Source organism: Thermobia domestica, chromosome 3 (assembly GCF_964235325.1).
Source record: "Thermobia domestica chromosome 3, izTheDome1.hap1.1, whole genome shotgun sequence".
Taxonomy (NCBI): Eukaryota; Metazoa; Arthropoda; class Insecta; order Zygentoma; family Lepismatidae; genus Thermobia; species Thermobia domestica.
The window spans coordinates 247,331,663-247,403,751 of NC_137456.1; the positions used below are offsets into that span (position 1 = coordinate 247,331,663).

Below are 72,089 nucleotides of genomic sequence, written 5' to 3' on the forward strand. Positions count from 1 at the left end.
CTACAATTATATAATGTTCTTCTTTGGTAACTTTACGTTAACTTTAGAAATATACACTCATCTAATTTCCCACTCTCTTTTACTGAGTGTTACTATGTGTGACACGATTAGTATGTGTTATCGAACTCACGTGAACTGCAGTTACGCATGTTATGTGAATTCAAATATTAGGTATAACGTAGTATCCCTAATTAATGGGTTACCAACCTATTTCTTATAATAATGTATTTTTTTGTTATTTTGCCCCCATAAGTACCTATGTATTCAACATGTACGGTTTGTCTTTGATGTTACTTCCCTCTATAAGGAAAACTTCAATAGTGCAGTATCAGAGAAACATGGAGGCCAGAAAATTGATCTACCCCGGCCAATTGAATAATTAGAGAATGTAATATTTAAAAACGTTGGACCTGAAGGCTTCAGTGTGATGGTTCATCATCCTGCTGACAGGTTATTCTCGTTTGAATGTTTTCAATCTGCAGTACAGCAAAGTTCTCCACATATCCAAGTTAGAATATCATCTCTAAAGATAAATGAACCCACAGTTTCATTCTCCATAAGAAAAAGGCCAAATATTCACTTTTGGAGTGTCCTGCATCTGTTCTATGAATGAATGGTAATTTTTTTGAAATCCAAATTCACATATTGTGGCAATGTGTTTTGCCCAATAGACGAAAAATGGCTTCATCTGAAAACATTATACGAGGTAAAAGAGAATCAGCAGCAGCAGCTCGATCCAACGTACGATTGCAACTGTTTCGAATATTGGTCGATTCTCAGGTTTGATTTCCTGAATAAGTAGTACCTTGTATACGTTGAAGTGTAGTCGATAGTAAAAAATTTTGTGAACTGACGAACTTTTCATTCCCCTTTTTCTTACTGTTTGCGTAATTGATTTCTTTCGGCACCTCGCTATTTGTCTAATTGATCTTTTATGCATTTCCTGTTGGCCAAGGTGACTTAATCAAGCATCTTGCTGTTCCTCTCATCGAGTTCTTTCCTAGAAGCTCTTCCTTAATGCCTTGATTTCAGTCACCGAATCCTTTTACAAAACTGCCGACAGGGAAAACTAATCATATCACTTCTTCATGATGTTGAATCGGAGAATCCTTATTGTACAAACAACAAAAGTTTCTTTGAATTATGAGTTCTGTTCCACCACATCATCACACTTACTAAGCATACTTATTTAGGACTATCATTTTGGAAACAAAGTACTGCTCCAGTGCCACTATGGTTCTAACGTGAACTGCAACAGTATCAAGTAAACTTGTTGGGATTCTCCTGCTGTTATTAAAATCCCAACACAATTACGTAAAAGGGGAAAGAAATACACTTTTAGAATCATGGAGTCTCATAGTGGACATGAAATAGTATATTTTTACTATATGGCAGTGAACCTCACCTGTTTATCTCTTTCTTGTAAGAAAGCTTAATATGAATCTCATTGCTATCAATCGTTATTAGATCATCTAATATTCCCTTTAAACTAATGAAGCTTCTATATGTTCTTAACTGAAAACATCTGATTCTGTAAGGTAATTCTAACATAATTTTTCTCATACTTTTTTAATAGCGGAACCATTATGAATTTTAGTGTTGGTTCATCAACAGTATTAGATATTACTATCCAGGATCCATATGTGAGTAATTAAAATAAACTAATTTATTAAAAGAATTAGCCTTAGTTTGAAAGTATTTAAGATAATAGAATTAGTCTTAGTATTACAAATGTGATCACATACAGAAAGCAATAAAAGGCTGTTAAAATAAGCAATGCAAGACCTTAGTACAAGACTTGTTATTTCTAAAATGTATACTCGGGCAGCTATTCTAGATCGACAACAATGACATTGCCCTTACAAAAACTTCTCATTCGGTATTGTTACTATTTCATTAAACAATGTAGTTACTAGTGGCGTACACAAAAGAAACTGACCAGATGACGCCTTTCCCTTTAGTATGGTCAAGTAACAAATGGATTCGGCTTACCTAAAGTATTTTCCATTTGTTATCTCTAACGTTATGTCATGTTTTTATATAAAATTTATAAGTAGGATTAGAATTAGCTAATCATGTTCCAAGACCAATGAACTTACTTTCTATAACTTCTATATTTAATACTATATGTTATTGAGTTTCTGCTTAGCCGAGAAGTTAGTGCACTGTCCTTGTGTGTAAGTGGTCGCTAATTCTATTCCCGGTAGGAACACTAAAACGTACCCATATTGAACCAGCATCATGAGGCAATTAAGATGCTACTTTATTTAAGAAATATCAAGCTCCGCTTTTCTTGAATTATTAGAAACCTAGTATTAATGACATTTGATTATCGAATATCCGTCTTTTGCCTCTCTTCATAGAACTTCATCGACTATAGAACCAGAAACTTTCCTTTTCTACTGCTTTCTATCTTCTAGTCAACCTTTCAATATTTCAATACTTTGTGACTAAAGAAAACTAAAGAGAATGTGACTTCAGTATAGTGTGTCAGTCCAGAAATTTCCCTCATGTCTGTGTTCTGAAATAAAAGATTAATGTTTGTTTCGCAAAGGACTGTACTGAATCATGGCTCACATTTCAGCTGATCAAGTAAGGTTAGTGCATCCGCTTCCTATGCCAAATTTTGTCATCTTCTTATGTCAATTTATATAAAGCTACATAATATCACATAATTATTTTATGTATATTCGGAATATGTATGTGTGTATGTATTCCATCTAAAATATGACTGTAGACTGTGAGGTCTGATACTTCATGGAATTCTTAAAGTTTCTTTCATCTCGTGTAAAGACTAACGCTCATTTTGAGCATTCATACTGTTATTATTAAGAAATAAGCACATACTACTAATACGGGTAGCATCCCATTATCTCGTAGCAAAAATTTAAAGGTACTTGGCCATGGTCAACAAACTCCTACCTCTCATATAAGAAATGCCTAATTTTAAAAAATGGTAAGTCTTGCACGACTGACAAAATACATTAATCCTCAGTGAAAGGAGACTATCTTGATCCAGGCTATAGTACTATCTGCGCAATTTCTTTGGTTTATTCGTTCGCTTGGATGAATGTAAAATTGTCAAATTTGGAACGTTTTATCCTTTATGAAAAAGTTATGGTAACAAATAGGCCTTGGAGAGCAAGATGATTTTGATAGTTTTGGAAGGTTAAAATATCAAGTTTATACGTATAGTTGGTAGGAGTGTCTGTTTAAATTAATTTGATATGTTAATCATATATGTATAGGGCCATTTTATACTCTTAGAATGGCATTTTGATAAGATCTTACTTTGAAACGAATAAGTTAACAAAACCTCTAATTGATGTAATCTTCTAACTAGATTTTGAAGCCATGATTTTGGAGATGTACGTTGACCGATTTCCTCCTAGAATATTGACCATTGGAATGGCGTCAGGTTATTTTTAAGAGCAGTATTTTATCCAGCAGTAGACTGGTATTTCGAACTTCTGACTTTAAATACAAAGGTTGTTTCCGATTTCAAACTGTACTTATTTTAAGCTAGACTGTGTCGCCACCATCGAGAATGCTTTAATTGGTGACCCTGTATCTGATCAATTGCTCGACAGCAAAATTTCCACTGTTGGAGACTGGCAGGCAGTGTAGTAATGTCAATTCGCAATCACTTGTTCTGATAGGCTTTCCATAGCCTTTCAATGGTGCCCAGCAAAACAAGGCTCGTTTTAGGAGGCCAAAGACGCAAAATCCCATCGGTGACACATCAGAGTACTTCACTGAAATGTCTGTGAATGGAATGACACGAATTCCAGCTTCTGCTGCCATTTGTTGGGAAGGGGTGGATTGAATGAAATGTATGAGTTGACATCTTGTCCTGATGCACCCATACACTATTCTTGTCCCTTCCGCAGAGATGGGGAATAAGATGGGAAATAAATGGGTGTCAGTACGTTAGCCTGATAATATTCCGAATTCACCTTCGTATTTTGTACTACCGATGTATGTTCAGCTTGTTCTGCACGAATATCAAGCAATGATAATGAAACCTGTGCCAAAACTTTCCTAGCATTCAGTGAACTATCTTTGAACGTCTCTCGTACCTGTTGATCGCTAAAAGTTGCACGTGGCTTGTAACAGTCATCCATATAAATATATACCTCGTCCATTGTTAGAACAAATTTCGACATTTCACCCGTCAGGTACCGCTTATACACCTTTCGGCAATTGGTGCAACATTCCTGGATGTGCTTTGGCAGGAGCTTATGAACACATCCCTTCTGTCGCTTTACCTACCTCATTCGCGGTGAATGATGGTGTTCACTGTCTTCAGTAATGTCTGTAACCGATTCGCAATACTTCTATGGGTGAGTGTGGATTCTCCCTGGTGACCAGAGCCCCGACTTCTCGAATTCTAGCTTGTGTGTGGGTGGTGGCAGTTGGTGACCTGTTTCTGCCCAACAGAAGTCACCCCACACCTCACCTTACCTGCCTCTTTCAATACTCCTGGTATGCCATTTTTACAGTGAATCCAAACTTCTTGGACAGTTTGATAATGGCACTATAACTGTAATTCACTTCGGAAAGGGCTAATATAGTCGTCCCAATAAGCACTTATTTTCGGCGGCATTTGTCTCGATATACACTTACCACACCTGTCACGCACAGTCCTGGCAAGATGCCCACATGACTGGCAGTTTCCTTCTTTTCCGCTTGGTGGTGCTGCACAAGGTGTGTAATTTCGTCACCAAAGATCGTAAAAGAACCTCTGTACTATACTTTATGACTCTCTTACTGGAAACACTTCTGGCATTTTAATGGGAAAACATTGAAGAGAATGTTATCCAGCAATGAATATATGTTAATTTGAAGGACAATCTTTTATGCAGCAGCAGATTAACATTGCTTGCTTTTGAGTTCGAGTTTTGATTAAAACTAGGCGAAGCTTCTTTCCCAGTCATAACGAACATACAATGAAAAAAATAATTTGATGTTTGAGATTAAAGGTAGCTATCTTCTAACTTCTTAATAAGTTTATATATAACTCAACGTGATCCTATTTTACTTCCAAAGTCATATGTGACAGTAACAAGAGAAAAAGAATAAGATGTTATTTACTTTTCAGCAATATTTAAATATATGTAATGGTGACGTTGATAAAATGTTTAGTATAGTTGAACATATCACTGTCCGCTAAAGGTATTAGATTACAAATTCTAAGACTGTTACATAATACAAGGGAAGAAAATAATTCCACACATACGCTCTTTCTCTCTCTTTCACAAACACATTTATACGCACACTAACTAAAATAAATTATATTCGGTTGCATTCACGTAGAATCAGCATACGCATTTTTAAATTAATAAAACAAAGTTTTCACAATTTACTAGGAATAGAATTTAATTATTTTTTTCCTGCATAACACGTCTTTTTATATTATTTAGGAGACGATCTTGCTACATAGAAACACGTTTAAGTACTGATTGTACTATCACCAACATAGTATCTCCCTCCTTATCGGCTATATTTTATATAGATTGCATGCAGTTCATTTGCTGATGTTAAAAACGCCTGGACAGATGCAACTCGATTTGCACGGAATCATGAAAGCAAACGAAGACAGTTTGTAGACACGGGAAGCACTTTAGCAAACTCCTGCTGTAAAGTTAATAATGCATGAAAAATATGTCCATTTTAAGATAGATCTCTACTGTTTAGAGCGTGAGGTCTAATGATCTTTATATATCAATGATATTATAACTCTATGTACATAATATATTTGCATATAATAGGGAAGAAAAACACCCATCACACATGAGTTAGAAAATGGTTGAAATAAAATATCAAATCTGAAGCAATTGCAAAAGATTTGGTGTATATTAATGGTCCTGCTTAAATTCTCCGTCCGTAATTCTAATCATTTGAATAGTTTATTTTCAACAAGATAAGATTTTGCGTATAATACTGAATATGAACTAAAATTGTTATTGAAGCATCTTTAAAAAATTCAGACCTGAATAGATTCGAACCCAGACTGCATCATAGGAGTCCAATTGGATAACCTATTACCTATGCTTATCACTTACTTGATGTTGCACCAAAGGAGTTAATTGAAAATCATTTAGGTAAGACTAGTCCAGATATTAAGGCGTATTAGAAGAGGTGATTATTAATTGAGTTATTCATAATTTCTTTATTCGTCTCAGAAACACGTCAAATGGTTCTTCCTCAATTAAGGAAATGCCTCAAATCGTTCCAAAAGATAAAGGTTAGATTTTAATGTTGGTCCCGTAGCCTAATAGTATGCAAGCAAAGGAATCTGATATCATATCTCGGCCAATAGACGCGTGCTCTCTTCACCTTCAGTTCCTCATCTCAGTTCAGTTCCTCAACCAAGTTATCATATCCACTAGGTCCTTTTCTACATTTATTGGTTGGTACCAGTTGTTTTTTTTTCTGAATTTTAATATGGCATTATCATTGCCATTTATAACATTTTTCTTCCTAATTAAAATGTAAGAAAAAAAATAAGTAAAATGTAAAAATCTCGCACCATATACATATTCGCATGGATAATAAAATTCTGAAATTTCCAGAGTGGTGTATGGAAAAGGCTAGTTCCTAGAGCCTGTTTCGATTCTCCGATAGGGACTCATGTAGTTTGAATTTCACGTAAAGCTGTAGGTCCATTTCTCATATAGTTTAGGCTTTCAATGCGTCGGAAAACTAAAAAATCAACCAAGATTGGACATTAGTTCAAAAGAGACGGGAAAAATAAAATTGGATTGAATAGTCTATCATACACTATAGTTGAGAATCTCAAACTTTGGCAATAACATACGAGGGCTATCCAGAAAGTAGATTACGTTTTGGAATAAAAAATCAACAAAGTATAGGAAACAAATTTTATTATATACAGATGAAAGCCACACACAAATACTACTTTTCGACATAGTCACCATTCAAATTAAGGCATTTATCGTAGCGATGTACGAGCTTGGAAATTCCTTCGTCGAAAAATTCGGCCGCCTGCGACTTCAACCACTTCGTTACCTCTTCTTGCAGCTGTTCGTCGTCATCAAAACGCTGCATAGCCAGCCACTTCTTCATTGCTGGGAATAGGTGGAAGTCGCTCGGTGCCAGGTCGGGACTGTACGGCGGATGAGGAAACAACTCCCACTGAAAAGATTCAAGAACTTCACGCGTGACATTTGCCGTGTGGGGCCGGGCGTTGTCGTGAATCAACAAGATCTTAGAGCTCAACATTCCTCTGCGCTTGTTTTGAATTGCTCTTCTGAGGTTTTGCAGAGTTTGGCAATACCTTTGAGCGTTTATTGTAGTGCCTCTTTCCAGGAAGTCCACCAAAATCACACCTTTTCTGTCCCAAAAAACAGTCGCCATCATCTTCCTTGCCGACATTGTTTGCATGCATTTCTTGGGTTTTTGGGGAGAACCTGTGTGCCCCCACTGCATTGATTGCAATTTCGTTTCACAGTTCACGTGTTTCACCCATGTTTCGTCACCAGTAACGATGCGATCGAGTAAAGAGTCACCATCCTTATTGTAGGCGTCCAAAAAGTGCAACGCTGCAGCCATTCGCTGATTTTTGTGGTCCTCTGTCAAGATTTTTGGAATCCATCTTGCACAAAACTTGTGGTAACCAAGCTTTTCGCTGATGATTTCGTGCAACAAACTTCGCGAAATTTGTGGAAAACTCAAAGAAAGTTCCGTTATTGTGAACTTTCGATTTTCACGGACTTTAACATCGACTTTTTCGACAAGTTCGGCAGTCACTTTGCTGGGTCTCCCACTTCGATCTTCGTCGTGAACATTGGTTCGGCCATTTTTAAATCTTATGACCCACTGTCGCACTCCACCTTCAGTGATAATGTTGTCCCCATACACTTCACACAGCTGCCGATAGATTTCTATCGGTTTACAGTTTTTTGCTGTCAGAAACCTTATTACTGCACGCACCTCGCAGCTCGCGGGATTTTCAATTAACGCAGACATTTCAAACCGTCACAGTATCTTAACGGAGCACAGCACGAACCTCTCACTAGCACGGCTAGATGCCGACTGAGCTGCGCAACGCTCTGACCCCAAGATGGCCGCGCTAGCCCCGCCCCTAGCGGACACAGACGAAAACGTAATCTACTTTCTGGATAGCCCTCGTATATAAGCGTTTTTCAGTAATTTTAATTTATTACTACTTTCTTTGTTTTCACTGCCACTGTTCCTCCACTTTCTACCTATGCATAGAAATGTGCTTAGCCTGTGGTGCAGTTATGAGCACGTGAAGAGAAATAAGTTTATTACAGAATTTGAATACATGCATATCTAATCAATGCATCAATAAGAGGAAAAACACTCGACTATTTTTTTATTATGGTGGAACTTGACAGAACTTAGAAAGTGTGCGTTATTACAAACACAAGCCTTAACTTGAAACAAAGTGTGCAACAGGGCTTCGTGGGCTTTGAGTTTAACGGAACGTTCTGTGTGAATGAAGTGAATGAAGTTATTGTCTTTTACGCTAACATATCGATAGTCAGTCCGCATTTAAAACATACCACCATTCACTTTATCTTGTGGGTTCACGTAAATGGTAACGATGCATTTTCATTTAACATTGGGCACATGAAGAGTGTACAGCCCAAACGACTTTAGGGTGAATCTTTTTTAAAAACCGAGAATATATGCATTTTACACAGCCAAAAACAAAATATGGTACCGTGTAGTGTGTGTTGCATACATTTTCCATAAAACTTCGATATGGCACACAAAGGTGTTGGCTAAAAATTCTGAAAAAAATCTGGTTAATTATGTCCTCCCAAAGACGCACTTTAACCGCTTCGCCAAACCGATTTTCGGAAAGAAATGTTGAAAATCGGCTCACCCTAATGTGTAGAGGTGTGAGTGAGTGAAGGAGTTTATTGCGCTCATGAGTTTTTAACAACGCGCTTTTAACACTATTCGAGGGGAAAGGTGAGTGAAAGTCTTAGTTTGCTTCCTCTTACAACTGGCCCTATTTCCAGGGAATCCATTAAAGGTGGTTCTTCTGCTCAAGTGTTTCCGCAGAATTGTAGAATGGACCTGAAACTGCTCCCTTGGACGTTACTTAAATATCAGAACTGAACATTGTTCCGTACAGATGATACTTGGGACAATTTATAATCACTGAGTCTACTTTACATAGGATCTATATTGCTGACTCTAAGTGACGACTTGTCTTTTAGATCACATGTAACTGATTGCAAGCGTTTTCAAAACAACTTTAATCTTGTCCAGCATGCGACGCATTCACAAACAGCAATCAGCTAGACTAACATTTCAAACTATTGAGACAAATATGTTGCCAGATATTACGGCAAGAATAAATCATGCTCACAGCTTTAAATCAAAATTGCACACCGTAAAACTTTGGTGACTATAATGGTATGTCGATGACAAAGAAACCGTTTAGATGGCTTAAACCATTTGGTAGTTCAAAAAGAACTACCTGGCTCTATCATGGCTGCCATGGCTTGAAAAAAAATATTGAAATAATGCTTTTCCAAGGCAGAGTGAATACAATATATGTCCTTAAGTTTAAAAAAAACAAGAATTTTAGAAATGATCCAAAAATGGACCAAAAGAATGTGATTTTTGCAAAGAATTTTAAGAATGATACAAAAAGTGCATCAAAAGATTGCGATCTTGCCCAATAAATAGTTTTTGGATAACAGGGAATTTTTTTTGAACAGCCCCTAAATCAATACTAAGTTAAGTGATAGTTTGGGTTTGGCTACACTATATGTAGTTCTCCAGATATAAGGCGTGCAAGAAAATTTTTGGTTTGAATGAAATATAATGGATTGCTTGTATCCGGGACCACAAATGTTTTGAACAGTCCCTAAATCTAGTTGCCGTATCTTTTACGGAATAAGCACATCATCCTGAGTTAAGTGATAGTTTTGGTTTGGCTATACTTTTAGTTCTTCAGATATAAGACCAAGACACTTTTTGTCCGAAATATATTAGATCTTTTGATCCAAAAATACGTGTACTATCCAATATATGTATGTAACGCTGAAAGCATGAAATTGTACTAGTAATAAAAAAGTATCATGTTCTGCTTGTGGGAAATAACGAAAGTAAGAAAACACAAGCGATGTAGCTGGAAACAATATCCTATGACGGAAGACGATCCCGAAACCCTTCATGAGGTCTTCCACACTTCCGCTGCGCCTATAGTGATGCTTCAACGTAACTGCTTGAGAACAAACAAGAAAATGCACAGTAAATCTGAACCAGAACTGATCGCAAATAGGCAATCAAATGTAGGTATTAAGCAATACACTACTCCAAACCATTCCATCTACATGCATAACGGTAAATGTCGAGCTGCAATTTTACAAAATACCCGTATCCACTTAATCTGAGGATGATGTTGCAAAATTTTCAAAACATATCCTGGACATTCTCGTGTAAAGAACTGGAGGTATGCTCCAGTGGAGTAACAGGGGTCCATGTATATGTCAGCATTCGAATGAACAAACTGAAATAGGAGGTACAGACCTCAGTAAATTTGTAGGTCATTTATGTAGGCTACTTAGATGAATGTGTAGGCAATTTATAACTCGGCTAAAAAAAATCTGATGTAGTAGTGGGTAAGCACACTTTCTATCTCCTCAGTATGACAAAGTATTTCACACTGGAAGCGAATATTGACATGACCTAATCCTTTCTGTAATCGAAGTATATAAAGATTGATCCGTTTAAGGCGGGAAAAGGATTTACACTTTATGTTCCAGTAGAAGAGTAACTCCATCTTTGTACTGTAGATTTCAAGAGAGAGAATACCCTTACGTAATGTCACAGATTCGTGGTGACATACACATTAATCAATTATACTTTTGTGTAGCAAACTGAGACAATGAAAAGGCTATTTATGCAAAATGTAGCGAATAAACGTCACAGTTCGATAACATATTCCATTAGAGTGGGAAGTATGGTAGACGTGAACAATATATCTAATGTATTAAGTGATGAAACATATGGTCCTATCATATCCTAATTAGAAGTGAACAGTAAATAAAGTCCCTTAAACTGGAAAAGGATTTCCCTTTGGGAACTATTAGCGTCTTAATATATAAATTATTTGCTGAAGTACGAACTATGATGGGCAGAAATAAAGCAGAACAAATGATCAATTAAAATTTTAATTCAATACCACTTGACGCTGTCCGAAAAGAAACAATAATAAAAATATTATAGATGTTAATAACTAATAAAATGAACTCATCATTTTTCTTTCACAATCAATGTAAAAGTAGTTATTTTCGTCAAAGCATATCTATAGAATCAAATGAAATAATTAAAATGGACGCTTGTCAGCGCCGAGGCCGTAATATAGATACAAACGTGAATTTGAGCAAAACTCTTTCTATCAGGGAAGTAAGGCATAACAAGGTTTTCTTTAAAAATACTTATCCATAGACGGGTTAAGGGATTCACCGCCTCCCATGAATCCCTCAAGTTAGAGAGATATTAACTCGTCTTAGCTATTGCAATAGAAGCAATTTAATACGTATTTCAAATATTTAGAAAACCCTTCATCTGGAGGAGAAAGTGAAACAATTTTTATAATATACACATTTCCAATTTTCTTTTTTTTTAAGGAAATGACTGATTTCTTAAGTTAGATATATAAAATTTCATCGTTTACAAAACTTCCGCTCCTAAAGGAATAAAATGCTAATTTCTACTACGGTATAATTCAATAAATTTCCGGTTTACTACAAATACTATTTTCTTTTATTGCACGCTTACATTTATTGTTATAAATTAAGTCGATAACTTGAATTCGTGTTTGAATAGTGAACAGTTCATAGAAGATTGTTCTTGTTTTCTTGTTTTTATGGAACTGTATTAGTCTATATTAAACAAAAGTATTTTTCTTATGTTATAGCTATAGTCAACCGCAAAAGAGTATACTGTATTATTAAAATCGCCTCATTCCCACAAGTATTCCTGCCTATCCATTTCCAACTTCACATTACTGTTTTTTTATTTGCGTATTGTTTCATGTTGCTCTCAATATTACAATAAGTTATGTCCAAAACATATATTTGTGGGTCGCAGTGGTAGAGTGTTCAGCTCTGGTGCAAGGGGTCTATGCTTCGATCCCAGCTTGCGCCAAGTGAAAATTGTGGTGGACAAACACCATGTGCGTAATTTCTCCCGTTTCCCCCATTTTCTTCATTCCACCATTTCATTCATTTCTCATCATCACCGCCTCCTTCTGCCTAACCGGCATAATTGTGGGACGTAAAACTCAAAGATTTCATTTCAAAGATAAAACATATTTAAATTAATAAGTTTGTTTTATATGATAAAATGCAAACCTTAATTTTATTTAACTGATTATTGTTACGATCGTAATTTATTGAAATGATAAATACATTATTGCTGTGACCATTTCAGCATGAATCGCTTTAGGAGAGATAATTACTATTACACCTAGTAGAATAATATATAAACAAAAATACCAGTAGACAAGTAACATTTAAAAGAACGTTTAAAGTTTCACTAATGCATAGTACGTTTGTTCATGAGTAAATAGGCTACACTATCACACCTATGTGCGTTAGAATATCAAAATTAGGTATGCTTAATTTCAAATTAAGTCTTTCTTTCTGTTTTAGAATCAAATATTCGTCATATCAAATGAAGATGTACCAATGTATGGCGACGGTGGAGTTCGATGCAAGGATAAGACATTCTTCGAGTTCAACGTAATGACTCATACTTGTGATAAGACTGTGTCAGAGTTATCTCTAGAGAAAAGAAACTGTCGTTTTCTTGAGGAAAATGATCTACTAGATTATAAGTATTACAGTTACGGAGCATGCATAACTGCTTGCAAGCTTAAAGGTAACTATCTGTAAAATTATAAACATGTATAATGTTATGATTTCACATAAACGAATGCTAGGTTCATACGTATTGTGTAAGTCCATTGCAGTTATTAAAATTCAATTATTTATTCCTAAAAGTGGACAAATACAACATTTGCAGTGCTGCCAACGTCAGTTGTTTCCAGCTAAATCTGGCGGTTTTACAGTAACGTCTGGCGGTACAGTTGGTCGCCAACAGGTATCAGGAATTCTGGTGATTTTTAAAATTATTTTCAATGTATTTGAAAGTATGACATTATGTACTCTTCTCATCTAGGGCCGCTGTTGCTCAATGGTAAGTCGTGATGTGGCAGTGGTGGCGAGCAGACCTGCGGAATGCGCTGTTGCTTGTTTAAACGGCATATTTTCATTCTTCAAGTTATAATTCTTCTGATCGTCTAAATGGTAGTGACACGAGATAATACTGTGCGTGTAAACTTTAGTAATGTGCCTAATCGTCCAATTACTTATAGAATACATGAATTTACATTTGACAAATTTCAAGATAGCCAATGACCAACTTATGAGTATTTAATTAGACAATTTCCAACGTTGTGTGTTCGTTAATCTCCCAGCTATTGTGTGAGCGGATATTTCGAGATAATACTACTGGATTACGATATACTGATGAAAATGGAGTGTATAATGTGAGTGTGGAAGTTGCAGATAAGCCCATTACTTTAGTTAAATAGTCATTAGTGCCAAGTGAATTAGATGATGAAGAAATACTAAAAGTGTTGACACCATTTGATAGTGTCAAAAATATCAAGGACGAGTTTTATGATAATAGTCATTGATATCGAGTTCGTGGTGGGCGGAAATTGGTGTACATACAGTTAGATAAGGCAATTCCATCGTCTATTAAAATCTAAAGTCAACGATACTTAGTTTCTTATTTTGGTCAGGAACGTATCTGTTTTGCTTGTGATAGCCCTAATCATCGCTATAACCAATGTGATAGACGTAATGTAACCTCTAGACCTATTGTGCAACCTTTAACTGAAGTTAATCTTGTCCGGCCACTTAATTCTGTTATGAGTGTACAACCTGTTGTTTCATTACCTTCGTCTTTTAGTGACAAAGATTTTCCTCCATTACCTAGTGCCAGTGATACCATCGTGTTACCTCCTTTGCGAAGACAATGGATTGTGACACTTCTACCCTTCTATCTGTAGCTTCGGTTACTTCTGAATGTGGATCTAATTCAGTGCTTGAGCATACTACGGATATTCAGCAGCTGCGGAGGTTTCTTTACCTCCCGTAAAACGTTCTGTTTCACCTCCAGTTGTAATTAGTGTACCCGACTCGGTACCTCCAGCGGTCGCTCTTGCTGACTCCGCTGACTGTGTTCCTGATGATATAAGTGATGTGGCAGATGTTCCTATTACTGTCTACAGTGTTCCTTCTGAGAGTGGGAAATTCATTTAATCTTATAATTATAACTTCATTTTAGCCTTAGTTCCCTCGCAAGGTAGTTCTAAAGAGCGGTCCTCTCAAGATAAGAAGAGATGGAGAACAGCGAAAGACAGTAAAGTTCCTTCGGACGTTAGAAAACCAGATAAACCAGGTAGTGATGCTTTGTACATGATAACTAGTGCTAATGTTTCCAAACAAATGCAGCTTACTGTAATAACTTCGGCAGAAAACAGTACTTCTAGATCTATAGAGTCTACACTTTCTGGTGTCACTGTCACCTAATTATTCTTGTGTGTGTGCCCTGATATGTTTTCTAGTGTGTTTCCGAGTTGAGTCCTCCCAATACATATCTCCGTCATCTCATCATGTTCTATCAAGTCTGTCTCCTTCCATGTCTTTTCATGGCAACTGTTCTTACCATTGCTAGTATTAACCTCAACGGAATATCTTTACCAACACAGTATCACGCTGTCTAAGTTTTTGGTAAAATCTGAAATTGAGGTGGCTTTTTTGCAAGAAGTGCGTCTGGAAGTGGTGAATGTACATAATTCATATCACGTTTATACCAATTCAAGGTATAATTGTCTTGGTACTGCGATTTGATTAAAGATGGGTTACAGTTGACGAATGTAGTGTCACCCCAGTGGTAGAATCATACGAGGTGACTTGTTTGATATAACTTTGATCAATGTGTATTCGGCATCTGAAAGTCATAATCTTTGTGCGTGCAACATATTTTTCCGACTGATGTTGCAACATCTTTTATTTGTGCCCTAAACAATGACATTTTGGGGGTGATATGAATTGGTATTGAATAAAGCAGATATGGGCACAGTGTTTAATTATTGTGCCTCTCTTGCCGATTCATCTCTCATTATCCCTTGTATGATGCGTGGCAACTAAGGAACAGCAATCTGTTGGGATACACACAAAATAGTGCTTCGAGAATTGATAGATTCTATTTGATGGAATCTATTAAATCTCAACTTTTTGATATATGCTCTTATCCTGTTTGTTTTAGTGATTATTTGTCTTTAGTGATCAAAAGATACCATATGAAAAAATTGTGCGAGGACGTGACTAATATCATATGAATAAAACACCATTAAAAGATCAGGGATTTCTCAGATTGTGTCAGAGTAAATAGGAATATTGGAGACAGCAAGCAAAACGGTATCCAAATATCATCAAATGGTGAACTGGCTATTGTAAACCTAGTCTAATACGCTTCTGTAAATGGTACCCTGGTGAACGCTTTTTGATGCTATTCCTAACTTCATAATAGACTATGATAAGATTTCTTGACGGCGCCTTTTACACTTGAAGAAGTAAAGTTGGCAACATTTTCTGCAAAGCCAGGAAAATCACCCGGACAAGATGGAATATCGGGTCTATTGTATCAGAAACTTTGGCACGTCATGGGTCAGGCACTTGCTGATGTGGTCAATGCTTGGTCTTTTCCCTCCGAACAAATCTGTCGACCCAACGCTGCCATCACTATTTTTATACCCAAAGTGCCTCAATCAACGATGGTTGAACATTTCAGACCAATTTCCCTTTTAAATGCTGATGTTAAAATTATTAATCGTTGTTTGGCTTCTAGGTTTGCTCCTTACATGAATAAGTTACTGGGTGATTTGCAATTTGCTGCGGTTAAGGGTAAGACTATGTATCAGATTTTAATGAATAGTAGAGATTGTATTACAGTATGGTAAGATTATGAGATTACCACAGCTATTGTTAATTTAGATTTTCAGAATGCATTTGATAATATTGAACATTCCTATTTGTGGAGAGTTTTGAATGGTTTTGGTTTTAATGCTCGCATTATATAATGGTTCAAATTCTTCTATAAAGACGCAGTTTAAATTCTTCTATAAAGACGCTGAGACAAAATTAAATATTAATGGTCATCTCACCTTTCCAATCACAGTAGTTCCTAGTATTTGACATGGAGATCCTATAAGCTTACAATTATTTACCCTGGCTCTTGCATCCTTCTTATATGATGTGAACCGCAAGATTCAGGGTTTTGGAGTTATTGCACGCTCTCTACGTGTGTGTGGATATGTGATGATGTCAGTGTTTTCCTACATCTGTTCATGACTATAACATTTTAATGCAAAGTGTAGCTAATTATCAACAAGTGTCTGGAGCTATATTGAATACAAAGAAATCGACCGATCTTATTTTAAATAATTCTGGGAAGTTTAGTAAAATTCAGGATATTGCATTCCGATCTACGGTTAAAATACTAGAAATATCATTTATGAATAATCTTATTAATACAGTATGATAATTTAAGACCTTGTAATTAATAAAAGCAGGTATTTAAGTTTCTTGAATAAATGTAGGTCACTATGTTCGTTGTCTCACACTCGACTTTTCAATGTATATATTGAGTAAACTATGGTTTGTTGCTAACGTCTTTAAACACAGCAGGCAAAAAACTACAAAGTGTTTGTGGTTGGTTTTTGTGAAACAATTGTCTGTTTCGTTATAATGACACCTGTTTATCAGTAGCGAACGGAGGCATTAACATGATTAACGTACAGCTCCAGGCTGAGAGTTTGTTTATACGAAGTAGCTTGACTGCCTTAGTTGAAGATGTACTACTATGAGCAAAATAAATGACGCGTCTCTTTATTTTGAAGTTTTTTGAAAATATCTCCGTTTTCTTTATATGTTCGAAATTTCGGAAGGTTTCCCCAGCAGGACAGGTTAATAACAAACCCGTTTATAATATTTGTGTTAGATATTAGCTTAAAATAAAGAAATTAGAAGCAAAAAACATTAAATCGACAGAAATCTCGAGAATTACCAACTCTGCTAAAGTGGGAAATTTTCAAGAACGTGAGGGAATTCTGCAGTTCAACACGAAGCAGCGACATCTATGTCATTGAGAGAAATGTGGATTAGATCTACAAACTAAACTTTTAACGAAATATTTCTAATATGTCTTATTACGTGCATTATCTGCAAACTCCAAATATATGAATATATGATCACGTAACACAACAAATAGCTCAGTTAGTTAAAGCAACTAGTCTGTATGCCGAAGGTAGTGGCTTCGGTCCCCATGGAAGTGCTGTTGCCATTTTTTGGTTTTTTTATTTATTTTTTATGTGGGTAAGAATCAAATTGTAACATATGTGTAAAACTTATGACGATACCATAAAAAGAAAAAATGTCGTTGTCGCGCTTGCATTAACTAACTAACTAACTAACTATATGGTCTATGGAATCCGGAGGTTCAATGCCGCGTTCACAAAAGCTCTCTACTGACTTCTGTCCTTAGCTAACTGCATCCAGTTTCTACTTTGTAATCCAATCTCTGCGAGATCCATTTTAATATTGTCCTCCCATCTGCGCCTAGGTCTTCCTAATGGTCGTTTTCCGATTGGTCTTCCAGTCAAGACTTTGAAAGCGTTTCTATTTTATTCCATTCTAGCTACATGACCCGCCCACCTAAGCCTCCTGGACTTGACGAACCTAACAATGTTGGGTAAACCATATAAATTATGTAGTTCCTCGTTACGAAGTTTCCGCCATTCCCCATTCCCGTTTCTCTTGGATCCGAATATTCGTCTCTGGATCTTGTTCTCAAATACTTTCAGTCTATGTTCTTCCCTCAGAGTAAGTGACCATGTTTCGCAACCATACAGAACAACAGGCATGATTATCGTTTTGTATATTTTAAGCTTCAAATTCCTCGACAGAATTAGCGGCGATAAGAGATTTGGAACCGAATAGTAACACGAATTCCCTGATTTTAGTCGACATTTAATTTCTCCGTGAATATGATTAATTTCTCACACTTGCATTAGCGTCCCTAATTTTGTTTGCAAACAGTTTCGTAATTATTTCCCCTGTGCTCACTGCTCACTATATGTTCGCTGGCGCATAACGAATGTTTCCCAGTAAATGTTAATTCTAATTTGGAAGATTTTATAGTTTCACAATATTTCTCACTAGATAGTTTCTATCCACGTGTTTGGATATTTTGATAACAGATTTCCCTATTAAATGTTTAATTTTCCCTAGATGTTTAATTACGGAAAAGTTTTACAATGTACTTGTATTGAATTGAAATTGTTTTGAATTTACTACATAAAGTAAGTAGCCCGAAGGAGGAAAAGTCAAGTAATTGATATTCTACGTAAAAGCAACCTATTGTAGAATGATGATGCTTCTTACCTTCAGCACATAATCTTTACGTTACAGAGTCAGACAGAGAATAATCCTGGTTTTCCTCCCCGATGACCACCCATCTTAAACCTCTACATACCATTGTTCGTCTCACAAAATTTCGGTGCTCCAAAAACATTCAAATAATAATAATAATAATAATAAATATGCCATCCTTACATAATGTAAGGATATCTTAGTTTCTTAGTTTAAATCTTAAATATCTTAGTTTAAAATGCTTTCTTTAGTAATTGTTTGAGCAACCATGTAGGAGGGGGTACGACGTTTTATTTTGCCCCTCTCATTTCAGTACCCTTCCAACAGAAAGTAATTTCTGATAAGCAGGGTAGACAAAATGAATAAGATATATTTACAGCATCCTCTCCCCTTTCATGATTGGAATATTACATATCATTTTTTATTCTACCAAAGATGGCCCTGTGTGGTTAGGGGTAGATAACTAAAGAAATACCTAATATATAGCGCCCCTTGATTGTAATATTACCGCTTCTTTATTTGTACGAGGGAGCCCCTACACAATCAAGGGTGACAAAAAGAATAGGAAAAGTGTCTATTGATTCCAGTGGCGGATCCAGCACGAACTTCTGGGGGGCGGGTAAGTGGAAGATTCTTTTGATGATGTGAAGCTGTCACAAATTACTACTTAACTAAACTAAACAATAGTGGGGTGAACCGGAACCCAGTCGGTTTAAATTGATGTAAAATTTAATTTTTGGTTTCATATTAAAGTTTTGGTTTCAAATGAGAATTTCAGTCCAAGTGGTCAATGATTAAATTTCGTAGGGCTCTTCAGTGTAGGCTAATACGGCCCCCTTACGAGAAAAGGCAAAAATATAAACATGTTTATAACTTTCGAATTTTTCGTCTATTTTAAAGAAATATTTTGCTTCGTATTAAAGTGTTGATATCTCGCAGAGATTGGAATACAAAGTAGAAACTGGATGCAGTTAGCTAAGGATAGAAGTCGGTGGAGAGCTTTCACTGAAAAAAAGGTTTGGTCAAATTGACCAAAAAATAGGTGCTGGTTACCAAATCGTTTGGTCAATATAGCGCCAACCAAACGCTTGGTCACCAGCACTAAATCATTTGGTCACGATTTGTTTGGTTGCAGGAACCTATTATTTGGTTACCAGTACCAAATATGCATTTGGTAATTTTGACCAAATAATGACCAAACTAGTAGAATTTGGTTGGGAATACCAAAAATTTGGTTAAAATGAACGAAATTTGGTTCTTGGAACCAAATAATTTGGTTGCAAATACTAAACCCGTATTTAGTGAATTTGACCAAACCATTTGGTAGCAATTACCAAATACTGTTGCTATAGGTACTAAACTGAAAATAATACGAGGGTTATCACAAATTTCATGGGAAATTTTTTCTAACGAAAATGGTAACAAAGCAAGAAATTCTTAAACATGCAAATGGAAAGTTAATACATATGTAAATATTAAGTATAAATTGGATATAAAGACACATCCCATAATACGAACAATTATTTTTACTTTTTTCTCTCTCGTGCTATATTCTGATGGAGATGTGTATGTTTACACAATTCCTTACATGTAACGTTTACGTATATGCTAACCTTCCATTTGGATATTTCAGAAGTTTTTGATGCGTGACCATTTTCGTAAGAAAGGAAAAAAAAAAGTTGCCATGACTTTTGCGGTAACCCACATATAAAGTTAGAAGTTATTGCTTCTAGTTATTAAGAACTTCTTCAAAAATAAGATTTACATATACACTTTGAAGCAACATACGAAATATGTACACGAATACATGTAAATTTAAATTCTATGTATATGTACACAAAGTTTCAAATCAATTTTTTGAGGAAAATAAAACTATTTAATATATAAAGAATTTACACACATTTTTCTACAAAATCATTTTATTGTAAATAATAATAGTAAAAAAACAGCAACTGAGTCATACAGGTTTCAAAATTAAACAATGATATTAACATCTGTTAAAGTACTGAAAGTAAGATTTTTAGATCAAATTCAAAACTTCAAGAAAAAACGTAAAGAACTTAAAGAAAACTTATACTGTAATTTTACTCCCAGTAAACAACATTGAAGATTTTTGAAAATAAATTAGAAACTAGTTGCTGAAAAACTTCGTATACGTATTTAAAATGTTAATACAAGAAAAAAGTTTATCTACGACTTTGGTCGGAAATACATATTTACGGAACTGGGGCCAATTTAAGATAATCAGTAGAAATGTTCGCAGGAGTGGCTACAATGAATAAAACAACCGAGAAACATCGCACACGTGTTCAGAACCTCACTATAAGTAAAGAGTTTATTTGCGATTTCGGTTGGAAAAGCCTAATTACAGAAATTAGGCCAATTTAAGGTAAGTAGAACATACATACTTTTCCGTAATTAAACGTTTCAGATCAAATTAAAACAACCCTCTCGTATCGAGGTACTCAACCGTGTGCAAAGTTCCTCGATTGTTTTATTCAATGTAGTATCCTACGATCAATTCAAATAATTACATTAATATATTGATAAATTGAGAAAACAACCAATTTTGTCACACCAGACCCTTTGTAGGTACGAAATCAAAGATATACAAAGACTGAAAAACATATAACTGAACCGGAACTCCAACCCGGAACCTCCCGCTTACCATGCAGATCCGCTACCACTGCGCCATTCAGTCCGCTCCCAGAACAGCCATACATTCTTCCACCTTGTGGAACAACATCGTTATAAAGAGTGAAAGAATGTATAGTTGTTACTGAGAGCGGACTGAGTAGCACATCTGCATGGTAAGACGAAGATCCCGGGTTCCACTCACGGCTCAGACGCATTTTTTGACTCTTGTATGTCTTTAATTACCTTAAATTGGTTCCATCTGCATAATTAGGCGCTTCCGATCAAAGTTGCAAATAAACTCTTTTTCTTATACGGAAGTCCTGAACACACTATGCGAGGCTTGTCGGTTTATTCCTGGAATATCATGCATGTACATAAATACATCTACATTTTCATAAAGTTATAATACATGTACACACATATATGAACAAAGTTATAAATCAACTTTTGGAGAAAAGTAGAACGAATTTAAGATATAAAGAATGTACATAAAATACTTTTCTACACAAGAATTTTATTATAATTGAGTATAGCAACTGAGCCATACAGACTTCAAAATTAAACAAAAATATTAAATTCAAAATTAAACAATGATATTAATATTTATCAACTGTTCACTGAAAATAAAATAGCATTTTAGGCCAAATATAAATCGTTTCAAAATTAAACAATGATATTAATATTTATCAACTGTTCACTGAAAATAAAAAAGCATTTTAGGCCAAATATAAATCGTTTCAAAATTACACAACGATACTAACATTTATCAACTGTTTACTGAAAATAAAGTAACATTTTTAGGCCAAATATAAATCGTTTCAAAATTAAACAATGATACTAACATTTATCAACTGTTTACTGAAAATAAAATAACATTTTTAGGCCAAATATAAATCGTTTCAAAATTACACAACGATACTAACATTTATCAACTGTTTACTGAAAATAAAATAACATTTTTAGGCCAAATATAAATCTTTATAACAAAAAAAAGATAAAGAAATATAGGAAAATTTAAGCTATAATTTTACTCCCAGCAAACAGCATTGAAGATCTTTCAAATAAATTATGAACTATTCTTAACTGAGCGAGAAACTAGTTTTAATTAAGCTATTGGACGATACACATACACAGTGGAAGCTTGGGAGATACATAATTTACGACTTTTCAAGTTTTACAACTGAAATGTAGGTTTCATGAGTGCATTACCTGAAAGCTCTCCATTGCTGTTAGACGAGAATATATTCTTCAACATTCACGTTTTTTTTAAAAAATCATTCATTCCTACTAACTTATTACTACCATTCTTAATTTCTCGTATAACTATTTATTGTGTGACAATCCTCCTATAACTGAACAAATATGTTGTTCTGATAACAGCCCGTTCATTTAGGAACAGCAATGTAGTATTATTAGTCACAATAGAATTCTTTGCTTGGACAAATTCTAAATTAACTGGAAGTTTTAATATTGCTACACAATCAAGCCAAGATTGCCTTCAAGTTATCCCTTTAAAGCGCATTTCGTAAAGGAACGCAGAGCATATTGTTACCCAATGCTACAAGAAAAGTAGGACTCACCTCAACTATATTATTATGAAGAACACAGACCAGCTTTTCTGTTTTTTTTACTTCATATGCATACACGTGTTCATTGAAAGATATAGTCTCTAGCTCTTTGCATACAAAAGCTACAGTTTCTTCTCGATTAACTAAAATAGTTGTAATTCTACCAAACACAGGAAAGTGACTGAGAATATCAAGAACAAGAATCATGCCTGGTTTATACATTGTTCCTTTAATTGAAACCCATCGTGGGATATAACTCATCTCGAAAGATCTGCTAGGAAGAATGTCATTTATATGTATAAAATCAGTATGTGATGATAATAGTATTTCTTCTCCCGGCCCGACTGATACTGTGGAAGACTTTAGTCCTCGTTGACCTAACATTCTTTCTGCTTGTATTAACTGGTGTCTTAAAGCTAAAGTATATGTAAGATTCTTTCGTGACGTAGTTGCATATGACGCAGATTTAAAAATGTTATGTTTTGCTTCAAATCTCATATTCCATAAGTGAACTAACGGTCCTGACTGACGCATTATCATCGGATAATGACACATAAAATGGTACTTTGGTTTCAAAGGTTCATTGAAAACTTTTAGGAACAACTCGTGATGTTCTTGAATCAAAATGTTCAACAGTATATCACACCCTATTTGAAAAGATGGAGCAGTAACTAAGTCGATTATTTTTCTTAATGTTAAATATAAATCCCAAACATTGTCGTTTGGTGGAATAAGATCTCCAACCGCAATTCCCAAATACCTAACAAAAAACAACATTTGATTAGCAGACATGTTTATGTTTCCTTTTTTCAACTTTTCCATGGTAATTACAGGTGGTCTGTTTCGTTTTTCGTTTGAACCAACGTCCAAAAACTGGATCCGAGAGTTTAATGTTTCAAGAGTAAATATTTTACAGTTTAGAATGAAGTGTCGAAGTATGTTGACAACATCATAAATACATACGCCTTCAAGAAGGTCATGCATTATATCAGCTGAAGCGTTTTTTGTGACGTGGAATGAATTGATTTCATGAAAAACACACTTTTCTTTAATCCCAGTTTCAGATTGTTTATTAACAGCTACATCTTCGTCATAGTTTTTTCTATTCCTTAAAGTTTGATTGTGTAAGTCAAACGAAACTAATAATTCATTTCTAGAGATCTTACAAAACCTACAGGGATGCAAAGAGGAAAAACTTTCTACAAAACCTAAAATACTATGCAGCCCCAAATTGTCGCCACAAATTATACCAATGCAAAAATATATAGTTTCAAAGCCGTTTTCTGTGTTTACTGATATGCCTTCATTTTCAAGAAATTTTATTTCTTCCAATAAAATGTTAAATGTCGCTTTGTTTCCAAAGATAATTCTGTCTGACGAATGAAACAAAAGCACTAATATTATGTTGTCTAGTAAAGAACGAAATTCCGGAGGAAGACATGGTATACTTACATATACCGACCCAAGTTTGTGAATACCAGCATGGGAGCCTAATGCATTTCCTGTTTCAAAATCGTCAAAATAAAGGAAGACCGGAAATACATTTTTCTTACCAAGGAAGTTTACCTTTTCCCTCCAAAGTAAACACTGTGTAAAATTTGAAATAATGTCACATGATGATAATTTATCTAGGTAGTCACGCGTTTTCATCAATACTCCGGGCATGGAAAACATTCGCTCAAGAACTTTACTGAAAGGAATGAAATGTCCGACAGAGACAGTTGGAGTTAAAACAAGTTTTCCAGATGCCATTTTGTTTTCTAACCGTGTGCCAATTACATACTCAATTGGTTTTATTAAATATCCATTATTTTCTAAATACTTTCTTCGCAAATAATCAGTTTCTAAACCTTCAAAAGGATTTTCTAGACATTCAAATTTTCTTTCAATGGATCTCGCTTTTGAAGGTTCAAGTGTCTTGATAGCTTCCAAGACATCATTTTTCAGTGAAGATAATAATGGACCATAAAAGTTGGAGACCATTTCCACGTTGTGCTGAATTTGGGAACGTGTCAAATTTCCCGTAGCATACAATTGTGAAACAAATGTAGCACTTTCTAACTTTACATTTGAAGCAAATAGATCATCGTTAACCGTTTCATTATTCTCTATTTTTGGGGTTACAAGTGGTTCTTCTGAACACAATATTGAAGGAACATCATCATTAGTTATAGCATCACAAGATCTGCCTGCAACATCCGTTGAGTGTACGTTGTTGGCAACTACGGAATAAGGAGCTGCTTTACATACAGCTACGTTAAATAACTTTCGTCTGCAATATAGATTTTTGTGTTTCTTCCGAAAATGATCTCTAAGTGATTTGGCCCCTTGAAATTCGCGAAAACAACCTTCATCAATACATCTAAAGACTCCATTGGAGGATATTCTGTGTTTGAACTTTAAATGAAGGATAAGTGATGCTACTAGCATAAAATTTGATTTGCAAACTGAACAAACAGGCATTGTTACAAACAACAACATATAATTCATTCAATTACATACGTACTGAAATAAACATGGTACATTTGTTTAGAAAAACGTGATTCAAGAGAGCATAAAATAGCAGTAATTGTATCTGTTTTGACCACTATTGTTTACAGATACCGGTATTTCACATCAGTTTGTTTTAAAGACCAATTATGTCCAACAATAGTGTATTTACACTCATGATCTGTTTATCGTGAGGAGTACTTATGTCATATACCGCTTTTTGCAGAAGAAGCCAAAGATGTTCCCCTTCCTTAGGGTATTCTGCGTTAAACACAAAAAAAGTTTTAAAACATATGTCCACACCCTTGAGCACGTTGTCTAGCAGATAAAGGGTGTTGTCTATTATCACGTACGTTCCTTGAATGTCTTTTAAAGAAGAGCCCACAACAATTACTGAGGGTTGGCGTGTTAAACCCAACATCGATAACTTCTTGTCTCTCGTTTCCATGAAGGGTTGAACATCACCCATTACCTGTTGAAATTAGAGAGAGGTTAACTGATCATGTTACATACTTAAATAATTTTTCTTACATATAAGAACAAAGACATTTCTGCTTCCTCAATAGTCTGAAGCATTATTTATTGTACATTTACAATGACATATGCATTTTGCGCCTATAAATATATGTTATTTTGAAGCTAAAAAATTGGTAAGTAATACTAATACTGCAAAGTTTTAAAAGCTCTTAAATGCTTTAAAAGCTGCAAAGGTTTTCAAAAGCTATTTATATCTGACTGCAAAAACGATACGTTCAAACAAGGACAGAAGCTACTAAATTACGAAAACTCGACAACTTGTCCTCAAATAGACTTAAGAACTTCCTCACTAGCATTTACCAACAGAGAATATAGAATAGATCACATTTATGCTCAGTAAGTAATTTTGGTTATTAAAATGAAATGAAATTTTTGAGTTTTATGCCCCACAGTTATGCCGGCTACGCTTAAGGAGACTGTGATGAGAAATGAATGAAATGGTGTAATGAAGAAAGTGGGAGAAAACTGGAGAACCTCGAGGAAACCCACGCACACGGTGTTAGTTCACCACAAAGTTCACTTGGTTGGAGCAAGGTTTGAACCCGGGACCTCATGCACCAGAGATGAACGGTCTAACACTGAGCCACCGCGGCCACTGTTTGGTTATTATTAAATAAATGTATCGAGTTCGTATTTGTTCACATGTAATGAAACGTCGTAGCTCAGCTTCACACTCCGAAAACAGGGTTCTTGGCGTAACCTTAATTTTCTTTCCAACGTGTGTCTTTGAAGAGTGTGTGTGTGTGGGGGGGGGGGAGAATTATTGGCGAGAACATTTTCATACCACTTTGAAAGGCACAAATTACTTTAGTTTACGCTACAGTCCTCCGAACTTAATGATCGGAGATAGGGGAAGAAGACCAACTCTATTAATAAACAAGTTGTTGAACCTTCGCTGTGTGATCTCCAAGCATACCCCAAAATCCCAGTCGGACTACGAACTGTGTTACGTATTCTAGAAAACTGAACCTTTCGTCCACGCCCGATACAATTGGATAATTATGGATAGCCAGCAATGGATAATAATCTACTTCTCTCTCTCGAGGACGCGGTGTCTCAGTGGTAGAGCGTTCACTTCCGGTGGTTGGGGTCCTTGGTTTGATCCCAGCTCACGCCGTGTAGACTTTGTGGTGCACAAATATCGTGCTCGTGGGTTTTCCTGAGGTTCTCCCCTTTCCTCCCACTTTTTTCATTCCACCATTTCATTCATTTCTCATCATCACCGTCTCCTTTAGCCTAACCAGCATAACCGCGGGACGTAAAACTTAAAAATTTCACTTCATTTCTTTCTTTCTCTCTCGTCCTCACGTTATTTGAAATTAACAATAAACTAAGTTATGTTTCTGTATGAAATATAATGCCAATCAGATGTTTATAAAGAGTTTGAAATGAAATGTGAGAGTTTATCTCAATAGTTTTTAAATTTTGCACTCCAGGCATGGGCCTAGTTGGCTAATAGCAAGTGCGACCCCGCTTCTGCCCCTCTTAAGATTTTCATTGCCTCTCTCCACCGAAATATTGATTTAACAGATCTAATTCTCATATTATTCATGCCCATGCCAGATCCATAAAAAGACGTAACTTTATTTTCTTAACAAAACATACGTAGTTGACACCTGATCTGGCTGACCATGATCAATCAATAGAATAAAATATACTTTACTTACATTAACATGACAGAAGAAACTATCCTGAGACTCTTTCACAGTTGGCTTCCAAATTTTCTTCGATGTTTTTATATGTGATGTTGACCTACACAGGGTACCAAGCAATAAAAGTAGTACACTGGATCTGGTATCTAAAAATAAAAATGAAAACTATACAATAGAATATAAAATAAAAAATATTTTTACCGAAATTGTTTTTTATACGCGGACTCCTGCATTATTATATCTTCCATATAAAATCTTAAAAACTATATACTATTTCGATTAAAATGCCTACCGGACGTTTGACAGTAGTTTGCAGTGGCAAATGCCCCACCCATTACAGCTCTGTGAATCAATTCCATTATTTTCTATATTAATTTTAATGCTTAATGGTTTGAAACAAATCTGCAATGTTTGTGATGGATAAGAAAGAACTATATGAATGAAAGTCATTTTGTTTTTAGTAGTGAACTATTTTGCAGTGTTATAAAAATTATATCTTTAATCATTAGTAACTCAATATGAGTGAGTTTTGTTTTACAGTTGAAACTATGGTAGACTTAAAAACTATGCCAATTTAATAACAAAACCGCAAGTAGTAGACACATAACTTTCGGTTCCAATACAGGGAGAGAGAGATAATCTGTTCTTCGTGCGCTGAGTCTATAAGAAAAACAGATTTCTGCTATCCGTTATAATTATTAGGAATCAAAATTGAAACTACAATAACTACTAGTTTTTACTTCTCCCGGTTTCAGTAGAAAAAAAAAATCGGATGCTGTATGGATGCCACTATTTTACCGGAAGTAGTAGTATAGCTTTACTATTTTCGGTTTTTGTACAGAAACACCGGTTAATGTGTTTACTTTACTTGAGACGCTAAATCGAATCAGGGAAACAGTTTCTAACTATCAATAACCATGTTTGATTTATAACGATCAATGTTGAAACCCTAAACGACTGATTCATACCACTTCCGGTTTGAATAGAGGCTTATCTGGAGAAATGAGATCTACTCTTTGAATCAATGCTGAACAACTGAGTATATATTGTACGTATAGTGTCTACTACTTACAACCAATGTATAATTATTAATATGATCATTACAACATACTTGTTGCAATAAAACTGGATTCAGATAGAAAAATCTACTTCATTCATACAAGTAATTACAATTTCAAGTTAATGAAACAGAAACAAAGGAAGAATGAAAGAATACAAAAATAATATTACCTTCTGTAACACTTTCTGTGTCTAACAGACTTAAAAGTTCGACTGCTGGAGCGTCATGTAGCCGTTTCTTCATTAGTTTTTCCAATTTTTTACTGACAGAATCCCATTTCACGAACAAGGATGTATGATCAGGATATAAGTCTTTGAAATCTTGATCAATCTGGAAATGGAATTCCATTGTATTAAAACATTTACATTAATAACATTATTTCATTAATTTTTAAGAATCACAACTTCCTTTACGTGCATAAATGAAATTTCTTAACTGTAACAATTTCAATACAAACTACTAGTTACAGCGTGTACTTTTATGGACTTGGACTTGGGTTCAAATTCAACCTGCTTTCCTCTGGTGTTGTCCAACATCTTGAGGAAATTGACTTACTGGTAGCTTAAATAAGTAGACCACAAAAGCCAGAAACGTAGTGCAAGAAGATGTTACATTGACGATAATTGCCAATTAGACCCATATTGAGGTTGTGGCATCACGGGCTTTCGTCGTGTTATAATGGTTTTTGGTTATATAGGTTAATGTAAACAAAGGTCTATTTACTCGGATAGATTAGGCAAGGATGGGGAAAGTATTGATCTGGACTTAATATTACAGGTACCATCCCGGTATTTGCTGGAATGACTGAGGAAAAATCCACGGAAATTTCAGTCACGATGACCGGATTTGAGCCCGGAAGCTTCCGAATGTAAAGCCAAGGTTCTACTTTCTGAAATAAGGCCGCTAGGGTTTCATATTAATTTGTCAAAGGACAAAGTGAAGAAAATTCTACAATATTGTTAGCGTTTATCAGACAATAAAACCACTATTTGCTATCTACTGAGTAAAAGAAAAAGACTTATTGAATCGAAAAGTAGTTCATGCATTTAAAAAAATCACCGTCAAAGTTTCTATTGCTGTACGTATATGCTTGGTTGGTACGCAATCACAAGAAAGATTGTTTATCAGTCATGTAAGTATTGTTCTTCTGAGATCTCGCTTTCATAAGCAAGTGACATCGTGTTGTAAGAACTCAGTTCTCAATTGTTATCTTACTGAATATGATACGTTCCTTTCCATTGCAAGGTAAAGTCAGTGCACGTGTTCGTAATGTATGGCCACGTAATCATATGCGTCTTAAAAATGGAAACAATAATTTTAGGTTTAGAGTATTTGTTTTCAGACTTGCGATTGAGCTTTTCATCTAGTTGTTCAAAGGAAAATCGAGTTGCTAATAAACTGAACTTAATACTTTCCCACTTTGTGTTACATGCATGTGGATGAATATGTTAAAAAGAACCAGCAAAAAAGATTATTAGACATGTTTTAGTTCTTTTAATATGCAATCTAAATACAATGCAAAATGTTCACTTTTTGAAAAGGAAACTGCAAAAACTTTCCAGATTCATTGATTGCCTCTATCCTCTTTCATCACCGGAGCTAAACAGGAAGGAATCTATAGTTTGTAGTTGAATCTGAATTACTTTTATAAAATTATACACCTACCGGGCATCGAACCGATAACCACCAACCTACAGGCAGTTCAGACCTGCTTCAAGATATCTCAACATTCATGAACAGATATTACATAAGAGGACAAGGAAGTAATTCATGTCCACCATTTATATATATTTTTATTATGGTTTTATGACAACTAAGGTCTATTAGCTCACACATACAAATACCTACACTAGTATATGTCATTTCAATATTCAGTATGACTATCCTGAATGCTTTTACTATTTTCTTGTCAAACGCGACACAATTTTAAAGGAAACTTCTGTTCTAAAAAGTACGTTATGAAAAAATCAACTTCTGGACGTGAGCAAAAGATTTTGTATGAGTGTTCTCAGCCCCAAAGAATAATTCAATGCTTGTAAATTATGGCCTATTCAGTAACAACACAGTCCTTAGTAGTAAAACAGAATGCAGGTTAATTAAATGAATCTTACCAATGTATATCCCAAAGGCTGCTTCAATGCTGGCCAAGTTGAAATTATTTCATGAACAGTTTTGCCCTCTTGCTTGCATCGAACTTTCAACGTTTTCTTCCAGTGATCAAGTACTTCCTGCCAGGGCTCGACACTATGCTTTAGCCATGCTAAGCTGTTTTCAATATCTATGCCACATTCTGAAAGAGAAGAATAAACTTACCAAACAGATCTGCATTACATTAAAAACTCAATAAATAAATTCCTATATTTTTTCAAATATCAGTTAAAATGATTCTATATTTTCATAAGTCTTCTGTACAAGTATTTATATCCATATGTAATATATAATAAAGAAAGAAATATATTTACAAAAAAAAAAAAAAATGTCCTGGAACTGTTCCTGTGAAGCTGAACTTGAAATTTGCCTTCATATGGTAATCTATATTTCCGGCACAAATATCGAATGCCTTTCATCAGAATGGTTTAATTCTTCAAACATGTAGAACTGATGTAAATTACATGTTCTAGCTTAGTACTTCAATGGTATAACGTAATAGTGGTACTATATAAGTATAATGACTATCTACGACGAAGAAAGTCGCAAAAATATTTAGTAATAAATGCTACTTATGATTTCTTATCAACAAAGTAACTCTTGTAATGAAGGATTTGAAGATTAAGCATACAAAATTTGGACTTGTTCAGTCTTGTAAATAGAAACACATAGAAACTAAGTATCGATTAATTTAGTGCACTATTTAATCCTTAATAGATTAGTTGGTTGCTTAACTGAAGAGTAGGTGAAAAATTTCTCGACTGTAGTTTCATGTTGTAAACAGTAACAATATCTACACAGTCCCATTATTACCTTATACTATTGAAATACTCAGCTTCAACGCATATACACTTTACGTTTTGAGCCATCCTGATGAAAGGCACACGATATTTTTGCCAGAAATACATATGAGTAGATGTACCCCACTTGGGATGGCTGAGTCAGCGAAATTTGATCCTGTTTTCCTGGAATTGGGAGGCAAGTTTCGACAAGCCTTTAGTTGCTATGGTCATAGCCTTTTACGGCTACCAGAGAAGTGCGTGGGAAAATTTTGGTTTATCTGAACGTGTATGAGAACAGTTTGTTGTTGTTATGGTGATAGTCTTGGATGGGTTCATCGTCTTGGGTGGTCATACTCTTGGAGGGATCATAGTCCTATTAGTTATCATGATCGAAGCTTCATGATTGATTGATTGATTTTTGCTTTTCGTTAGCTAGATGCTCTTGGCCTTCATAGTCTTGGATGTTCATACTGATGGACGGATCAGAGTCCTATTAGTTATCATGATCGAAGCTTCCCAATGGATTGATTGATTGATTTTTGTCTTTTCGTTATGAATTTGAATCCCAAACCCCTCCACTTCCTCCTGCGAAGAACGTAAGGGAACGTTGTTACTATGCTCATACTCTTGGACGGCGAAGCTTCCCAATTGGTTGATTGATTGATTTTTGCTTTTCGCTATGTATTGAATAGCTAAATGCTCTTGGATGGATGAGAGTTCTATTAGTTATCATGATCGAAGCTTCCCAATGGATTGATTGATTGATTTTTGTCTTTTCGTTATGGATTTGAACCCCCCAAACCCTTCCACTTCACTCCCTCCTGCGAAGAACGTAAGCGAACGTTGTTACTATGCTCATACTCTTGGCCGGCTATCGAATCTTGATGAGAGTTCTTCCAGTTATCACGTTCGAAGTTTCCCAATTGATTGATTGATTTTCGTCTTTTCGTTATGTATTGAATAGCGAAGAGCATACTTAATGTCTTAAAATATTCAATGCTTTCTCATCGAGAATCGAACCTGTACACTAAACGCAAGATCAGTGCTTCACGAATTAGAGTTGAATTAATTCTTGCATGAAAAAAAAAAAAAAAAGAATTTCATGTATTGGTTTTAGCGTAGCATATGATATGTACATTGTTCGAAGCTCTTCATTTCGAAGCACTATAACACTTTCAAGTGTTCAATGTCCCCTTTCTCTCTCTTTTTATCATCGAGAATCGAACCCGGACCAAAGTGGTATTAAAACATAAATAACAACCATAAAAATAAATTTAAAAAATACAGCATTACATTATTATTATTATTATTTGGGAGTGAAAGTGAAGCAGACAACTAACCTTGATTGTAGCTTCGTTAACTTATGAAATAAAGATTGTACATCGGAATCGAACGCGAGACCAGTACTTCACGATTTAGAGTTGAATTAATCCTCGCACGGAGTAATCCAACTTGAGGTGGGCACTCTATCACTGAACGTCAGTGCCTCGCATATAGATTAGATTTTATTTTAAAAAAAAACTTTTCGTCCTATTTTTTTCTAGTCGTCTTGTATTGGGTAGCTAGATTCCCCCTCCACCTTAACCCCACCAGACCCATCTTGTAATACTAAGAATAGAAGTTCCCAGATTTTCTGCGAAGAGTTTGAGAAGTTTCTTACGAAACGTCTGGAAAATTTTCGTCTGGAACCTTCTCAGGAAATTGAGTTGATAAGATGATTGTTGTAGTTCCTGGATGTTTTTTAAAGGTATTGGTAGCGGAAGCACTTCTCATAGCATATCATAATGTTTAAAACGTAGGATGAAAAAATGTGTATGCTCAAATCAGCAGGGTTGATTGTATTGCATGTGAAAAGTATTATATGGATATTCACATGATGTTGTCTGCTATGACAAGTAATTAAAATCACTTAAGTTGAAGCCGTGATGAAATATTGCGCTATAACATTCCCATAGCACAAAAGATTACGCCCCACGAAATGTCTGTAGGTTATGCACTATTTACGTTATCTAATTTGGTCTTGGGATTCTCACGAATTCACTTGTAAGTGTTCATGGGAATAGAATTTGTTTGCAGACTGTTCTTTGATCGAATAGACCTTAGTTGCTCAGGGGGAATATCGCATTGCATGAATCGTGAATATCGTATTTTCAAACGTATACAGCATTTGAGATTACATGTATGTTTGTTGTCGTCTTCACATACGAACATACTCACGTGCGACTGAAGATAGTGTAATCTGAATGCGAAAACGCTGAGTTTGTGTAATGAAAAATAAGTCTGTTAATAGATAAGATTTACTAAAGATGATATTTTGATACATCTATCAAATAATGTGTGTGAATAAGGAAATGAAATTGAATAAGGATATTAAATGTAGCAGGGGAGAGGTGGGGAGATTTTATTCGTTTGGAAAAGCTCATATGTTTCTTGAAAACAGTTATCATAATAAACTTGCTTTATTTTTGACTTCCAATGCTCTCCCATCCGTAAATCGAACTCAGGATCACGTTCACCACATGTCCGTGTTAGCTATTAGAACAGCTGGGAGGTGCTGAAAAGATGAGCAGAAGGCACAGCGGCAAAGCGCTTACATTTGGTCAACGCTTCTCTCTCTCTCTGTTTCAGACCAATCTCAAAGTTCGTAAAGAAAAATTTATTACTTTTAGATTCATTTAAATATATGTTAATTAGTTTAAATAACTTTTTTCGGTATTTCAAATTTTGTTTCCCACATATTCGAGTCGTAGGCCTTTCTCAAGTTAATAAATAATTGATATGTATGGATATAGCATTAGCCCTTGTTTAGTTGTAAAATTAGTGTAATAAATCTTTTGCGCCCATGATAAGTAAATTCTCTCATTACACTATTCGTTAACTTACTTAGTTGCAAATTTCATTATTTATACAATTCAGCTTATTTCGTTTACGATTTACTTCCTATGTGATCAAAGAAATGATCTTTGTTCGTGGGATTTCTTAAGACATCATGTTCTCACACAATGTTAAGGAAAATCGATGAGCTTGGAAATTTTCAATCCTGTGTGAATGTATTAAGTTTTGTGTCTCACGCAGGAGAGTCCTTTATTATTATTATTTCCATCGAAAGATAAGAAAGGTATCCTGCGAATTCTTAAGATAATGAGGACAAGGTGATTTAATGGTCATACATATAGAATACGTCTTCGAAAGTGAACATATTATTCATTAGTTAAAGATGGCATCGTCAATGAATTTATTAACCAAACTTAATGCAGCGTCGTTAGTATCTTTTACAAAATTACAAGACTTAGAAATTAATAAAACCTATCGTATTGTAGATTGCAAATTAATTACAACCGTATATGGAAAGAAGGTTTGTGTGACTTTTGAAGCAGGACAAAAAGTGATTCTACCAGGACGATTTACTGAAAAAGTAGAAGCAGATAATGGCGCTTTATTAACATATTTGCAAAGTGGAAACGTTTGTTTAATATACAAAGGAAAAAAAAAGATTAATTTAACGGGACATAGTATGCACGATATTGAATTCACAGAGTTGAACGCATCGTAAGTGTATGAACATGTACATGATTATCGACTTATTCTTCATTCTCATCCTTTTTCCCTAAAATTTCTCCCATCTTGGTGGATTTGTGTGTTTCCGGGGTCGCGAGAAATCGCAATGTCTTGCATGTACTGGACTTGCGGCAATTCATACGTGTGTAAATGAACAAAATATTATTAGTGAAATGAACAATAGTTTTCCGAATGTATCTTCGGCTTTAAAGAAGGACGGTGATATAAACATTGATGATGAAAGATTAAAATTGGAAATGAAAGTATTATGTAAACAAAAAATTATAGAAGCAATCAGGGATGAATTATTTGACAGAATTCAAACACAATCATGGTGGGGGAAACTGATACCCAACCTGTGGATGACATCGATGAGATGGATATGTGTTGATAAAAAAAGAAGAAGAAAAAATATTTTTCAGTGTAGTGATTTTAGTGAAAAGTGATATATATTTTTATGACGTAAATTGAGTGACAAGAGGATATCTAACTGTCTGAAAATTATATACATTATCAAGTTTACTATACGAATAGTGAAATGAAACACGCAAAGAAAGAAAACATATGTTTCAGTCTAGTGATTTTATTAAAGTGATATATTTTATACATTTCTGAAAAATGTATCATTCATTAGTGAGTAACATTTTACGTTGTATGCAAAAATCGTATTTGAATTCATTATTATGAAAAAAAAATATATTTTTCAGTGTAGTGATTTTAGTGAAAGTGATATATTTTATACATTTCCGATTATGTATCATTCATTAGTTCACTAATATTTTACGTTGTATTAAAAATCGTATTTGAATTCATTCACCAATAAAAAACTAATTAAAAAAAGAGCTATTAGGTTTAGATTTAATCTTGTACATTTGTTTGGAAGTTTTACATTTTAATAAAAGTAAAAGAAACGAAAAATCATCTTAGACGTTCCTTAGGTAGAATCACTTCGAGCAGGAAATCTTAATTTGTGAAAAGTTATGTACCAAATTCACCGTTTGAATATTATTATTATTATTATTATTATTATTATTATTATTATTATTATTATTATTATTATTATTATTATTAATTTGGGGAGTAGATTCGTTTGATATAAATCGACAAGTACATTTTTTTCAAATTCGAAATGAAACAGAAACATCCGAGTCTCATAGACAATACTAGTTCACTCAAGTTTTAGCCCTCAGACACTGTTTTAATGTTACATGTGGCATATATCAGTTGATTTTGAGTTTAACGTACCGTTTGGCAGTGAGGCTATATGAGACGTGGCCCTACTGATTAACGTGGAATCCGATTCACATAAGCTCCCGACGGGAATCGAACCTGCGCCTCCCACGCGAAAGGACTGAGAGTTGATCATTCCTTAATGTCAGTTCAGAAAGAAGCAGAATACAGGGAGAGCTAATCTTTGATATCGCGGAATCTTTCTTTGAATTCATTTTTCCAATGCTGAAGCTTCTTGGTATGTATCCTGTACAAAGCAAGTGTCTTGTACTTGTTCCATACTTAACACAAATTGGTAAATGTGTGAAGCCTTCGTTTTGTAACAGTTTCTCCCAGAGCTGCAACTTGTGTTCTAACGTTTTATTTACGTAATGTTTGCAGTAATTATGTTTTTTCCTTAAAGTTTCAAATTAAAATGTGACAAATATTTCGTAATATCATCTGCCATGAAAGAAACATATTGTAACCATAAAGAATCCGTCAGTAAGTTTGTGCTTTGTTCTTTGATTTGAAGAAAATTGCTAATTCCATCTCTCAAGTTCTAGGAACTTTTCAGACCCGTGGAGCACAGGATACCGAGCACACTTCTCTGCGATAGGGAAACCTAGAATATTTATGCAAAATCTTCCAAGAAAACAGCAAATTGACGCTGGTTTAAGCCATATGAAGTTGATTTAAGAACATTGTCTATGTGAACTATCTTTGAACGTATCACAAAGTGACCCAAAGTAGGTATACATACCTGCATTGATCAAGTATGACATTATATGCTTCGGTCTATTCCGAGTTTAGGCATAAGTGAAAAGGAATTAAGAGCAAATAATGGAGAAGCTAAGTCAATATACTGCAATGCAATAAGTAAATGAAAATTCCATGAGCTGATCAGTACGGGTATGTATATATACTTTTGTGCCATTATATATATACGAGTACTTCTTTCTTGTTTTCTGAAGGTGAACCAATGGTCACAAAGAAATGATTCAAGGGCCACATGCAACTCACAAGTTTGAAATACTTGTTCTACAGGTTAATTCTGTTACCGGAAAAATGGCAGATCATTTGTATTTGAAGTTTCATTGCGTTATTTTCAAATCACAAGTGTATTCTCAATTTTGAACTTCAAAGGACAATGCTTTTCAGACAACTGATATAGATCTATCAAAATTTAGTTTTTATTAAGTAAGGAATATTTTAAGAAGATATTAGTAGAATAAATTATTAACATTCCAGTTCATTTCAAAGAAGAAAGAAAAATAAATCCTCTATAAGTCAATGGATAAAAAAAGAAGATGACACACAACACGCAACATTATCCAACATTTCTCAAATTGGGTTAAATTTCCATTATATGGACTGAAGTTGAGGATTTTGAAAGACTTTGAGGCTCAATATGAACCAATTATATACAGACTTGATGCCACAAAGAAAAAAACTATGTAGCGTACGTAAAATCGTAGGTTACATGCGTAAATCTTAGGGATAGGCGTAAGTCGAGTCAAATGTAATTTTCTCGAGTTGAGTTTCGAGTCGAGTTACTGTTTTCAGGCAGAGTTTCGAGTCGAGTCGAGTTTCATAAATGGCTCGCTCCTTCAGCTCATTTTAAGTCGTTTTGGAATCATGGTCTTATTAGACTGGAAAAGGAAAACCATGAGAAATATAAGCAATAATGTGAAATACTTTTAGTGTTTCTCACGACTTTTTTTTTATTAAAACCGTGTTGATAGAGAGAAAGGCAGAAGGACGACCAAGCATAGAATATCTAGATCTTTGATAACGTCACAGGTTGTAATTCCTCTTTGTAAAATAATCCATTCAGTGGTTCCTTTGTTCCTATCTTCACTGTCTGACAAAATATGACACGATTCGAGAAACTTTTCGGTACGAAAAAGAGATAAGTCGCAAATCGACAAGTACATTTTTTTTTCAAATTCGAAATGAAACAGAAACATCCGAGACTCATAGACAATACTAGTTCACTGAAGTTTTAGTCCTCAGACACTGTTTTAATGTCACATGTGGTATATATAAAAGCTTTAAATTGATATAGTAATTGCACGAACACGATGTATTTTCAAACTCAAGACAATACAGAAACATCCGAGATTTATGAGCATTACTAATTCACACACATCCGAGACTTATGAGCAATACTAGTTCGCCCAAGTTTTTGATGAGGAAGATGCCCACATTAGACAAAATTTACAGAAAATTCGGAATATTAAGGAATGTTGGTGATCTGACCTAGAACATACCTTTTCATTACAGTAAACAAAGAACAGGAATGAACATGAATTGTACCTCAAATGATGTGTACGGGTTCGATTTTAATCACAGTTCCCATGAAGTGAACTTTGTAGTGTACAAACATCGTGTGTGCGTGAGTAGAGTTTATGTTTCTAACTTCTTATTCAAAGATTCACAAGATAGGTTATTTCTTATTTAAATGCTTCTTTCAATATTCCTACTCTATCTTTGTTTTTAAATCACGTTCACATTTTATGTTTTATCTAATAACTACAGAGATATAAAAGTAGAAACAAAATGTACAAATGAAGGGGGATTGAAAGATTTATTATGAAGATCTAACGCTGAAACCTCAAAATACTATTACTATGGTAACTAGTATTGCCAACAAAACGAGAGAAACTTCTCGATACAAAAAGAGGCAAGTCTCAATTCAATAAGTACATTTTCAAATTCGAGATGATACAAAAACATAGGTACGTTCAAAAAAGTTTGTGATAACTTGATCCAAGATCCAATATATTTTAGAAAAAACGATATCGAAATTAGAAATTTGTACACGCAAGCCCATTATCAGCGATGATTTTTGATTTATATTACACCTGTTAGCAGTGACTTTCGGGAATTGCTAGAGTTAGGAGGATATAGATATTTTTTTTATCCGTAGTGTCATCACTTATCAAAACTTGTTGACCATTACGTGATGCAACTTTTTTTCGCATTAAAGATTCATCTGAAAATTTCAGATTTGTGCAATTTTTCGAAGTGTAAGTGTTCAGTTACAGTTACAGAATTGATTAACCGAATATAAGTCTAGGTACATCTTTAATAGCGTAATTCAAATTGTGGACCTGATGTCAACATGTGCAGAGTTATGTAAAATGCATCATGTATTATATCACAGAATACTACATTGCTAGATCTAATCACTTTCTCAGATTTGTTCAAAAAACGTAACACAAGACTATTGTAATTCGTCATCTGAATTACCTTTTCTTATTTGTCTTAAAAAGCAATACATCTTCGCGGATAAACATTTAGTGCCCATACAGGCAGTTGAGAAAATTTCTTTTCCTATTACAGTACCGACTTGACAAGTTATCAAATTATAACTATTCCAAAGATAACGTGAAAACAGATTAATTCATTTGTTCACGAATTAGTGCGAAAAAGAAAATTTGTCAACTGAAGAATACTTTCTTTTTCGTGTATACAGGAAGATTATATGGCTATACGTAATAATGATGCTACTGTATCTCCAACAAATATAGATCAAAACTTATTGGTCATTACGTGATGCAACCTTTTTCGCTAGTAATTCAAATTGTGGACCTGATGACGGCATGTGCAGAGTTACATAAAAATGCATCATGTATTATGTCGCAGAATATTACATTGCTACTCCTTCTGTATATAGGATAGGTCAGTGTTTCTTTCTTTAGATATATGCTATCTTTTGCTGTTCAGCATTACGTCAGAACATCACGTTAACACTTCTCAGTTTTGTTGATGAATGTCTTGATTTAATATTTATCTTCACACGTATGTAGTTCATTTTTTTTAAAGTAAACTTGCGATGTTTAAAGATGATGATGGTGAACATGTACAATAGATTTCAATCTTTTAATGAAGTCATTCGATTCATTTTTATTGTTAGACATTCGTTTTGAAAAGTAATTAATTTTCTAAGAAACGATTACATGTTACTCTTGTGTACATCACATCTTTGCAAATACTATCTAATGTAACCACTATCGTTTTGAATCAGGTCCAGTTGGAACAAAATTTTCTAAAAGGGAGCATGAACATGCCAATTTTTGGTTGCTAATCATTGGCCCCATGTTCGTCAAATATTAGTAATTTTAAGCATTACCTCAGTAGCCTCCTGTCTCCTTGTTATTATCACATTGGAAAGTTCACTGGCGATATTCGTAGCTTTTGTAAAAGATGATGAGTAATCACAATTTAGTTTTTAATGGTCATGATGGATCAATGGTTGAGTCCCAATGGTAGATTTGCAACAGTCAGCCCAAAATGTAGGGAGATGGGCAGTAGAAGTTAGGAAAGACCGAATTCAATCATATTTTAGTTCATTTGCAAGCCTACCGTGATAATTTTAGGGGCGCTCGTCATCCCTGTGGATAAGGGCATGGGTAGAGTGATTACTTCTGATGCAAGTTCATGTTAATAGGGAATTGTGGTAAACAAAAAAACTGTGAGCATTAGCTCTCCTGTTTACTTCTACTTTGTTCATTCCTGTATTTTTTATTTTTATGTTTCTTATTTTTCTAAAGCAATTATGTCAGGTTAGAAGAACATGTATCTTTTCTTTCTAGTACGTGTATTGTTCTTCTACTCATAAATTCAATGGATTTCAGGATGCATGATGACTCAGTGATATAACGTTTATTCATATTGTCATTCTATCAACTAATATTTTTTCGTCATTCATTTGTCTTAATCATATGTCCTTTTACCGAGAAAGGGTATATATGTGGGACGTATCTTTATTTCTCCGGGGATCTTTACATGATGTACAAACCTATTACATTTTAGGTTTGAGGAGTATGGTGGCTCAGTGGTAAAGGATTTACAATCACTACTTCGTTTTTCAAATGCTGAAGCTTCTTGGTATGCATCCTGTACAAAGCAAGTGCTGGAACTTAATGGCGATCCGTGCCTCAGATTTGGCAATCATCACACTTTCAGTTAATTACTCTAAAAAAAAAGAAAGATAACGAATTCGGAATTTATTAGATTCATGTTTCTTCAAGGCTGATGATGATGATGATGATGGTAATGTTAGGTGTTCAGTATAATATTAATAAGGGCATAAACACATCTCTCTCTTTGTTTCAGACAATTCTCATAGTTCGTGAAGAAAAAATTATTACTTTTAGATTTATTTGCCAAGAATGGAGAAACTTTTCGGTACGAAAAGACATAAGTCGCAAATCGACAAGTACATTTTTTCAAATTCGAAATGAAACAGAAACAGACGTGTAGTATTGTCACTAATGTACCTTCAAAAAAACATGTTATGTTAAAAGAAAATGGCATGGCAACGTTGATTTTCACTGAAGAGTGGAAATACGAAGAAATTCTGTTAGGCGGAATGTTAAACTAAAAATATTTCATCTCTCTCTCTCTCTCTCTCTTTCTTACGAAGGGCATGATGTCTCAATGATTGCGAAAACTATTACTTAACACAATATGATGTTCTTATTCCGTAGCAAATAGGAAAACTCAATTTAGAGGTACGTTCAAATCAGTTTAACGTACCACGACTATGCCCATTATGCTGAGGGAGTTGGATGATTAAGACAAATGAATGAATGAATACTTAGTAGAATGAGAATGTATGAGTAGATCATGAAAACTCACGGACACGATGTTTGGAGATGAAACTAGGGATTGCATGCACTTTGTCACAGTGCACGACAATTAGTAATAAAAAATTATAAGCTTATTTGATCGGAGATCGAGCTAGGGACCGCATGCATTGGGTTGCGGAACAATGCTCCACTATACTAAGTATTCATCTGAAAGAATAAGTCATTGCTTTATCACTGAACCACACACAAACTTTCACATATTTCTTACGTTCGAAACGTAAGAAAATATTTCAGTTTAACGTACCACGATTATACTCATCATACAGATAGACAGACAGAAAGATATACACTTAGATAGTACTTATTGTCTTTTCGAGTGTAGAATAATACGCGTTCAATACTACACAGATACTTGTAGTGTTTGAGCCTCGTCGCCCAAAGCTTGGACCTCTCCCAACAAAAAATTTCTTGATGTACGCCTGTGTACATAGCTAGTATACGAATTCTATGACGGGGGGTTCTGAGCATTTTAAAAGAAATTGATGATAATAATAGGGAATATTTTAACTACTTTCGTCCTTTTAAAGTAATATCACATACAGCTTAGACTATAATATAGAGAAAACTATACAAAGTTCAACTTCCTAGATCAACTTAAAGAAATAGAGAAATGTTCTCTTATTTGAGAATAGACAATTGTTTTAACTTGAAGATTTGTGCCCCATGTTGAAATCGTGGGGTGCTGTGGATCAGTGGTAAAGCGTTCACCTTCTGTGATTGGGGTCCCTGGTTCGATCCTAACTCTCGTCGTGTGAACTTTGTGGTGCATATAGCCTCGCTGCTGAACGGAACGTTAAACTCAAAAATCAATCAACATCATGTGTACATAGGTAACGACATCCGAGATGTATAAGCAACACTAGTTTTGTCAAGTATTAGATCTCAAACACTGTTTTAATATTACCTAAAACACACACACACATACATATCTTCGCTTCGTGTTGTCTGAAACCATGACCTAAGATAATGTTGACGCGACAGCTGGAGAATAACATTGAAATACAAAACATGTTCTGTTATCTTATTTTTCTGCTCTTTGCAAGTAGACATTGCAGATACAGAAACTCTCTCTCAGTTCGTTGACTTATGTATGTGTATTTAACGTTAGATTTCACTCTTATTAACATTAGAAAATTATGAAATTAACTTCAGTGACTCAGTGGTAGAGTGTTTACCTCTGGTGTATGAGGTCCCGTGTTCAAATCACATGTCTTTTTTCTATATACTTGTCATTAATTTTAGTGACCACAAATCCCCTGCTTCCTTTACAACTTAACGAAAAGATGCTATTGACTGTCCCCGGAAAACCGACCTTATCATTTCATTTTTACGTTCCAGAGGGCACGGTGGACTCAGTGGTAGAGCGTTCACCTCAAGTGCTTGGGTCCCTGATTCGATCCCAGTTCGTGCCCTATGAACTTTGTGGTGGACAAACATCATATGCGTGGATTTCCCTTCGGAGTTCACCAGTTTCCTTCCACTTTCTTCATTACATCATTTCATTCATTTTTTTCATTATCACCTCTCCTTCATTAGCCTAGTAGACGTAACCGCAGGACGTAAAACTCACTTTTCACTTGTCCCATCGCCGTCCATTAGTATAGTACACTCAGCCTAACCGGCATAATCGTGGGACGTTAAACTCAAAGATTTCATTTCATTTTTTTCGTTCCAGAGGGCAGGGTGGTTCAGTGGTAGAGCGTCCACCTTAAGTGCTTGGGGGTCCCTCGTTCGTTTTCCATTAGCATAGTACACATAGCCTAACCGGCATAATCGTGGGGCGTTAAACTCAAAGATTTCATTTCATTTTTTTTTTCGTTCCATGGGGAACGGTGGCTCAATGATAAAGCGTTCACCTTAAGTGCTTGGGGGTCCCTCGTTCGATCCCAGTTCGTACCCTATGAACTTTGTGGTGGACAAACATCGTATGCGTGGATTTCCCTTCGGAGTTCACCAGTTTCCTTCCACTTTCTTCATTACATCATTTCATTCATTTTTTCATTATCACCTCTCCTTCATTAGCCTAGTAGACGTAACCGTAGGACGTAAAACTCACTTTTCACTTGTCCCATCGCCGTCCATTAGTATAGTACACTCAGCCTAACCGGCATTACTTGATCGGAGATCGAACTAGGGACCGCATGCACTGGGGGGGTTGCGGAACAATGCTCTACTACACTAAGTATTCATCTGAAAGAATAAGTCGTTGCTTTATCACTGAGCCACACACAAACTTTCACATATTTCTTACGTTCGAAACGTAAGAAAATATTTCAGTTTAACGTACCATGATTATGCTCATCATACAGATAGACAGACAGAAAGATATACACTTAGATATATTTACATTTATATTTCACAAGTATAGGGACAAATGTTTATGAGGGTGTCAAACAATCATTGCATGAGTAATATAGTTTAATCTTTCATTCCAGTGGATAAAACTCAAAGATTTCCCATTAACCTTGTTGACTTTATTGTGGGACGCAAAACTCAAAGATTTCATTTCATTATTCAAAGATTTCATTTACAAACAGAAAGACAGACAGACCTTGTTGGCTTTATTGTGAGACGTACAAATTCGTTTATATGTATGTGTTTTTAACGATAGAATTTCATCTCTATGGAACACGGAAAACACAAAGCAAATACATTGTCTGGAGGGCATCTTAGCTCGGCGGTCGTGTTTCTTATCATATTTTATACTTTTTTTTTCATCAGGGACATCAGTGGCTCACTGATAAAGCGTTCACTTCTGCTACATGATGAGGAGGGGTCCCAGGTTCAATATTCTGTTCCCGCCAGATGAACTTTATAATGAACAAACACCGTGTACGTGGATTTCCTCTGGGTTCTCCCGGAGCGTTCACCTGTATTGCATGAAGCACCGTGTTCAAATTCTACTTCAGACAAGTGAACTTTGTGGTGGACAAACACCGTATGAATGGGTTTCCTTGGGAGTTCTCCCGTTTCCTCCCACTTTCTTCACTTCATCATTTCTCATCATCACTTTCCCTCTCTACTAGTGTAGTAGTCAACTATAGGACTAAAACTCTTTAACATACAATTAAATGTACTGTACCTTTTATTATTCATTTAGCAGGGCTGAAGGTCAGTCTGTTACGAATCATCAAAACATTTGACAATGTTATCTTATCTGTTGCTCTTGAAACTAAACCATTTTAAGATGGAGTTCACTGTACTAGCAAACAGAGAAAAGAAAGAGACTAGCAAAACAGACATTCACATATGTGTCTGTTTTTTTATGGTTTGACGAGTATGATGGCTCAGTGATAGAGGATTTACATCCAGTATTTTGGGGGTCCCTGATTCGATCACGGTTCACACCGTGTGGACTTTCTGATAAATTCAAAAATCTACAAACACAACGTTCTTCATCGTAAACGTACGTTGTACTGTGATCAGAAGTATCGGAATAACAACAACATTAGTATACTAATTTAAAAATCCTATCGTATTGATCGTTCACAAAATACAAATTTTATGTGAAAATAATAAAAGATTTCAATTTCACTATATTATTATTATTATTATTATTATTAAATGCTCTAGAATTAGTACTACACTGTTCAGTATAAATGAAAAGTATTTTCTGCTTCTTTATGAACAGAAGTCCACTTCATTGACACTCATCAACTTTAAAGTTCGTTTTCCGTCAAACTTGACTGTGTTTGTACACTATCCAATAAATCAGTCATAATTGAATCTATGAGTTTTTTGTTTATAGTCTGAAAGCAAGCGGAATCAAATGTACAAGTTTTCTTCCCCATTCTGTTAAAATTTCACTTAAATCCAAATACAAGGTCTTTAGCAACACGATTCACTTATTCAAATGTTCCACTTTTTAGTACAATACACATTAATTTGGCTTTCATTTCGGAGCACTACGTAATACTTGTATAACAGGGCACTTTTCCTGTATTTGTTTAATAAAAGCATATCCCTTCTTAAGGTAAAGAAATGGACAATTAGGAAACCATTTCGCATGTTCTATCCATGGAACATCGTTATCAGTCCAATCTTTTAATCCTCCAGCACAATAGAAGCATATAGTTTGGTCTCTTGTTTTCGTGTAAAAAAATCCAGCATCACTTAATTGATCCGGGCATTGTTTTGATGAAATAGGCCAGTGTTCGAATGTTCTTAAACGTAATTCCTTTGTACAATACTGACTATATTGAGGGGCAAAACATTTATGTGCACCACTATATGGTAATTCTGGCATTTGTTGAAGTGGTATCCTTTCAGATACAGAATTTGGTCGCAGTTCCATTCTTAATCTTCCACTATTCGTATTTTTCTAATCGTCTACTTCAATGAAATCTTGCTTACGTTTCTATGTTCAATTATGTTGGAAATCTATGGAAGTCAATATTATAAAGTAACTTATGATTTACACAGCCATGTTATTTCAGCAGATGATCAACAGAAACTAATGACACTATGCATACAAATATCTGTGCACACATGCATGATGCAAGAAGGGATGTCGATGAGGAAAACGTGTATCATCTTGTTTATTCATATACCATACACTTACGAAAGACCACGATCGTTTGGGATCCGGGTTCGATTCTCGATGAGAAAGCATTCTTTTTTCTTCGCAGAAAATCTGGGAACTTCTATTCTTAGTATTACAAGATGGGTCTGGTGGGGTTAAGGTGGAGGGGGAATCTAGCTACCCAATACAAGACGACTAGAAAAAAATAGGACGAAAAGTTTTTTTTTTAAATAAAATCTAATCTATATGCGAGGCACTGACGTTCAGTGATAGAGTGCCCACCTCAAGTTGGATTACTCCGTGCGAGGATTAATTCAACTCTAAATCGTGAAGTACTGGTCTCGCGTTCGATTCCGATGTACAATCTTTATTTCATAAGTTAACGAAGCTACAATCAAGGTTAGTTGTCTGCTTCACTTTCACTCCCAAATAATAATAATAATAATGTAATGCTGTATTTTTTAAATTTATTTTTATGGTTGTTATTTATGTTTTAATACCACTTTGGTCCGGGTTCGATTCTCGATGATAAAAAGAGAGAGAAAGGGGACATTGAACACTTGAAAGTGTTATAGTGCTTCGAAATGAAGAGCTTCGAACAATGTACATATCATATGCTACGCTAAAACCAATACATGAAATTCTTTTTTTTTTTTTTTTTCATGCAAGAATTAATTCAACTCTAATTCGTGAAGCACTGATCTTGCGTTTAGTGTACAGGTTCGATTCTCGATGAGAAAGCATTGAATATTTTAAGACATTAAGTATACTCTTCGCTATTCAATACATAACGAAAAGACGAAAATCAATCAATCAATTGGGAAACTTCGAACGTGATAACTGGAAGAACTCTCATCAAGATTCGATAGCCGGCCAAGAGTATGAGCATAGTAACAACGTTCGCTTACGTTCTTCGCAGGAGGGAGTGAAGTGGAAGGGTTTGGGGGGTTCAAATCCATAACGAAAAGACAAAAATCAATCAATCAATCCATTGGGAAGCTTCGATCATGATAACTAATAGAACTCTCATCCATCCAAGAGCATTTAGCTATTCAATACATAGCGAAAAGCAAAAATCAATCAATCAACCAATTGGGAAGCTTCGCCGTCCAAGAGTATGAGCATAGTAACAACGTTCCCTTACGTTCTTCGCAGGAGGAAGTGGAGGGGTTTGGGATTCAAATTCATAACGAAAAGACAAAAATCAATCAATCAATCCATTGGGAAGCTTCGATCATGATAACTAATAGGACTCTGATCCGTCCATCAGTATGAACATCCAAGACTATGAAGGCCAAGAGCATCTAGCTAACGAAAAGCAAAAATCAATCAATCAATCATGAAGCTTCGATCATGATAACTAATAGGACTATGATCCCTCCAAGAGTATGACCACCCAAGACGATGAACCCATCCAAGACTATCACCATAACAACAACAAACTGTTCTCATACACGTTCAGATAAACCAAAATTTTCCCACGCACTTCTCTGGTAGCCGTAAAAGGCTATGACCATAGCAACTAAAGGCTTGTCGAAACTTGCCTCCCAATTCCAGGAAAACAGGATCAAATTTCGCTGACTCAGCCATCCCAAGTGGGGTACATCTACTATATGAACATTGAAGAACCACGTTTTAATCTTACAGGAACACTTTCAGGTTAGTATCGACTTATATTAATGTGTTCCATACGTTCAATTAGCAGGAAAAAAAAACATTTTTTAAAACATGGTTCTTGCAAACCCTGGCACAAAATAGGTAAATCATTGGCAGTTTTTAAAGTATGATCGGGGCCTCGGTGGTTCAGTGGTAGAGGGTTGACCTCTGACGTGTGAGATACTTTGTTTGATTCCAAATCGCGCTAAGTGACACCGTGCGTGTGGATTTGTCGGAGTTCTCCCGTTCCTTCCCCCTTTATTCATTTCTTATCATCATTATCATTATCTTCTTTAGTCTACCTGGCATAACTGGGACGTAAAACTGAAAGATTTCCTTTCATTTTTAAAAGTATGATCAGAGATGAATAAATCATTTACTAGATTACATTTTAAACATTACCATCTAGTGTAGAAGTTCCAGTGTCACGCTTTTCTCTTGACGGACCAGCACGTGACTTTGCAACAACGCCAAACTTTCTTAACGACTTGCGTGTATTTCTATATTTGTCAACGAGTTTTCCTTTTGAAATCTTCTGATTTGGACCTTGTGACTTCGGTGGAATATAATACACTTCCTAAAAAAGACATTGTTACTGTAAGATTTAGAATTATAAACTTAATAAATGAAATTATGTATAAAAAAACATTTCAGACAATTACAGAATAATTTATCATATTTATACTCTTCTATGTGATGTTCTACTTTTAGTATAGCATACGTTTTCTACAAACAAACCCTCAATTCTGCATGGGGTATTCTCGCATATATATATATATTGGGGGAGTGGTGTGGAATAGATAAACTATTTTTCTCTCATTGTCACATAGACTGGTAACATTACAAAGCACAACTTACGATTTCCAGCATAAAATTTACCCTATAAAGTCAGCTTATTTCCTTCCCCACCTTATTTGCTTCAATAGTTCTCCAAGTTCTCGTCAAACCCATTCTCCCACGTTAAAAGGTCGAAGTTATGCTATTCAAATGTCCAGCAGTAACATAGATTGAAAGTTATGTGAATAAAGTGTCTATATAATAACTGAAACGTTAGTTATATGCATACCTGACATTCCGTTGGAAACAGCTCAGTTATCTGTAATGCCAAATGTTGAAATATTTCATTGCAAAGAGTTTCATTCATTTCCATAAAATGATCAATTAATATTGTAACTAACTGCTTCCTAGTAATAGCAGACAATTTGTTGTTTTGAAGGTATTCATTGCAAACTTTCCTGCCTGTTAAGCTCTGTTTTAGAAAAGTCTCAAGATTCTGAGAAAAAAACAAACAGCATTACATGTACGATTACGTCATTCAAGATCATTTAATCGAAATCACTGAAATAGAATTTCAATTTTGCATTTCTGTATAAATTAATTGCTGATTAACTTCTGTTGAAGGATAGCCATATTTAATAATAAATAACTATATAAATAAATAAATGAATAATAATTATGAATAGAAATCAAACTGATAATTTCTGCTTTTCACGTATTCTTTCCACAAGTTATTAGTGATTGATATTCAAAGAAACACAATTTTGCTTAAAATATACAATGTCCCTCAATACATTTAAGTCTGTTTGTTCTATAAACTAAGGACATTAACTTACGAGGAGTTTACAGCAGCATTGGTGTTTTCACTTCAAACATGATTACTATGTTCACAAGGTCACGTATTTTTGCTTCGGACAAGTTCTGAACTGTGGTTTGCGTGTAGCGAGATCAATTTCCGGTGGGGATGTCTTGAACGCACTACAGCCGTTCGGAACCCAGAGGTCCGATAGAAAGAATTATTCTTCTAGTTAGTTCCCATGGCATAAGCGTAGGAAGTATTTGTATTCGTACAACATATGCGAAGAAAACATACGGACCCTGCACATATCTTATAAACATTATGCTGTCACTAAGCAGAAGTGTTCGACTTTACAAACACATACATCTAATATATATAGCAACTTCACACTTTTTACAATTCCATGAGCAATTGAAGGCTTTATTTTTACTTTTTTAGGAAAAGTGTCATGGTGATATGCGTGGCCTTTCGGAACGTTTAAATTTATTCCTTAATGTAATAAGCGCAAATAATCACTACTACATACACATCACTGCACGAAATTATCATATTCCTAAACTAGAGCTCATGCGGCTAAATCCGAGATGTATACATTTTCCCTTGGTTTGGGATTTAATATTTTATCACTAAAATTATAGTTTTACAATTTTCAAATAATTCCATAGTATTTAATAATTATACCTTATATTCATGTCATGGGAGGCAAATAAGCCCTGTGCAGCTCTAAAATTGCAATATTGTTATAATTACGCTTATGAAATGACACCATTACTATATACGCGAATCTTCCGGTTTATTGTTTGACAAATACTAAAGTGTATAGACCTGGCGTGACAAGAAACGAAAGTTGGTATTTTAGTATGATCTATTTTTACTAACTCCAAGAAAATATACATTTTATAGATAAACGCATTTTTTTTTTTTTTTTAAGAAAATCGAGAAGATTTTTTCATTCAAATCTTTTCGTCAAAAGTACTTAAATGTTTCCCGACCATATATCAACAGTTGATTTAGCTTCATAAGCTAAAGGAGACGGAATAAATACAAATGAATTATGATTAGGAACTTAAGAGCAGAGATGCTGTTTACCCAGATCAAATTTTATACGAAATTGAATCCGGGTATTTTCACTTGTAGTTAATAAATACTGAGGTAGTACCTTTAAGGTTTGCACCTTTTCCTCCTGTTCCTTTACAATTTTAAAGATCCTGCATATTGTGGTGTCATTTCGCTTAAATTGAAATAACCAAAAATATAACTGAATACCAATCTCCTCGCCCTCCCAGCTACTCTAGTGGATAACGGGTGTATCATTGATGTATGTGGTCCGGATTCAATTCCCGGTGTGAGCACAAAAACATTTGCGAACGTTCACTTTCATTAATCATCTGTTTACTTTAGTCTAAACGGCATAACCGTGGGACGTTACAAAAACTCTTTCAATGCATCTGATGCTTTCCTCGTATCGTGATGCAAATAAATTTTCCCGAGGTATCAGCCAGGTGATGTGTTTGTTGTGCAAAGTCTCGAGAACAGACATTGTTCTCATGATACTGACCCTGATGATGAGAACAACGTCTGTTCTCGAAACTTTGGACAACGAGCACAACACGTGATTGATATCCCGAGAAAAGTTACTTGCACCAACAAAGATGGAATAAATAACACGCAGGCTGTCACCAGATTGAAAAGTGAACGCAAAAATCTTTTACATTTCGACTGATAATGAATCACATTTGCACAGTTCATATGTGCAGCATAAGTATCACTGTATCAATTGATATTCAAGTGACTAAAGACAGAACACTTACAAAATCTGTCAGCTTGAAGAGCTTCGGACTCCGAGACTGTAGAGAAATTTGTTTCTCGTTTCAGCATCGTATCAGTTTTTCTTTTAGTTGGTGCTGGCATGGAACAACTGCTTTCTGTAGTTTCAGATCGAACTGACACTGAGTCATCTGGCGTTGACACTGATGGTGAAGCAAATGAGAGAGAACCGTCATCTAGCACATCATAAATTTCAACTGTGTTTGTTTCTACAAATTCCTTAAATTTTGCTAAGAACTTTGCACGTATCCCTATTTTGGGAATTAACTGAGTAATTAGTTCATCAGTTAATGAATTAAATGCTGCTTCGTCGATTTCCTGTTCTGAAATGTAGATTGAAAGTTTATAATTAACCAGATATTTACTGAATATCAAAAAAGAATTATACAATGGTGAAAGCATTTAAGTTTTATTACACTACCAAGCGAAATTTGGTATGTTACGCGATCATGTGCCACACAAAGAGTATAGGAAGTTGCTCACCCCAGTTTTTTTTTCTTGGGCTTTACAGAAATGGGTGTATTTGGGCAAAGCTAAAGAGAAAAATGTTCATGGTAACTTCATACTTCAGCTTCATACTGTAAAAGTTACAATGGTATAGAAGCAACAACAAGAATTTAAGAGCATTTTTAACTCATGCAAATAATTTTGTAATTTGGTGCATAACGAGTACCTATGGATAACAATAAGTCTAATGCTAACCGATTGTTTTCAACGACTTATGTACTTCTAACAAACAATGAAAGGTTCTATGCAGAAATCATAGCCTGTCTCCTCTCTCTCTCTCTCTCCTCTTTGCAATTTCTGACATTGGTCGTTTTGCTCCAAACCACAGAATTATCTTTTGGAGATAATACACTATTCTCTGAATGCTTTGAAGAATGTAATATTTTCCGAATACCTAATAGAAGTTACCTAATAAGAAGTATACACTCGAATATATATAGGGAGGGGATAGTGGTTCATGTTACGGAAGCACAATTTTGTAAAATTTACAGAAGAAATATGACATAGTGTACACAAGCTGAATTTTACGTTTACAAGTGGAGCGTTACTAGTGTCAAAGTATGACAAGTGCTATTGAAACTCGTATCATTGCAATATCCCACTTCTTTTCATATCTTTACTTACGCGTATACCCACCATCACTGACGTGCCCGCTCCCTGCGATGCCGCTTCGGCCCACCAAATTTGCTTTGCCCTGACTGTTAGATAGCATTCGCGCTTTTTAGTGCCCACCTAGCACAGGTTACTTTTATGCACTGTATATTTATGACAATCAGAAAGATTTATTTATACGCAAATCGTAAAAGAACTGTGACTTTTTCACAATTACTTTTGGTGGGGCCATCGATATTTACCTGTGATTAAGTGAGATATTTTCATGTCGCCCAGCGTAAGTCTTTTAGGGGTCACTAAGAAGTAAATTAGTAAAAATTATTTTTTTTCAACGATTATTTCGAGTGGTGTACCGAAAATAAAAATGCACGCTTTTATCAGCGTATGTCACGAGAAATATAGATTTCAAAGGTAAGGATTCTATATTTGGGTTCCATGAAATGTTCTTTTAAAATTATGCTTTAGGCTATATTTCGGATGACATTTAGTATCTCTCCCAAATCCATCGACGGCTCAGGACCCAGTACTGTGACTTAGAGTAAGCTGTTGTTAACTACCTCGTTTATGCGAATACCCACCGTCGCTGACGCGTTTGCTCCCTACGGACGCAAAGCGTTTCTAACTGTCGGGGCCCCGCTGCTACGCTTCTGTTCTGACTCTGTTCGATAGCATAAATGGTTTTCCGTGTCCATATAGCACAAGTTGGTTAGTGTTTTATGCGTAGTTTTTTATGCTATACGTTCGCACTGTACTTATACTCATGACTACTTTATATTTACAAATAACGAATGGTAACCCCTACCAAGTAAGTCAGAGTCAATACCAAGTGATCTGGAGGAGAAACTAAATAATACCCCATATTTCTTCCGTAAACTTTAGAATTTTGTTCATCTGTAAACTATAAATGCACCAATTTATTTTGCAAACTACTAGCGTTAGTGTCACTTTATTTACCCCTTTCCGGAAGTATCTAGTGGTAATAGAAATTACCCCAACTCTTGCCCCTGCAATTTTATACCCTGCTCTAGTGTCGTCAATGCCCCCTTTATCTATATGTAAGGGCCTAGGTTTAACTTAATAATGCCCGCTCCGGGTGGAATACCGGTACTCACTTTGAGCGAGAAATTCCTCTCTATTAATTCTATGAAAATGGATCAAAAATTCCCTAACCTTAAGCTAACCCGTTCCTACTCTTACCTTACTCTAATGTACCCTACCCTACTCTATTCTACACCCTTTGAAAGCGGTTCTACATATCGATGCGCAGCTGGGGCGTGCATTGTAAAGTTTACCAAAGGTGTATTTGATACGCCAAATTTACAGCCAATAGAATAAGTACATATGAACTAACAGCAAAATTAATAGCCTATATACGAAAAAGTACACTTACCTTGAAACATGTCGATTAGCTGCGGTAAATTCCAGCTTCTTAATAAATTTATAACATAGGCATCCATTACGTCGTTGAAAAGTGAAAATTACTTCGTTGAGAAAGTTGTATAGTGCAAACCAAACTCATTTACACACAGTTCTTTTACTTCCAACACATGTCCCTTATGATTGTTGCCCTACGTTTTATTTTCCTTTTTATTTTTACGGTATAAAGCGCTAATGCGATCCACACTTTCGTAATCGAAATGTTTACCCAGAATGCAAATAAACACATGTGACCTTGTAACTAAACATTTTGGTCAGGAAAACCAAATAATTACCAAATCAGTTAAAATTTGGTTCGCATAACCAAATTAATCAACCAAATGTTCTGACCAAAAAATATAGTGTTCATGACCAAACACGTTTGGTCAAAATGACCAAATTTTGGTTAAATTAACCAAAAAAAGTGACCAAATGCTCTGACCAAACAAATTTGGTATTCCTGACCAAGCCCTTTTTTTCAGTGTTTGTGAACGCGGCATTGAACCTCCGGGTTCCATAGGCCATAGAGTTAGTTTTATTAAAGTGTTGGTTCCAAATGACAATTTCAGTCCGAGAGGACACTGATCAAATCTCGGGGGAAGGGGGGATTCTTCAGTATAGGGGGCTACGGCTCCTTTATGGGAAAAGGCAAAAATATGAAAATGCTTATAACTTTCGAATTTTTCGTCTATTTTAAAGAAATTATTGGCTTCATATTAAAGTCTTGGCTTCAAACGACAATTTCAGTCCGTGTGGACAATGATCAAATCTCGGAGGGATCTTCGGTGTAGGGGTTTCGGCTTTTTTATGGGACAAGATTCACGTAGTTGATATTGCAAAATTGTTTTGTATACATGAGTGGAAACTCGCACTATTTGGTTACTTTAACCTCTTATATTTTACAGATTCAAATTCGAAGCAATAGTTACTTCGCAAAGCTAAAAGATGGCACTTACTAGTTTTATTAAAATGAAATGTCTTCTATGAGAAGTTTTCATGGAGCAGACGAACGAACAGGCACCCAAACGTTGGTTGAGTCGGACGGTTGAAACTCGTTAAGCTCGTTAAGCTCGGAGCTCCTCCATGGCTAAGCGGTTAGCGTACGCGACTTTGGCGTGGGAGATCCGAGTTCGATTCCCGGCGGGAACTCATGTGGTTCGGATTCCACGTTAAGCAGTAGGTTCACGTCTCATATAGCCTCGCTGCTGAACATTACGTTAAACTCAAAATCATCTCAACTCGTTAAGCTCGCTTCAATTATTATTATTATTATTATTATTATTATTATTATTATTATTATTATTACTAATAATAATAATAATAATAATAATAATAATAATAATAATAATAATAATAAAGCATTCACCTTTGGTGCATGAGGTCCGTGGCTCGATTCCACTTCGCGCCAAGTGAAATTTGAGGTGGACAAATACCGTGTGCATGGGTATGGGTTTTCTGGGGATTTTCCATTTTCCTCCCACTATCTTCATTTCACCATTTCATTTATCATCATTCTCCCTTAGGATAGGTGCATAATCGTGCAACGTTAAACTAGATATGGCATTTAATTTTAATTTCAATAATAATTATAATAATTAATTCAACTGAACTGATTGTAATTTATGTTGACAGCAATTATCATAAATATGCAATCAATATAAAAACAATGCTTTAAGTAGAAAGATAATCCTTTCCAAGTGTTAACGAATGCGCACGATATAAAACATGTCTCGAGAAAGACGAGACGCGCTTTGTGACATCCAAGATAAGACGAGACAAATGTTTTGAACACGAGATAGCTTGTAAAATATCTCGTCTTGTCTGGAATGTCTCGAAAACAAAAGTCTAAGTTTTAAAATTATTTTTCAAGATCTATTCTCTCAGAATAGCTCTCTGCCTTAAAATTAATAACGGCATTTGTGATTTAAAAAAGATAAACGCCTAAAGTTAATAGTTAACTTTTCGAAAAGAAGCTCAATTAAGGGTGAACCTGAAAGATGTCCACAAACTTTGGGAGATGATTCGTGACATCAAAAGGAGACAAATGGTCCTCTTGTAGTTTTCGAATTTAGCTTCGTTGTCGAGATACAGGGTTGCCAACTGGTCGTGTTTGAGAAACTCACTGGGAATAAATTCAACTCCAAGGATAAACTACTACTCATATATTTTTCAGGTCAATTGACTTATACCATGTTGTAAGGTTAAATATTTATTTATGAAGTGTGTACAAAATTTGCCAGAGTCTTTTCTGAGAAAATCGTCGAGAAAAAGTCACCTCCAAGAATAAATTATCCCTCGTAAATTTTTCTAAGAGAAATATCTGATACTGCAATATAGGGTTGTTAATTAAATATTGATTAATGGAAAATAAACAAAATTGTTAAAACCATTTTTGAGAAAATAGTTTTTTGTCGACTTTCGGCTGTTGGTAAACCACACTTATTTTAGGTGGTAGGAAAAAAATTGAAAATCTCCTGTAGGAATACTATGTAAACCCTAAGTTTAAAATTTGCTGTAGATACGTTGAACGGTATGGCCTCTAGGCGAGTGCATAGAAAAGTGTACCGAACGGACGGACCGGAAGGACGGGTGTCGAAAAGTCGCATTTTCGGTATGTAGACGCCATGAAACATGTAAATCCGTTGAGATCTGAATTTCATATATTATTTTCACAATCACTATATTTTCTTCTCTCTTTTGTCGCTCGATAAAGAAAAGCCTGAGTTTACCACAAAAAGCTAGGGAGTTTGCCAAAAAATATTCAGTTACAGAGCCACCGCACTAAACTTTTTAAATTCAATTTCTTAACTGTGTTAGGCCGCAGTTATTACTGAAGTGTGTATTTGGATAATACGAATAAAATTATCGTATTATTCAAATACATCGAATGTCAGATTATCGAATAAAAAACTTCGATTGAAGAAAATCCACACTACAAAACTAACTCACACTTTGAGCAAATTTTCATTAGACATATAATATACCAATTAATGATATCATTGTTTATGAAATATGAAAAAAAATCAAATGAGTCATTTTTCAGAAAATCGTTCAAAAAGAACACGTCAGAAGTAACCTACCTCTTGTGAACTGTTTCGAACAATGAGTTAAGATATACTTTTGGTTATTAATGAAATATTTATTTCCGAAATTTGAACAAAATCGCCTGTCGTTCGAGAAAATAGTCGGGAAAAAAACTTGACCCCCAAAATAAACTATCCGTTGTAATTGTTTTTCATAGAAATAACTTATACTAAAATATAGGGTTATTAATGAAATGCTTATTTATGAATTATCAATAAAATTGCCCGAATAATTTTTGAGAAAATCGTGAGGGAAAAATAACTTCCCGAATAAACTCTCTCTTGAGGATTCTTTCAGAGTAAGCGAGTTATTCCACATTATTAGGTTTTTAATGAAATATTTATTTCTGAGTACGAACAAAATTGCTTGACTCATTCTTGAGAAAACCGTGGAGGAAAAACATCCCCAAGAGTAAACTACACCTCGCTTTTTTCCAGGACAAACGAGTTTTGCCATATTGTTCGGTTATTAACGAAATATTTATTTTTGCAAATATGAATAAACTCTTTTGAGTCGTTTTTGAGAAAATCGCCCAGACAACACACTCCACCAAAAATAAACTACCCCTCGCATTATTTAAGGACAAACGAGTTATGCCATATTGTTAAGTTATTAATGAAAATTTATTTATAACATATGAACGAAAACACTTGAGTCCATTTTGAGAAAATCACTGAGAAAAAACTCACCCCTTAGTATAAACTACCTCTTGTAGATTTTTCTCAGATAAATGCTTTATACCACAAAATAGGGTTGCTAATTAAATATTGATTTATATAAAAAAAGAGCCAGTTATGAGAAACCGTTAGAGCCAGTTATGAGAAAATATCTTTTTTTCTATTTTCATCGTACAGGAAACTACCCTTGTTTTGGGAGTAGGAGGGAAATAAAAAAAACTATAGGAAACACTTTGAAAATCTTAAACTAAAATTTGGAGCAGATAAGTTGAACGGTATGGCTTCTAGGCGAGTGCACAGGAAAGTGTAGCGAACGGATGGACGAACAGATGGACATGTATCGAAAAATGACTTTTTCGGTGTTAGGAGCTATAAGTTAATACGTGTAAATTCGTTGAAATCTCAAATTTGATTTTTTTTTTCGAACACCATACTTTCTTCTATCATTTGTCACTTCAAAGTAAAAGGAACTCAGAACTACAGATAAGAGACACCTACTTTTACACATAGACATTTATTGATTTAAAACTGTTTTACTTTGTGTCATTTCACTTCCAATTGAAAGGTTTTACCATGACTTACGGCATACCAATGACGAGACGGAAGTTTTCAGGAAGTAAATGCATTCAGAAGTCTAGACTGCATTACACCTATCAGCCTGTTTTTACGTCTGCAATTGTTGACAGCTGTAATTTCGTCCAAACGCTACATGAAATAATTCTTGGTTGACGTCATTGTGCTACTATTTTAGTATTGTTCTCTTCAGACTTGGTTGAAGTTTTGTCTTAACGGTTATACATTTTTTTCTTATTTCATCGTTACACATAAGAATAAAATGTTGTGATGAGTGGATAGATTCGAATCTACGAACATTGAGTTTTCATTCTTCCAACACTTTACCAATGGACCAAGCTTTGTCTTCACGTTAATGCACGGTTACAGGGTTTATTACGATTTAAATAAAATGGCTGGCTGTTAGAGTTTCCTGCTCACATATTTCGATGAAAAATTTTCATTGCCTCATAGATACATAGATAAGCTACCAGACGTCCCGATTTAGCCGGGACAGTCCTTTCTTTTCAACTCTTGTCCCGACTTTTTTGAGACTGCAGTCGGGACGCAAGAATGTCATGATTTTTAAACATTCACTGAGACACGTTAAGTGCCCTTCGTATTGAAAAATTGTAAATAATTAGAAAATAATAATTCAAAGGCTTTCTTTTTAAAAACTTCTTCTTTTATAGCTTACCAGAACAAAGAAATCGTACAACAATAACACAACAGCTTTTCAAAGTCAAACAATTGTTTGCATTTAAACAATCACGAAACTGTGCCGTTGTGAAGTCTCCTTTTTTGATAAGCTGCTCTGTTGTTGATTGTTGTCGGATCAAATGTCAAAAACAAACAATGGGAATGAGAAAAATATCAATGGAATAACTACGAACTACCATTGAAATTTATTGCTTAGTTTCATTGGGAGCTTTGTGCTGTGAACGCGCTACTTTTCGTTCGCTGTGTTTCTTCATCTCCAGCACTGTGATGGGCTTGTTGACAATATTATCTGGATCTTATAAGTGCCGAATTATTTGACGTGTCAGTGATGGAACTAAAACGTAAGTGTGTTTTTAACGATATACTTCAGAAAGAATATCGGTAGGAGGGAAGATAAACGGGCCCTCGGATTTTCGGTACAAAATTGATCACAACGTCTTCCTTAGGTCCCAAATAGTGTTTCATGAAAATTTCAGACCGCGGAAAATTCAAAAAGGTGCCCAAAATTACTATAAAATTTACCATATATGGGCAGGGAAGATAAACGGGCCCTCCGATTTTCGGTTCAAAATTGATCACAACGTCTTCCTTAGGTCCCAAATAGTGTTTCCTGAAAATTTCAGACCGCGCAAAAATTCAAAAAGGTGCCCAAAATTACTATAGAATTTTCCATATATGGGCAGGGAAGATAAACGGGCCCTCCGATTTTCGGTTCAAAATTGATCATAATGTCTTCCTTAGGTCCCAAATAGTGTTTTCTGAAAATTTCAGACCGCGGAAACTTCAAAAAGGTGCCCAAAATTACGACAGAATTTACTATACATGGGCAGGGAAGATAAACGGGCCCTCGGATTTTCGGTACAAAATTGATAACAACGTCTTCCTTAGGTCCCAAATTGTGTTTCCTGAAAATTTCAGACCGCGGAAAATTCAAAAAGGTGCCCAAAATTACTATAAAATTTACCATATATGGGCAGGGAAGATAAACGGGCCCTCCGATTTTCGGTTCAAAATTGATCACAACGTCTTCCTTAGGTCCCAAATAGTGTTTCCTGAAAATTTCAGACCGCGGAAAATTCAAAAAGGTGCCCAAAATTACTATAGAATTTTCCATATATGGGCAGGGAAGATAAACGGGCCCTCCGATTTTCGGTTCAAAATTGATCATAATGTCTTCCTTAGGTCCCAAATAGTGTTTTCTGAAAATTTCAGACCGCGGAAACTTCAAAAAGGTGCCCAAAATTACGACAGAATTTACTATACATGGGCAGGGAAGATAAACGGGCCCTCCGATTTTAGGTTCAAAATTGATCACAACGTCTTCCTTAGGTCCCAAATAGTGTTTCCTGAAAATTTCAGACCGCGGGAATTCAAAAAGGTGCCCAAAATTACTATAAAATTTACCATATATGGGCAGGGAAGATAAACGGGCCCTCGGATTTTCGGTTCAAATTTGATCACAACGTCTTCCTTAGGTCTCAAATAGTGTTTTCTGAAAATTTCAGACCGCGGAAACTTCAAAAAGTTGCCCAAAATTACGACAGAATTTACTATACATGGGCAGGGAAGATAAACGGGCCCTCGGATTTTCGGTTCAAAATTGGTCACAACGTCTTCCTAGGATCTCAAATAGTGTTTTCTGAAAATTTCAGACCGCGGAAACTTCAAAAATGTGCCCAAAATTACGACAGAATTTACTATACATGGGCAGGGAAGATAAACGGGCCCTCCGATTTTTGGTTCAAAATTGATCACAACGTCTTCCTTAGGTCCCAAATAGTGTTTTCTGAAAATTTCAGACCGCGGAAATTTCAAAAAGGTGCCCAAAATTACTATAAAATTTACCGTATATGGGCAGGGAAGATAAACGGGCCCTCGGATTTTCGGTTCAAAATTGATCACAAGTCTTCCTTAGGTCCCAAATAGTGTTTCCTGAAAATTTCAGACCGCGGAAATTTCAAAAAGGTGCCCAAAATTACTATAGAATTTACCATATATGGGCAGGGAAGATAAACGGGCCTCGGATTTTCGGTTCAAAATTGATCACAACGTCTTCCTTAGGTCCCAAATAGTGTTTCCTGAAAATTTCAGACCGCGGAAATTTCAAAAAGGTGCCCAAAATTACTATAAAATTTACCATATATGGGCAGGGAAGATAAACGGGTCCTCGGATTTTTGGTTCAAAATTGATCACAACGTCTTCCTTAGGCCTCTAATTGGGTTTCCTAAAAATTTTAGACCGCGGAAACTTCAAAAAGGAGCCCAAAATTATTATAGAATTTACCATAAATGGGCAAGGAAGATAAACGGGCCCTCCGATTTTAGGTTCAAAATTGATCACAACGTCTTCCTTAGGTCCCAAAGAATGTTTCCTAAAAATTTAAGACTGCGGAAACTTCAAAAAGGTGAACAAAATTACGACAGAATTTACCAAATATGGGCAAAGAAGATAAACGGGCCCTCAGATTTTAGGTTCAAAATTGATCACGACATCATTCTTAGGTCCTAAATAGTATCTCCAGAAAATTTAAGACCGTGGAAACTTCAAAAAGATGCCCAAAATTACGACAGAATTTACCATATATGGGGTGTGTAGATGAACGGACCATCGGATTTTTGGTTCGTTACTGATCACAATGTTCTCCTTAGGTCTCAAACGGGGTTTCCGCGTTCTGACATTTTCTACAAACACTATTTGGCACTTCAACAACATATTGAGATCAAATTTGAACCCAAAAGCTGTGAGCCCTTTTATCAAAGCTGTCTATACGAGGTTATAGAGGGTACATTGTATTGTAATTTTGGGTCCTCTTGAAATTACCGCTGTCTCAAATTTTCAGGATACACTATTTGGGACGTAAGGAAGACATTGTAATCAATTTTGATCCCAAATACCGAGGGCTTGTTTATCTACCCTGCCCATATATCGTAAATTCTATCGTAATTTTGGGCACTTTTTGAAGTTTCCGCAGGTTGAAATGTTCAGGGAATGCTTTTTGGCACCTCAAGATCATATTCTGATCAAATTTGAGCCGAAAATCCGAGGGCCCGTTTATCTTCCCTACCCATATCTGGTAAATTCTATCGTGATTTTGGGGAACTTTTTGAAGATTCTGCAGTCTGAAATTTTCAGGAAACACTATTTGGGATCTAAGTAACATGTTCTGGTCACATTTGAACAGACAATCCGAGGGCCCATTTATCTCCCTTGCCCATACACGGTAAATTCTATAGTAATTTTGGGCACCTGTATGAACTTAACCCGGTCTAAAGTTTTCAGGAAACACTATGAGAGGTAAGAAAGGCGTTATGATCAATTTACAACCGAAAATCCGAGGGCCCGTTTGTCTTCCCTGCCCATATATGGTAAATTCTATAGCAATTTTGGGCATCTTTTTGAAATTTCCGCGGTCTGAAATTTTCAGAAAACACTATTTGGGACCTAAGGAAGACGTTGTAATCAATTTTGAACCGAAAATCGGAGGGCCCGTTTATCTTCCCCGCCCATATATGGTAAATTCTATAGTAATTTTGGGCACCTTTTTGAAATTTCCGCGGTCTGATATTTTCAGAAAACACTATTTGAGACCTAAGGAAGACGTTGTGATCAATTTTGAACCGAAAACCGGAGGGCCCGTTTATCTTCCCTGCCCATATATGGTAATTCTATAATAATTTTGGCCAACTTTTTGAAGTTTCCGCGGTCTGAAATTTTCAGAAAACACTATTTGAGACCTAAGGAAGACATTATGATCAATTTTGAACCGAAAATCCGAGGGCCCGTTTATCTTCCCTGCCATTATATGGTAAAATTTATAGTAATTTTGGGCAACTTTTTGAAGTTTCCGCGGTCTGAAATTTTCAGAAAGCACAATTTGAGACCTAAGGAAGACGTTGTGATCAATTTTCAACCGAAAATCCGAGGGCCCGTTTATCTTCCTTGCCCATATATGGTAAATTTTATAGTAATTTTGGGCACCTTTTTTTAAATTTCCGGGGTCTGAAATTTTCAGGAAACAAAATTGGGGACCTAAGGAAGACGTTGTGATCAATTTTGAACCGAAAATCGGACGGCCCGTTTATCTTCCCTGCCCATGTATAGTAAATTCTGTCGTAATTTTGGGCACCTTTTTGAAGTTTCCGCGGTCTGAAATTTTCAGAAAACACTATTTGAGACCTAAGGAAGACGTTGTGATCAATTTTGAACCGAAAATCCGAGGGCCCGTTTATCTTCCCTGCCCATATATGGTAAATTTTATAGTAATTTTGGGCACCTTTTTGAAGTTTCCGCGGTCTGAAATTTTCAGAAAACACTATTTGGGACCTAAGGAAGACGTTGTGATCAATTTTGAACCGAAAATCGGAGGGCCCGTTTATCTTCCCTGCCCATGTATAGCAAATTCTGTCGTAATTTTGGGCACCTTTTTGAAATTTCCGCGGTCTGAAATTTTCAGGAAACACTATTTGGGACCTAAGGAAGACGTTGTGATCAATTTTGAACCGAAAATCGGAGGGCCCGTTTATCTTCCCTGCCCATGTATAGTAAATTCTGTCGTAATTTTGAGCACCTTTTTGAAGTTTCCGCGGTCTGAAATTTTCAGAAAACACTATTTGGGACCTAAGGAAGACGTTGTGATCAATTTTGAACCGAAAATCCGAGGGCCCGTTTATCTTCCCTCCTACCAGAATATCAATTTCTGAAGAGAACCATTTCTGATTCTGACGTACGCTGCAACACATGTTCCTCTACATTAAATATTAGTCACGGAGGACGGTCAGACATTAAACATCAAGTGAATAGTATGAAACACAAAAGTGCTGTGAGTTCTAAAGCGTCCAGCTCCTCCATAACAGCGTTTTTTAGAAGTGAAAGTTTCGGTGAAAATGAGCTCAAATTAGCTGCCACAGAAGGGACGTTCGCGTATCACACTGTACAACATTACCATAGTTTCAAATCTATGGACTGCACTTCCAAAGTAATCCAGTGTATGTTTGAGCCAAAATTTAGTTGTGCTCGCACTAATACCGAGGCAATTGTGTTGAACGCAGTGTTGCCAGACACGGTAAGCGAAATTACACACACCTTCCGTCCAAATTGCACAATTTTACACACAAACTGGAAGATAGTGCAAACAAAATTGCACAAATAATTACCTATCTATATGTATATTATGTCTAATGATGTACATACCTACACGTACCAAATTTCACAAAATTAAATCCCCACGTTAAGCGGGTTTGCATATCCAGGCTCCTAACTATGAAAACATTTACGCTCAGTCTAACCTCAATCATTTCACGAATTCAACCTGTTTTACGTATGTTATTAGGACATAATATCGATTGTGATTTATTCTAAAAACACTTTTATACATTGCAAGAGCTGTAACGTCCAAATATTTACTGAGAACTCATAGTCGTATCGGAATAAACAAAAGCGAGTATGGAACAGTAAACTGCTTTCACAAAAGGAAAAAGAATAAGTGCAAAAGGCCTGCAAAACGGTCGAGTGGTTTGGATCGATACACTATCAATCACATGTTTATGAGTTCAAACCATTGAGATAATATATAGACATATAGACCTAGAGGTGCCCTAATGCGAGATCTTAGATGGTATCGAACTCGCAAAAATCGAATCGATCCGCCATATTGTGAAGGGAATAGGCGATAATGATTATGTATATTTGTGTTGTGTGTAGATTATCCGTCTTCAGAAGAGAATTTTATGCCGAATGAATAAACTTTCTTTGGAATTTCTTAATATTTCAAAGGTAGGTTATTTTCTTTTCTTTAAGGTTTAAATAAATAATAAAACGTGATTGTGTACTTGTAATAATATTGGGTGAATAGGCATATGCATTGCATTTACAGTGTCAAAAAGCTCCTAAAGTCTTACCTAGAGAATTATCAAACTGTTATTAAGTTTGCTTATTTATTAAATTGTATGTTTATGAGTTGTTGGTAATTTTGCTAAAATTATAGAACCTACGAATGTTTTGTGACACCTTGGCAAGGAAACTGTATGATTGTGGAGGGAGTAGGCCTACTTTGTCTATGTTAAAAATTGCTAATGATGTCAATTACTGGATAAAATCATCCTCACTCAATGTTAAAAGCAGCAATAGACATATCTCTCATACACGTCGCGCGTTTTTATCGATATTCTGTACAAAAAAAAAGTTATTTGTAAATGAGTTCACGTTCACTTTAGCAGACGGTTCTACCAAATTTTTACACATATATTACATTTTCAGGATAGATTGGAGCTTTGTATTTCTTTTAGCGGAGCATGCACTGAATAAGAAGCTCCATTACTAATTGTAGATTGACTTCAGGAGGGCTCTGTACAATCTAGAATACAGGTCCCCCTCCCATTTAGCTGTAATAAAGACAGAAATCAACGTGCCCTGCGGGGCTCTAACACGCCTCCACTCGCTGGCGCTCTCTCGGCAATACTCTGTGAATTAAAATTTAGACTGGTACAGAAAGAAATCAACCTTGCTACTAACCTATATGGGGGACCTGTGTTCTAGAACCCTCCCTTGCATAGCATTCGTGCCTTTTAGTGGCCACCTAGCACAAGTTAGAGCTATGGTTTAAGCTTTGGGGGAGCAGCTTTTTCACCTATTTTTTTCCGATATTTTATTCCGATTCGGTCGTTGTATGTGTTCATACCTTAAATTAGGATCCATAGCATATGTAGTGTAGTAGTAGTAGTAGTAACAGGTGAGAAGGTCCGCAGGGGTTCGTTAGGTTCTGTTCTCGACATGAAATGGACAATCACTACCACTTGCCTTTATAGTTGGAACAGGTCCCATACTGCCTACATAAAATTCTGTACGATACTGTCTTCACTACTTGAACACCACTATAAACTCATGTCTCCTGTAAATTGTAGAAGTCTACTGTATTTTGCCACTCTTGGCCCCCCAATACTAAACATTTACCCAAGTTCGTGTTTTATGCACTGTAGTTTTTAGAGAATGTTCTAGAACACAGTTCCCCCCCATAAAGATTAGTACCTAGGTTGGTTCCTTTCTGTACCAAAGTGAGAAATTTTAATTCACAGAGTATTGCTGAGCGAGCGCCAGCGAGTGGAGGCAGGTTAGAGCCCCACAGGACACGTTGATTTCTGTCTTTATTACAACTAAATGGGAGGGGGCCTATGTTCTAGAACCTTGCCGCTATGCAATCGAGTCTGAGCAGAAGCGCAGCAAGGGGGCCCGAGAGGATGCTTCCGTAGGGAGCAAACGCGTCAGCGACAGAGGCTATACGCATAAACGAGGACAGTGGAAGAGGACACTTACACATACAATACTTTCACTATAACTAAAAATTCATTTCAATATGCGTGCACTGCCAGTAATTACTTATATTCACACTTCCATTCCCTCACGAAAAATGTTTCACCTATCAATTTTCTATTTGGTGGAACCGTCTGCTTGAGGAAACCCTTTATATTTCGTGTACAGTATTATATATATGTTTATATTGGTGGTATTTGTTAGTTAAAAATAACAGGCGTTACGATTTACCATCAAAAATAATGATTTCTGATTTAGTGTTGTAAAGCGTAGAACGGATAACGTAAAGGGTTGTTGCATTTGGTATTGTTCAAAATCTACGGTAATTTTTACGCACTTGTTCCAAGTTTGCCTTCCACAGATTTTCTTGACTTCCACTTTTCTTTCATCTGCACCATTTGAGGGATTAAACTGTTAAATACCTCAAGAGCAGAGCGCTGAAAAATATGACAAGTAATACAATATATGGCAGAGGTGTAGATAACTAGCCCATCATATGTTTACCATTAGTAAGTATAGTATTTTCTAAAAGGTAAAGGAACAAAATGTTACTTATTGGCAAGTTTCGCAGGGTTGTGAAGTTCACGCACTTCTCACATACAGCATTGCCTATGGTTTCGTATTACAAATTACAGAGCTCCCAACTGGGGGGTTCGCACCATTATTTATACGCATAAACAATACGTTAAACACGCTCTTAAACACGTCTTACTCCGACTACTCTCACCCACTACACGCTTATAAGACATTTGAGGTCCTTCACTCTTCGACAAAGTTGACAGTGTAAATGATACTAATGTAGCAGTTTTTTAACTGTTGGAATATTTTTTCTTGAAGAACATTGGCAACACTAGTCGATTTTAACGCCACTACTGGCTATAAAGCGAAACAGTAGAGCATCGTAGCTCAGTGGTAGAGTACTCTTAAAGGTAGGGTCCCTGGTTCAAACCATGTCAAATTCAAACTTGAGCTTTTAGTGGACAACAACGTGCTCTCAGTTTTCCTCGGGTTCTCCAGTTTCCTCCCGCATTCTCATTTCACCATTCTCATTCACATCCTCAGAAAAAACACCAGGTTTTTCCGGGTTGGACCTCTTAAAACCCACCTGGAATTTTGATATTTTGGGTAGTATATTATTGATGCAACTAGGCTGATCTCATTGAAAGTGATTTTTACTAGATTTTGGACAAATACATGAGTAAATAAAGCTGCATTTTCGAAAGAAAAAAAGTGCTCGTAAAATATCCGTAATTGAACGCACAGAGTATCGGAAGTGAACTTCCAACAATAAAACCATTTATTTTACAAAACATAAATTATATCTTTGTTTTCAGTTAATATATTTGATATCAATATTTGCCAATCTGACAATCTTCAATATTTCTCGCTTATATTGGTTGTTTGTTTGACAAACTCTCCTTCCCTTGGTAAAGGGCTAATAGAAATATTAAATTTTGTTGTGGTGTACTTCATATAACTGCGTATGTCAACACAGAAATTAGGTTAGAAACACCGATTTTTCACTATAAACTTGGGTGAAATTCTGACACGAGAGATACTGCTGGTATTTTGTAAAATTCCTTGATTTAGTCGATAGGTTAGTGATTTTAATTTATTGTTTCAGGCCAAAAAGATATTGAAGTGAAGACCAACGAATTAAAAGAGTTCTGGAGGAGTCACAGAACAAAATCAAAATATTGCGATACAATTTTGTACAAGATGGTGAGAAGCTGTGCCGCTTTTGGATGTGTCAACAGAGTAAACAACACGAGTCCTTCAGTAAGCTTTCATAGGTAAGTGATTTTCTTTTTACCTTTTACGCCTAAAGGCCCTCCTCACAACGACCGAAGCAGCCTAAAAACCTACATTTTTGGAGTACGATTATATCGCTATTTCAAATTTACAAATAATCATCTGTCCCTCAAGCCAAGATCCGCGTCACGAATGCGCTGCCAGATACATGATATACAAGAACAAGAGTTTTTCGATTTGCAGGGGTCATAGAAAGTAGGATGTTAATGATAAGAAAATACGCTTTTGAAGTTTCAGGTTTCCTAGCAAAGAGGCCATTTAAAGGCGGAAACTACTTGCTTCTGAAAAATAACTCTACCAAAGGGCTTATAACTTAAAGAGTCTAACGCCCATATAGCAAACATTATTATGAACGTTCAAGTCAAAAGTGAGGGACGGAAAGTTGACTGAAGGTGGAACCTAGGTAATACTTGGCGCAGTTCATTATGTACAGTGTGACTCAAGAAGGAGTAATGTTTCATCACATATGTCATTATTGCCTTCGCTGTATGCTTGGTCAATCGGAGTGAGGCCTGGTTGTCCAGCCGCTTTCGGCTTCGATTACCCCTTCTCCATTGGCGCTATTTTAGTAAAATCTTTTTGGCCAAACGTATAAAAGTCATGTCATACAGAAAGCAAGCAAGCGAGCGAGCGACAAAGCGATATTGCAGATTTGTTGGTATTTCTCAAGCTTCAAATTTTATTACTAAGGAGAACCCAGCGTTTCCGACGGTGTGCTGTGTCAGATGCAAGTGGGTGTTAATTGCTAATCCACGAAATTTAGGTTCAATTGCCAACGGGACCTATGCTAGAGCGCTCGCCTTGGACGCGTATGGTCGGAGGTTTAAATCTCGCTGTGAGTTTATCGCTTCTAATAAAATCCGAGTACTGGTTTGAATCCTACGTTAAGCAGTAGATTCCGTCTCTGTATAGTCTCAGTGCTGAAGAAGAATGATAAACTCCAACAAAACAAACAAATATTTGATCCCCACTGGAGTTGCGACCCAGTGTCGTGACGCAAATTGGCGAGCTACCTGGATAAACGAGTTTGAAATGGTTAAATTGTTGAAGATTTAATTGTAACTTTTATACATTATATGTGGATGTAGTAAAATTGTTGACGATTGTAATGCTCCAGATGATCTCTGGAGTTTCTGTAATAAAGCATTATTATTATTGTTATAATAATAATAATAATAATGGTAGCAGACCAAGATGCAGAATGCCAGATGTCTGGAATAGAATAACAAATTACGGAAATTCCAACGAGGTGATACAGTATTTTGTCCCAGCTTTTCATAGGCCTATTGTGCTAATTGTTTATTATTATTATTGTTATTTTGGCTTAGATAGTCATTAACCGAGTACGGTTGTCATTATGGTACAACTAATCAATCTTGTTTTTATTTACAGATTCCCAAAGAATCCTGATTTATTGAACTTGTGGGTAAAAGCAATCAATAGAAAAAATTGGAAACCTTCAAAGTTTCAGCTTGTGTGTTCTGAGCATTTTAGTAATGAATGTTTTGATCGTACCGGACAGACCGTGCGACTGAGGAGTGGATCAGTCCCAACAATATTTCCAGCTAATCCAGAACATTTAAAGAAGGTAAGTAAAATGCATGTTTTGAATTACAGCAGCGGTGCTATCCAGCCGTTTCCCTGGAATCGGTTGATAATGTATCTGTAGTTTGCAGAACTGTTTGCTACAGTACCCTATCAAACGTAAATCAGATTAATTCAAAACAAAAGCTCTATTTCTTACAGTGTGTATGTAAACGTGTTAAAAAATTAATCGCACACATACACATGATACAGTAATAGTGTATTTAACCGGCAGTATTTTCAACAAAAAAAATCCCATGTCGTAATTCTTTAATTGCTTATATTATTAAGTTTGTTGAGATTGGAACCTTATATGTGTCATAAACTTTTCGTCAAATCTGAACAATAATAGGTTGAATTTTAGCAAATTTCATAATTGCATATCTTGTTTATTTCTATAAGTATATGGAGTTTGCGTATTGCAAATTTCATCTACAAGGAAGAAGGTGGACATGGATAATTGAAGGCTGCTATTGGCAGAAAAAATGACCTGAAAGTAGGCTACTTTACCTTGCTCTGTACTGGTGAAAGATTAGGCGAGGTGAATTTCATTTTAAATATCTATGGTTTAGAAATTCTTACTGTTACGGGATCGAACAAATTATCTCTTACAAGATAAAAGTGTTTAACACTTAACTTGGCAGGCTCATTTGAATAGTGTCTGTTCAATGAAAACCACTTACTTTCCTAGTGTAGTTGTTTCGTTCTAAAATCAATACAGATTTACTGGTATAATGGGGGAAGACAATCACTAATGACCGGATATCACCGTTAGTCATGCTTAACGCTATATGAAAAGCTCAGGTGCAGATAATGGGCCGTATAAATAAAAGTGAGCAAATGCTCAGATTTTACAATTTCCAGGTATCTGCTCTGTTCCAAATAAGTAAAAATAATTTTTCTCAGGATACTCATGAGCAGATGATCGACGTACTTGGCTGCAGAGCAAATGCTCTAGGTTTGGTATGAATAAAACCGAGTTTTTTTTCTTAATGTACTTAAGATTTTTTAAATTCCTCAGTATCTGTCTTATTTTGTTTACGAAGGGTTTTCAACGCGAAAGTTTTTCCGTGTGAGAAATATTAGAAAACTCTGTTGCCCTTTGTTGTAAAAAAGGAGACAGAAGAGTAAGTTCATTGAGCACTTGCTTCTTTTCACGAGGCATTTGCTCCGCCACAATGGAGAAGTTTTATTTAGTCCTATACCAAACCAAAGAGCAGGTACTTCATACTCAGCTTGCTCATGAGCAAATACCCATAGGCAAGTGCTGCTTCCTATTATTGGGCCAATGTGAAGTCACATTTTCTGACTTCCGAGATAATCCGTTTCGAAAGTGTAGAGGATTCCGAAATTCTTAGTATGTTATTGAAAGTCATTTTGCTAGTACAAAATATGACCTATATGTATCATCCTAGTGTGTATGTAATATTCTTCCTATAAAGTCCCATGACCACTGATTTACACATTCAAAAATTGATATAAACTCACAGGCTAAACTGCTGCACGTAGAGGAATGAAATCAACAGGGTTTGAGAAAAAAACAGTCTTTTTGAAGAAACCCAGCCCACCTTTGCTCATATGTTTTTTTTCTGGTTTAATTGAGTTTTCGTGGAATATTTAAATATCTTTGGGGTAAAAGTGTTAAAATATGATTTTTATTTCAAGATTGTCATTGTTACAATCAGCAGCGACTTTGTTAACTTTTTTTAAAAAAAAGAAAGGCCGCCATTTTGAAATTTTACGTTTTATCACCGCCAAAATCTATACAGCGAATTTGGAATGTCTTGTGCTTTTACCCTCAAAATTTCAACTTGAAAGATCGTAAACTGCATCCTGTAGCGTGGTACAGACAGACAAACGAACATATTTAGATCGAGTCGTCCCAGGAGCCTCAGTGACGTTTGGCAAATATTAATACCAAATATATTTATTTAAAACAAAGATATAATTCATGTGTTGCAAAATTAATGTTTAAAAATGTCTTATATGGAATTAAATATTTTCCAGCGTAAAATAAATGGTTGAAGTTCACTTCAGATGCTTTGTGCTTTCAATTACAGAAATTTCCCGACCACGTTTCGTGACTGTTCTTTCCTGAAAATTAATTTAAAAGAATTAACAAAAAAACAGTTCAGGTTTTACAAAGTAAATGTTTCAAAATGTCTTAATTGAAATTAAATATCTTCCAACGTAAATTAATGGCTTTATTGTTGAAGTATTCACTTCCGATGCTTTGTACGCTCTATTACAGGAGTTTCCCTAGCGCGTTTCACGACAGATTTTTGCTGTTAATGCTGCTTTATTTTCTCATTAACGTGTCCAAAATCTCGTAAAAATCACTTTGAATGTGATCAGCTTAGTTGTACTGATAATACCTAGGTACACTAACACAAAAATTCAGAAATCCAGGTATGAT

General features: G+C 35.5%; 3 protein-coding genes across 6 annotated transcripts in view; 1 reads left to right on the top strand and 2 right to left on the bottom strand.

The window, feature by feature from the left end:
• Nucleotides 1-20,440: 20,440 nt before the first annotated feature.
• LOC145682183 (uncharacterized) lies at nt 20,441-43,408 on the bottom strand. Its single transcript, XM_081753770.1, has 5 exons — nt 43,393-43,408; nt 30,577-30,755; nt 28,636-28,795; nt 27,421-27,551; nt 20,441-21,512 (listed from the first exon to the last, which is right to left on the bottom strand). Exons 1-5 carry the CDS (start codon nt 43,406-43,408, stop codon nt 21,507-21,509), a joined length of 492 nt encoding a protein of 163 aa, XP_081609896.1. The 3' UTR covers nt 20,441-21,506.
• A 4,686-nt stretch (nt 43,409-48,094) lies between these two features.
• Nucleotides 48,095-54,413, bottom strand: LOC145681003 (uncharacterized). 4 transcript variants are annotated; one of them, XR_014130708.1, is made up of 4 exons: nt 53,913-54,413; nt 51,388-51,726; nt 49,067-49,273; nt 48,095-48,577 (listed from the first exon to the last, which is right to left on the bottom strand). XR_014130708.1 is itself a non-coding variant. In XM_081752269.1 (3 exons), coding segments are annotated over exons 1-3 (408 nt in total). In that variant the 5' UTR covers nt 53,980-54,413; the 3' UTR covers nt 48,095-48,575. The 4 variants fall into 4 exon arrangements, 2 of the variants coding, with proteins under 2 accessions (XP_081608395.1, XP_081608394.1); XM_081752269.1 differs by lacking the exon at nt 49,067-49,273; XM_081752268.1 differs by lacking the exon at nt 48,095-48,577 and having other exon boundaries at nt 48,610-49,273.
• A 10,122-nt stretch (nt 54,414-64,535) lies between these two features.
• Nucleotides 64,536-72,089, top strand: part of LOC145681004 (THAP domain-containing protein 2-like) — an 11,999-nt gene continuing 4,445 nt past the window's right edge. Inside the window, exons 1-3 of the mRNA XM_081752270.1 lie at nt 64,536-64,744; nt 67,902-68,070; nt 69,482-69,677. Of these exons, the coding sequence (XP_081608396.1) occupies nt 67,997-68,070; nt 69,482-69,677 (270 nt within the window). The 5' untranslated portion in view covers nt 64,536-64,744; nt 67,902-67,996. The remainder of the gene's footprint in view (nt 64,745-67,901; nt 68,071-69,481; nt 69,678-72,089) is intronic.

What these genes read in the sequence shown, in the direction of transcription:
- LOC145682183 (XM_081753770.1), bottom strand. An exon ending in AGCCTTTGGGATATACATTG is followed by an intron (nt 28,796 to 30,576) that starts GTAAGATTCATT and finishes TTCCATTTCCAG; the next exon opens with ATTGATCAAGATTTCAAAGA. An exon ending in CACAGAAAGTGTTACAGAAG is followed by an intron (nt 27,552 to 28,635) that starts GTAATATTATTT and finishes TTTTATTTTTAG; the next exon opens with ATACCAGATCCAGTGTACTA.
- LOC145681003 (XM_081752269.1), bottom strand. Translation starts at nt 53,979, where the DNA reads ATGGATGCCTATGTTATAAATTTATTAAGAAGCTGGAATTTACCGCAG. An exon ending in GCTAATCGACATGTTTCAAG is followed by an intron (nt 51,727 to 53,912) that starts GTAAGTGTACTT and finishes TCTACATTTCAG; the next exon opens with AACAGGAAATCGACGAAGCA.